This window comes from Haliotis cracherodii, unplaced genomic scaffold (assembly GCF_022045235.1).
Source record: "Haliotis cracherodii isolate W230 unplaced genomic scaffold, xgHalCrac1.p SCAF_15, whole genome shotgun sequence".
Taxonomy (NCBI): domain Eukaryota; kingdom Metazoa; phylum Mollusca; class Gastropoda; order Lepetellida; family Haliotidae; genus Haliotis; species Haliotis cracherodii.
The window spans coordinates 36390007-36456825 of record NW_027266270.1 but is presented as its reverse complement, the minus strand read 5'-3'; the positions used below and the strand labels follow the sequence as shown (position 1 = coordinate 36456825).

General features: G+C 39.5%; 1 protein-coding gene across 3 annotated transcripts; it reads left to right on the top strand.

Moving 5' to 3' along the window:
• Nucleotides 1-22206: 22206 nt before the first annotated feature.
• Nucleotides 22207-60206, top strand: LOC139462574 (UDP-N-acetylhexosamine pyrophosphorylase-like). 3 transcript variants are annotated; one of them, XM_071244410.1, is made up of 12 exons: nt 22207-22228; nt 22951-23069; nt 42611-42928; nt 46484-46688; nt 47474-47649; nt 48812-48984; nt 49558-49751; nt 50925-51068; nt 54267-54467; nt 57113-57136; nt 57412-57463; nt 58054-60206. In XM_071244410.1, the coding sequence occupies exons 3-12, from the start codon at nt 42652-42654 to the stop codon at nt 58156-58158; spliced, it is 1551 nt and encodes a 516-aa protein (XP_071100511.1). In that variant the 5' UTR covers nt 22207-22228; nt 22951-23069; nt 42611-42651; the 3' UTR covers nt 58159-60206. The 3 variants fall into 3 exon arrangements, with proteins under 3 accessions (XP_071100511.1, XP_071100510.1, XP_071100512.1); XM_071244409.1 differs by lacking the exons at nt 22207-22228; nt 22951-23069 and adding an exon at nt 40560-40649; XM_071244411.1 differs by lacking the exons at nt 22207-22228; nt 22951-23069 and adding an exon at nt 40734-40874.
• Nucleotides 60207-66819: the final 6613 nt, after the last annotated feature.

The following is a 66819-nucleotide window of genomic DNA, read 5'->3' as shown; positions in this document are numbered from 1 at the left end:
ATATATACGTATGTCAGGGACAGCCACTACATTAATATATACGTGTGTCAGTGATAGCCATTACATAATATACACGTATGTCAGGGACAGCCCCTACATTAATATATACGTGTGTCAGAAACAGCCACTACATCAATATATACGTATGTCAGGGACAGTCACTACATTAATATATACGTGTGTCAGAGACAGCCACTACATCACTATATACGTGTGTCAGAGACAGCCACTACATTAATATATACGTGTGTCAGAGACAGCCACTACATTAATATATACGTGTGTCAGAGACAGCCACTACATTAATATATACGTGTGTCAGAGACAGCCACTACATCAATATATACGTGTGTCAGAGACAGCCACTACATTAATATATACGTGTGTCAGAGACAGCCACTACATAAATATATACGTACGTCAGAGACAGCCACTACATCAATATAAACGTATGTCAGAGACAGCCACTACATTAATATATACGTATGTCAGAGACAGCCACTACATCAATATATACGTACGTCAGAGACAGCCACTACATCAATATAAACGTATGTCAGAGACAGCCACTACATTAATATATACGTATGTCAGAGACAGCCACTACATCAATATATACGTACGTCAGAGACAGACACTACATTAATATATACGTGTGTCAGAGACAGCCATTACATCAATATATACGTGTGTCAGAGACAGCCACTACGTCAATGTATACGTATGTCAGAGACAACCTCTACACTAATATACATGTATGTCAGAGACAGCCACTACATCAATATATACGTGTGTCAGTGATAGCCACTACATTGATATATACGTGTCAGAGACAGCCACTACATTAATATATACGCGTGTCAGAGACAACCTCTACAACAATATATACGTGTGTCAGAGACAGCCACTACATCAATATATACGTGTGTCAGAGACAGCCACTACATTAATATATACGTGTGTCAGAGACAGCCACTACATTAATATATACGCGTGTCAGAGACAACCTCTACAACAATATATACGTGTGTCAGAGACAGCCACTACATCGACATATACGTATGTCAGGGACAGCCACTACATTAATATATACGTATGTCAGTGATAGCCACTACATCAATATATACGTGTGTCAGAGAGAGCCACTACATCAATATATACGTGTGTCAGAAACAGCCACTACATAAATATATACGTATGTCAGTGATAGCCACTACATCGATATATACGTATGTCAGGGACAGCCACTACATCAATATATACGTGTGTCAGAGACAGCCACTACATTAATATATGTGTGTCAGAGACAGCCACTACATCAATATATACGTATGTCAGGGACAGCCACTACATCAATATATACGTATGTCAGAGACAGCCACTACATTAATATATACGTATGTCAGTGATAGCCACTACATCAATATATACGTGTGTCAGAGACAGCAACTACATCAATATATACGTATGTCAGTGATAGCCACTACATCATTATATACGTATGTCAGAGACAGCCACTACATTGATATATACGTGTGTCAGAGACAGCCACTACATTAATATATACGTGTGTCAGAGAAGCCACTACATCAATATATACGTGTGTCAGAGATAGCCACTACATCAATATATACGTGTGTCAGAGACAGCCACTACATTGATATATACGTGTGTCAGAGACAGCCACTACATCAATATATACGTGTGTCAGAGACAGCCACTACATTAATATATACGTGTGTCAGAGACAGCCACTACATCAATATATACGTATGTCAGAGACAACCACTGAACCCAAATTTCATTTCCTTATGAGCAGCAAAATGCAAAATTACCCTTACTGGTATATACAAAGTTTTTCTTCAGCTCCCGGCGCGAACCTTGTCTTTTTACGTGTACCGCAAATACCAGAATAAACTTCGGTTCAACCGACACATTATTGAATAAGAATTAATGCAAAGTTATGTTTTTTACCAAATCTGAAACAATTTCGGTTTGCAACAGATAAAAGACTCCTGTAAGTGTTCAAATGGTTTAATTTGCCATACTGCTTCAGAAAATGCGTGATTTCAAAAAAACAAAAAACATGAACATGCCAAAATGACAATTTACAAATCATTAGCGTGTGTGTCCACCTCTGGTTGCGATGCCAGCAACACATCTTCGTCTCATGGAATGGACCAGGCGTCGCACAAAGTCCTGTGGGATATCTGTCCATATCTGCTGGAGCATGATTCGAAGTTCCTGGAGTGTCTGTGGAACACGTGGTTGACGTCGAAGGCGCCGATCACATGTGCTCGATTGGTGAGAGATCAGGGGAGCGAGCCGACCCGGGGATGACATTCACGTTGTTTTGTTGAAGAGAATCCTGAACAAGTCGATCAATATAAGGCCGGGCGTTGTCATGTTGAAAGGTAATGCCTGGGCCTTGACGACGCAAAATCGGTAGAACAACAGGGCCGATGATCTCGTCGCGGTAGTGCTGTCCATTGAGATTTCCCTCTACCACTATCAAACGGGTCTTCTGTCTTGCTGTAATCCCATCCCATACCATAACGCTGCCGCCCCCGAACCGATCTTCTTCAATGACACAATGATTGACGTAACATTCACCTCGACGTCGGTACACTCGAATCCGTCCATCCCTGTGGCTGAGGGGAAAACGAGACTCGTCAGTGAATAGAACTTGTCCCCACTGCATGGCCGTCCAGCGTAGACGCTGTCTGCACCACTGTAGACGTGCTTGACGGTGGTTTCCTGTCAAAACGGGATGTCTGGCAGGTCTTCTGGCGACAATCCCTGCACATCTGAGGCGGCGACGTACGGTTTGTGAAGATATTTGTCGAAGGCCAGGGATGCTTCTTGCAGTTACTGTTGCTGGCTGGAATCGATTTCGTAGGTGTGTTGTTCGAATCCAGTTGTCTTGTCGATTATTGGTTAGGCATGGCCTGCCACTCCGAGGATGGTCTCTGACTGCATTCGTCTGTTGCCAACGTTGTCATAAACACCAAATGGTGTTTCTGTGGACGTTAAATTGTCTTGCTTCAAGCATACCAATGGCAAACGCTCATTTTCGGACAGGCGTGGCATTTGGAAATGTTGAATAATTGCGTAATTTTGTTGTTTTTCTGAGTGGTTGTTGCCAGCACGATGCTAAACAAGGCATATGGAATCCCGTTAACGCACATGTTTTTATACCCGTAGTGAAATGCATGGGGCTTGCATAAAAGTCAACTTCTGCATGGAATGCATGCTTTTCTGTAGTCCTGCACCATGACCGTGGAATATATTTATTTTATGAAAAATACATAATCTAGAAATGCATACAAAAGCAAGTCTAGCCAGCTCAAGCTAGCTCTATTCCACATTTCTATTCTGAAATCAGCATAGGGAATTTTTGTTTTGTTTTAGAGTCAAGAAGGATATTGTGTAATATAAGATTTCAGAGACTAAATGTTAGTCTAACTTTTCTGTAGCAGTTGTGTTTTTCTGACTTGATTCCATACATTTACCAAAACTTTGCTTGTTTGAAAAATACACTAAAATATTGGTGTCACAGGAACTTTTGTTGTTGAGTATATTTCCAATTCAATTATCTTGAGTTCGAAGGTCCAAAATTATCATCACCAACAACTCAAGGCAAAATTGCAAGAGAATAATTGGATGAAGCGCCCCTCAAATCATCATGAGAAAGACACTACCACATTTTTGCAGTGCACTCTAAAATAACATATTTCTTCGGCTGGCATTGCAGCTTCCATTTTCTTCTAAAACACAATTCAGTTTGAATGTCTATTGTTACTGAGGCTCAGTTGCCCACATCTGCACTTTTACCTACTGATACAGTAGGAAAAACTGGATCAATAATAAAAACACATATATACTGAACCGCAAAAGAAACGTCAGCATGGATAGATATATGAGAAACCTTATTTGTCCAAACACTGTTAACATACTTTGGGACATATTAAAAAGATGAAACTTGGCAAAACTGATCATCAAGGTTGAAATTAAAGTGTCAAATGTTCTTAAAGTGAAACATAACACTAGTCTCTGAGAAAATGGCATCACAAGTCAGTATTTCGTGTGTCCGCCATGTGCATTGATAACTGCCGAGCAACGTCGATACATGGAATGGATGAGGCGATTGATGAAGGCTATAGGCACTTGAGCCCGCACTCTGAGGAACGCCTGACGCAGTTCAGCTGCAGTTGTCGGCCTTGGTCGGGCATCATTCAGCCGTCTTTGAATCTCGTCCCACAGGTGCTCAATGGGATTAAAATCGGGACTGAGGGCCGGCAACTGTATGGTTCTGATGCCATTCTGCTGGAGGAAGTCTCTTGTTGCTCTCGCAGTGTGGACCCCATGGTCTGTTGTCGGGTAGTTTCTGCAGCAGTAACAAAGCGATCTTGAAGATGCTGTCGCACTATCTGACGATCCTGACGTCGGGTGGTGACCCTTGGTCTTCCACTACGTGGTCGGTCATCTGTAGTGATGGTGGTCTGGTACCGTACTGGAGCGTGTGTATGGTCCTTACGTGGACTTGAAATACATTGTCTGCTTGCCGGGCGGTTTGTCCAGCTTTCAATCGTACAAGGGCTTGGTGTCGCTGGTTTCTTGTCAACCTTGGCATGTGGTAGCAATTTGATAACGAATGTTATCCGATCTGGGTGGATCTTTATAGGACAAGAAATGGGGGAAACACATGTGCATTTCAATTTGCACGGAACTCGCGTGCATCGGGTTACCATGGCCGTTGCCGTGATGCGTTTAGGCGATCGGTTTTATTGTCGTCTGCTTTGTTTTTTATCATAAAATTTCATTTTTCCGGACAAGGTAATGTTAAATTTTAAAAACTTTGACAAAAAATACCCAGATATTTAAATGACAAGTTATCATGCAATGTTACTTGGTGTGACGTTTCTTTTGCGGTTCAGTATACTATAGGATTAATCGTGACATAATCGTGTTCAGCCCTTCACTTTGAACAAAGGTATGTCGTCAGAGTATAGTGACATAATCGTGTTCAGCCCTTCACTTTGAACAAAGGTATGTCGTCAGAGTGTAGTGACATAATCGTGTTCAGCCCTTCACTTTGAACAAAGGTATGTCGTCAGAGTATAGTGACATAATCGTGTTCAGCCCTTCACTTTGAACAAAGGTATGTCGTCAGAGTATAGTGACATAATCGTGTTCAGCCCTTCACTTTGACCAAAGGTATGTCGTCAGAGTATAGTGACATAATCGTGTTCAGCCCTTCACTTTGAACAAAGGGATGTCGTCAGAGTATAGTGACATAATCGTGTTCAGCCCTTCACTTTGAACAAAGGTATGTCGTCAGAGTATAGTGACATAATCGTGTTCAGCCCTTCACTTTGAACAAAGGTATGTCGTCAGAGTATAGTGACATAATCGTGTTCAGCCCTTCACTTTGACCAAAGGTATGTCGTCAGAGTATAGTGACATAATCGTGTTCAGCCCTCCACTTTGACCAAAGGTATGTCGTCAGAGTATAGTGACATAATCGTGTTCAGCCCTTCACTTTGACCAAAGGTATGTCGTCAGAGTATAGTGACATAATCGTGTTCAGCCCTTCACTTTGAACAAAGGTATGTCGTCAGAGTATAGTGACATAATCGTGTTTAGCCCTTCACTTTGAACAAAGGTATGTCGTCAGAGTATAGTGACATAATCGTGTTTAGCCCTTCACTTTGAACAAAGGTATGTCGTCAGAGTATAGTGACAAAATGTGCCGGTTAAGTGTTCATCCCGAGTTTTTCACATCAAACCTTCACACCGTGTCGAGTTAGGTTTTACCTGCTGGAAATAAATTGGGAAGAAAGCATTTATTGACCAATCGGTTGAAGACAATCTAGTATACTATGTATACTAGTATAACCGTGTTGATCCCACGACCATTTATACTGCATAATAAAATAGAACACGAGATGTTTATGTGAGGATTGCCCAAAGCAGGTAACATCATGGCTTATAATTAATGCCCTGGAAAGGATTTTTGAGTACTTTAGAAACAATAAAAGTTATGTCGATCTCGTGCATCTTTCGTGTTTGCATATCATTATCACTGTCATGTTTCAACCGCTATGACCCACTTCAGTGATGAATAAGTAGTTATCTCGAGCCATCTCGCATAGGCGGAGCTGTACAAATAGTACAAATAAGTAAGTACAAACTTACGTTGCACTCTGGTATGTTAGCGGTGTTCTATAGACTTACGTTGCACTCTGGTATGTTGGCGGTGTTCTATAGACTTACGTTGTACTCTGGTATGTTGGCGATGTTCTATAGACTTACGTTGTACTCTGGTATGTTGGCGGTGTTCTATAGACTTACGTTGTACTCTGGTATGTTGGCGGTGTTCTATAGACTTACGTTGCACTCTGGTATGTTGGCGGTGTTCTATAGACTTACGTTGTACTCTGGTATGTTGGCGGGGCTGTATCGACTTCCGCTGTATTCTGGCATGTGGGCAGGACTGTATAGACTAACGCTGTATCCTAATGTCTGGGCGGGGCTGTATCGACTCACGCTGTATACTGGTATGTAGGCGGTGTTCTATAGACTTACGCTGTACTGTGGTATGTGGGCGGGGCAGTATTACAGACTTACTCCGTACCCTGGTGTCTGGGCGGTGTTCTACAGACTTACTCCGTACCCTGCTATCTGGGCGGTGTTCTACAGACTTACTCCATACCCTGGTATCTGGGCGGTGTTCTACAGACTTACTCCATACCCTGCCATCTGGGCGGTGTTCTACAGACTTACTCCATACCCTTCTATCTCGGCGTTGTTCTACAGACTTACTCAGTACCCTGGTATCTGGGCGGTGTTCTACAGACTTACTCCATACCCTGCCATCTGGGCGGTGTTCTGCAGATTTACTCCATACCCTGCTATCTGGGCGGTGTTCTACAGACTTACTCCGTACCCTGGTATCTTGGCGGTGTTCTACAGACTTACTCCGTACCCTGGTATCTGGGCAGTGTTCTACAGACTTACTCCGTACCCTGGTATCTGGGCGGTGTTCTACAGATTTACTCCGTACCCTGCTGTCTGGGCGGTGTTCTACAGACTTACGCTGTACCGTGGCATGTGGGTGGGGCTGTATAGATTTACGCTGTACCTTGGTATGTGGGCGGGGTTGTATAGATTTACGCTGAAGCAGGGCGTCTGGCTGGGGCTGTATAGACTTACGCTATACATATCCCAGTGTGGACGGGGCTGTAGAGGACTTATGCTGTAGTCTGGTATGTGGACGGGGCTATATAGACGTGCACTGTACCCTGGTATGTAGACGGGGCTGTGTAGACTTAAGCTGTACAAGGGTGTCTAGCTGGGGCTGTAAAGACTTACACTAAATATTGGTATGTGGTCGGGGCTTTTTAGACTTACGCTGTAGTCTGGTGTGTGGACGATGTTCTACAGACTTACTCCGTACATTGGTGTCTGAGCGGTGTTCTACAAAACATACTCTGTACCCTGGTATCTGGGCGGTGTTCTACAGACTTACTCTGTACCCTAGTGTGTGGGTGGTGTTCTACAGACTTACACTGTACCCTGGTATCTGGGCAGTGTTCTACAGACTTACTCTGACCCTGGTGTGTGGGTGGTGTTGGACAGACTTACTCCGTACCCTGGTATCTGGGCGGTGTTCTACAGACTTACTCCGTACCCTGCTATCTGGGCGGTGTTCTACATACTTACTCCGTACGCTGGTAACTGGGCGGTGACAACATGTACCATCTTTTAACGTCTTTTGGTATGTCTCGGCAGGGGATCAAACCGCGGCCCTTCCGCTCTCCGGGTGGACGCTCTACCACCTTTCTCTAGGGACAGACCTACCTGGCTTCCCGGCCCTTCCGCTCTCCGGGTGTACGCTCTACCACCTTTCTCTAGGGACAGACCTACCTGGCTTCCCGGCCCTTCCGCTCTCCGGGTGTACGCTCTACCACCTTTCTCTAGGGACAGACCTACCTGGCATCCCGGCCCCTCCGCTCTCCGGGTGGACGCTCTACCACCTTTCTCTAGGGACAGACCTACGTGGCTTCCCGGCCCCTCCGCTCTCCGGGTGTACGCTCTACCACCTTTCTCTAGGGACAGACCTACCTGGCTTGCCGGCCCTTCCGCACTCCGGGTGTACGCTCTACCACCTTTCTCTAGGGACAGACCTACCTGGCTTCCCGGCACTTCCGCTCTCCGGGTGGACGCTCTACCACCGTTCTCTAGGGCCAGACCTACCTGGCTTGCCGGCCCTTCCGCTCTCCGGGTGGACGATCTACCACCTTTCTCTAGGGACAGACCTATCTGGCTTGCCGGCCCTTCCGCTCTCCGGGTGGACGATCTACCACCTTTCTCTAGGGACAGACCTACCTGGCTTGCCGGCCCTTCCGCTCTCCGGGTGGACGCTCTACCACCTTTCTCTAGGGACAGACCTACCTGGCTTGCCGGCCCTTCCGCTCTCCGGGTAGATGATCTACCACCTTTCTCTAGGGACAGACCTACCTGGCTTTCCGTCCCACCTGGCAACAAGTGGAACACCACATGTCTTCAACTATTTCTACAGGAAACAAAAGAATCAGTTGTATACATGAAATGAGGTGTGATGTTTCCGATAACAGGTGTGGTTTCTTCAAACATATCTAGGACAAAAGCTACTTTATTGATCATAATAGCCACTGAAAATTTCATATAAATACGTCCTGTGACGTTATGTACTGTATTGCTATCGGGGGTGTGTGTGTGGTGTGTGTGGTGTGTGTGTGGTGGTGGTGGTGGTGGTGGTGTGTGTGTGTGTGTGGGGGGGGGGGGGGGTTGGGGGGGGGCTGCTGCTGCTATACACTGGTTGAATAGCGTGTTACAGACAGGACAACGTGTCTGTTCTCCCACATAACACACTGTTTTCACATAGCATCACATAATTCAGATTATTCTGATGGACTCCACCTACCTTAACATTGAGTGTAAAGTGAAGCTTGCGTTCAAGCACCAATTTTATTGAAAATTCACCGAGTGGCGGTTGAATGAGCTACTGGTCACAGCGCTGGCTCGCCACGCAGAAGACCTGGGTTCGATTTCCCAAAATAGACTTACGTATAGGTTAGACCACGAGGACCCAGTGTCTAATCGTTGAAATGGTTAATTAAACTACGAGGCGCACAGTGAGGCCCGAATGGCCTAACATACTTAAACCATGTCCAACATTTACGGCACCTAAAATGCTTAAAAAACATTTTTTGTTAAAGGTGTTTTAAAAGGTATTCAGGAACTTTATGCTCAACTGTGAGAACACTGTGTGAGTCGGCCCTGCGTGAAGCACGTGAAATGTGTTCTCCGTGCACCTCGCACTTTGCCGATTTGGGTTATGAAATGCATGTCCCGGGGCAAGTATACCATTCGTTTTGGACCAACTCGAGCACATTTATCAATCAACTAAATATTACTTGCCCATGTTGATGGGCCTATTATGAGCAAATATAGCCTGATCAAGATAATAGTAATTTCTTTTCTATCTAAGCTACAAAATCATAAGTATTGTACAAATACTATAATGCATAGAGTAACATACTGTATAAAAAAAATGCATAAAACACATATGGCAGTTCATTAGGGGATGCGCAATTGGTACTAATATGTAAGTAAATATTTAGTATTTAGTTGTTAATTTCATACCCTTTCTCCCATTACGCCGTGGTAGAAAACTACATTCGTTCGCCTCCAGTGCGGACTTCGCGGGTTCGAATCCCGCTGACGACAAACGTTTTTCAAGAAATTGTTCTATCATCAAGACAAATGAAAAAAGAAGTTCCGTCATTGCCAAGTGGTGTTCAACTAACAATTCAGTTAGCTAGACCATGGTCAAAGACAAAGGAGACATGGTTTAATAGTACTTAATGTGGGTTTAAACTAAGTCATCCATTCATACGTAGGAACAGTTTCATACACAGTGATAAGTAAAGGTGTCCCGTAAACACCCTTTATTTTGTCTACATCAGAGTGAGAAAGTGTTATTCCTTCAAGGTTGCTTCAGTTTGACACAATAAGGACCAGAACTGTCACTGTTCCTGTTTGCGTGTGCGTTTGCGGTCTCCGATTGCGATTTTAAGCTTCAAGTGATATTGTTATAAGGTTAAAATGCATCTCAAAAACATTAGAAAATGATAACAAATAAAACCATTATAGCTGCAATGAGGAGTTGCATTAGATATAGTTTGTGACAGAACTTTTAGTTTGAAAGGAATCAATAGATAAAAGACATTTCACATTTATCACAAGTGTATTCTGGACATTTCATAATTATCATTGGATTGGTTTCTGGCTATCGTCCATTAGTTAAAGAAACAAATAGAGAGAGTTTCAAGGTATATTTCATTTGGAGCTTCCGGATGCGTGTCACAAAATCAATAGAGAGATGAGCAATATGGCACGACGGCTTCTGTATTTTTCCGATTACGAGACACATGAGTTCATGGTCAGATCTAACTTTTAACGAATCAAAATGAGGTATTATGACGTGTGACAAGGACAGGCCATACTCGAACACTATAAAATGAAACCTTCAACATTAGGAGAGGAGAGCGCGGTTTACAATCGATCGAGTCGAATCCCGATCGTTCTAAGTTTCCCCAGTTAGTGACGAGTCTGGTCGGTCTGATCCTGTCCTGTACTGATAGATGGGCTGAGAGTAAGTAAAACTATGTGAGTATAAGACTGGTGTTGCGTTTCTTTATTATGCGAGTGTGAATGCTGATAGAGACACCTTGGAGTAAGTGTCGTTGGACCAATCACTCCTTGACGGAGCCGAGCCGCGGCGGACAAGGCGAGTGGCAATGTCATGGCGTAATTGACCACAAGGACCAGGAACGGCAATACATTTAGTAACTATATTAGGGTCGCTCTGGACGCCCGAAAGCATTTACGACAATATCATCTTATGTTAAACGCAGTGACAGCCTCGCCATATATCGCAGCAGTGGTTCCTTAGTATAACCTACTTTTGGTTCGTAAGGAGGGGCGCAACTAGGCTCATTTTAAGTGTACGCATTAATATCATGTTCGACAGTGTAGAGTATGAATTAATAATATACTGCATGGATGGTAAATTGAAGTTTACATATTTCAGATTATCGTGCCTCTTTAGGGTGTAAGCAATTGCTTTTCTGCTACAATGGTAGTTTCGTCCCTGGGAAGTCATGTGACAGGCATGTGACGTGGATACTTCTTGCAGGGTTTAAAGCACATTGTCAATGTGTTGCATTAACACTGAGTTACTATACGGGATCGGATGACGATACTTCAAACCTTGTGATGGCAGATTCTCCGTGGTAAGCTCGTGATTATGAGTTGTAGATGAGCGAGACAGTTGGTTAGTCATGCTGTACTCGCTGTCTTTAATGTGTTTTCCTATTGCGAAGGATCTTAGTACTACAGTACAGGAAATGACACACTATGATTTACTATAGAATGCCATGACACACGTACTTCTGCACATTATCCGTGATATATCGCACGACGCTAAATAAACACTGTATTCTACCACATGACATACCACAATTCCTTATAGTCAAGCACTTGGTCAACTAAATTATACACTGTATTCTACTACATGACATACCACAATTCCTTATAGTCAAGCACTTGGTCAACTAAATTATACACTGTATTCTACTACATGACATACCACAATTCCTTATAGTCGAGGACTTGGTCAACTAAATTATACACTGTATTCTACTACATGACATGCCACAATTCCTTATAGTCAAGCACTTGGTCAACTAAATTATACACTGTATTCTACCACATGACATACCACAATTCCTTATAGTCAAGCACTTGGTCAACTAAATTATACACTGTATTCTACCACATGACATACCACAATTCCTTATAGTCAAGCACTTGGTCAACTAAATTATACACTGTATTCTACTACATGACATACCACAATTCCTTATAGTCGAGGACTTGGTCAACTAAATTATACACTGTATTCTACCACATGACATACCACAATTCCTTATAGTCAAGCACTTGGTCAACTAAATTATACACTGTATTCTACCACATGACATACCACAATTCCTTATAGTCAAGCACTTGGTCAACTAAATTATACACTGTATTCTACCACATGACATACCACAATTCCTTATAGTCGAGGACTTGGTCAACTAAATTATACACTGTATTCTACTACATGACATACCACAATTCCTTATAGTCAAGCACTTGGTCAACTAAATTATACACCGTATTCTACTACATGACATACCACAATTCCTTATAGTCAAGCACTTGGTCAACTAAATTATACACTGTATTCTACCACATGACATACCACAATTCCTTATAGTTGAGCACTTGGTCAACTAAATTATACACTGTATTCTACTACATGACATACCACAATTCCTTATAGTCAAGCACATGGTCAACTAAATTGTACACTGTATTCTACTACATGACATACCACAATTCCTTATAGTCGAGGACTTGGCCAACTAAATTATACACTGTTTTTCTACCACATGACATACCACAATTCACTACAGTCAAGCTCTTGGCCAACAAAAATTATACACTGTATTCTACTACATGACATACCACAATTCCTTATAGTCAAGCACTTGGTCAACTAAATTATACACTGTATTCTACTACATGACATACCACAATTCCTTATAGTCGAGGACTTGGTCAACTAAATTATACACTGTATTCTACTACATGACATACCACAATTCCTTATAGTCGAGGACTTGGCCAACTAAATAATACAGTTTTTCTACCACATGACATACCACAATTCACTACAGTCAAGCTCTTGGCCAACAAAAATTATACACTGTATTCTACCACATGACATACCACAATTCACTACAGTCAAGCACTTGGCCAACTAAATTCTACACTGTTTTCTACCACATGACATACCACAATTCACTACAGTCAAGCACTTGGCCAACTAAATTCTACACTGTTGTATTCTACCTCATGACATACCACAATTCCTTATAGTCAAGCACTTGGTCAACTAAATTATACACTGTATTCTACTACATGACATACCACAATTCCTTATAGTCGAGGACTTGGTCAACTAAATTTTACACTGTATTCTACTACATGACATACCACAATTTCTTATAGTCAAGCACTTGGTCAACTAAATTATACACTGTATTCTACCACATGACATACCACAATTCCTTATAGTCAAGCACTTGGCCAACTAAATTATACAATGTATTCTACTATATGACATACCACAATTCACTATAAGCAAGCTCCTTTTTGGGTAGCTGTAGTAGCTACTGTGGGGGCAGCTGTAGAAGCTCCTGTCGGGGAAGCTGTAGAGATTCCTGTGGAGGAAGCTGTAAAAGGTCCTGTGGAGGTAGATGTAGAAGCTCCTGCGGACGAAGCTGTAGAAGCTCCTGTAGAGGAAGCTGTAGACGCTCCTTAGGGGGAAGCTGAAGAAGCTCCTGTGGAGGAGGCTGTAAAAGCTGCTGTGGAGGAAGCTGTAGAAGCTCCTGTGGGGGAAGCTGTAGAAGCTCCTGTGGAGGAAACTGTAGAAGCTCCTGTGAAGGAAGCTGTAGAAGCTCCTGTTGAGGAAGTTGTAGAAGCTACTGTAGAGGAAGCTGTAGAAGCTCCTGTGGAGGAAGCTGTAGAAGCTCATGTGGAGGAAGCTGTAGAAGCTCCTGTGGAGGAAGCTGTAAAAGGTCCTGTGAAGGAAGCTGTAGAAGCTCCTGTGGAGGAAGCTGTAGAAGCTCCTGTGGAGGAAGCTGTAGAAGCTCCTGTGGAGGAAGCTGTAGAAGCTCCTGTTGGGGAAGTTGTAGAAGCTACTGTGGAGGAAGCGGCAGAAGCTCCTGTGGGGGAAACTGTAGAAGCTCCTGTGGGGGAAGCTGTAGAAGCTCCTGTGGATGAAGCTGTAGAAGCTCCTGTGGAGGAAGCTGTAGAAGCTCCTGTGGAGGAAGCTGTAGAAGCTCCTGTTGGGGAAGTTGTAAAAGCTACTGTGGAGGAAGCAGCAGAAGCTCCTGTGGGGGAAACTGTAGAAGCTCCTGTGGGGGAAGCTGTAGAAGCTCCTGTGGATGAAGCTGTAGAAGCTCCTGTGTAGGAAGCTGTAAAAGGTCCTGTGAAAGAAACTGTAGAAGCTCTTGTGTAGGAAGCTGTAAAAGGTTCTGTGGGGGAATCTGTAAAATGTCCTTTGTAGGAAGCTGTAAAAGGTCCTGTGAAGGAAGCTGTAGAGGCTCCTGTGGAGGAAGCTGTAAAAGGTCCTGTGAAGGAAGCTGTAGAAGCGCATGTGGAGGAAGCTGTAGAAGCTCCTGTTGAGGAAGCTGTAGAAGCTTCTGTGGAGGAAGCTGTAGAGGCTCCTGTGGAGGAAGCTGTAAAAGGCCCTGTGAAGGAAGCTGTAGAAGCTCCTGTGGAGGAAGCTGTAAAAGGTCCTGTGAAGGAAGCTGTAGAAGCTCCTGTGGAGGAAGCTGTAGAAGCTTATGTGGAGGAAGCTGTAGAAGCTCCTGTGGAGGAAGCTGTAGAAGCTCCGGTGGAGGAAGCGGCAGAAGCTCCTGTGGGGGAAGCTGTAGAAGCTCCTGTGGATGAAGCTGTAGACGCTCCTGTGGATGAAGCTGTAAAAGGTCCTGTGAAAGAAACTGTAGAAGCTCCTGTGTAGGAAGCTGTAAAAGGTCCTGTGGAGGAAGCTGTAGAAGCTCCTGTGGAGGGAGCCATAAAAGCTCCTTTGGCAGGACCAGGCCATGCAGGCTATAGAGCTTCATCATGGTGGGTCGTAGAGCGAACGCATCGTCGCCGATGAAGAAGTAGGGCACATCCTGGTTGTCGTTGGGAAGAGGATCTGGATCAGGGAAACCTAGGGTACCATCTTCAGCGCATTCTTTCAGCTTAGGGTCATTGTAAATCTGAGCGTCTGATACTGACCCAGCACCACCCAGATCTGCCCAAATGATTTTGTAATCAGCATCTCCATCCAGAAAAATGGCGTAGAATCCTTGTAGTTGAAGTACATGGACCCACTCTGTCGAGGACACCGGCAGGCAATGTGCTTACCATCAAGTGCTCCAAGGGGAAAGTTCCACTCTTCCAAGAAACTTGTCAGCAATGGCACGCCATCCTTCAGGAGTGTTTGGACTATGTATCACCTCGTCCATGTATTCGTCAATGATTTCCTGACAGACCTCTCTGACGACGATTGACATAGTATTGTGAGGGACCCTCCAGCCGAACTACATCGAGGCATACTTGCTTCTAGAGGGAAGGTGACGCAAAGTCAAGGCAATCCCCAAGCCAGGCTCGAGCGGTTCCCTGAAGCTGGTATGTTGCTTGGTTATCCTAGAGCCCACTCTGGCTAGCAGCTCATCGAACACCTCGGGGGGCATCCGCATGAAGGTGCCTGGTCCTCGTCACGGAGTTCTACAAAAAGCTGGTCATACAGGCCAAACTGCCGTCGCCTCCCGATCCATGGTCTGACCCAGACCCTCCACCGTTGACCTCTTCTCCTCCTTCTATTTTCATGGATCTGGAAAAGTGTCAATTGGAGGATGTCATGCTGATGTTGGAGAATGGCTGTTTTTTCTTGGCGCAGCCTCTCAGGATCCTTCGCCTCTATCTTCTATGGTGTCTCCATCAGGAGTGATGAGAGGGGACCCAATATATATGTTAACGTATACGTTATCAATCCGTTACGGGTACAGTACACCTTCAGCCAACTCTTGTCGACGTATATCATCGTATGGGTAACGTATATCTGGCGTATGTAATCGTATGTAGAGCGTACCTCTACCCGGATATTCTCACAATTCTCACGCCGATTGTCTACATTTTTTTCCCTTTTCCCTATACTGATTGTCATATCTCTCCCACTTTCGGATCCGATTGTTCGAGTATTGCGTTTATCTGCGTTGCCCAGCAACATATATGGGAAACAACTCACCAGACACATTCCATTCAAAAAATAACGTCGTCAAATGGTTACAAAGTCATAAAGGTGTGAGAGTATGTTATATCGCCAGAAATGACGGCATGAATGTTTTCATCGTGAAATAAACCACGCCTCGTTCTTTATTGTTCTTTGCGATCTATGGCGAAACTGTCTTATATTACATGGGACACTTTAGATTACTACAAGATACACCATGTAGTTTACCACATACTGTATATTTCACGCTACAGTACACTACACACTATTTATAAGACACTGTACGAAACGACACGACGCACTACTTTCACATATACATATATTAATGTGCCAGTATTGTGTACTAAAGTCAAAATGGTCCAAACACTGAACACTTAGTCATGCGTCTTTATCTGCACCTTTAAGAAAAGCTTACTAAAAAATAGATCCGTCTGAGAGTATGTACGGCTCTGCTTCCTAGTCGTCACTTCCTGGTTTATATGCCAGTTTGCACCTACCTGTCTCTCTACCTGCCTGTTTCACTCCCTCTCTTGTGGGTGGGGAGAAATTGATTGAGGAGTGTTACACTGCTGTCAAGAATTTTCAGTGAACATGGAGGAGGGTGGCGGTTGTTTTCAACTCCAGTGTGTGTGTGTGTGTGTGTGTGTGTGTGTGTGTGTGTGTGTGTGTGTGTGTGTGTGTGTGTGTGTGTCCCCATTACAGCGTGTATGTGTGTGTCTGTGTGTGTGTGTCCCAATTACAACGTGTATGTTCAGCATAAATCATGTGTATGAGTGTGTGTGTGCGTACGCGTTGGTGCGTGTGGGGGTATGTGTCTGTGTCTGTTTCCATTGATACCTGGATCTATTGTATACACGTTGTGTACTGATACCTTCCCACAGATACCTGGATCTATTGTATACACGATGTGTACTGATACCTTCCCACAGATGCCTGGATCTATTGTATACACGGTGTGTACTGATACCTCCCCACAGATACCTGGATCTATTGTATACACGATGTGTAGTGATACCTTCCCACAGATACCTGGATCTACTGTATACACGATGTGTACTGATACCTCCCTACAGATACCTGGATCTATTGTATACACGGTGTGTACTGATACCTTCCCACAGATACCTGGATCTATTGTATACACGATGTGTACTGATACCTTCCCACAGATACCTGGATCTATTGTATACACGGTGTGTACTGATACCTCCCCACAGATACCTGGATCTATTGTATACACGATGTGTACTGATACCTTCCCACAGATACCTGGATCTATTGTATACACGATGTGTACTGATACCTTCCCACAGATACCTGGATCTATTGCATACACGGTGTGTACTGATACCTTCCCACAGATGCCTGGATCTATTGTATACACGATGTGTACTGATACCTCCCCACAGATACCTGGATCTATTGTATACACGGTGTGTACTGATACCTTCCCACAGATACCTGGATCTATTGTATACACGATGTGTACTGATACCTTCCCACAGATGCCTGGATCTATTGTATACACGGTGTGTACTGATACCTTCCCACAGATGCCTGGATCTATTGTATACACGATGTGTACTGATACCTTCCCACAGATACCTGGATCTATTGTATACATGAGGTGTTCTGATACCTTCCCACAGATACCTGGATCTATTGTATACACGGTGTGTACTGATACCTTCCCACAGATACCTGGATCTATTGTATACATGAGGTGTTCTGATACCTTCCCACAGATACCTGGATCTATTGTATACACGATGTGTACTGATATCTCCCCACAGATACCTGGATCTATTGTATACACGGTGTGTACTGATACCTTCCCATAGATACCTGGATCTATTGCATACACGGTGTGTACTGATACCTCCCCACAGATACCTGGATCTATTGTATACACGGTGTGTACTGATACCTTCCCATAGATACCTGGATCTATTGCATACACGGTGTGTACTGATACCTCCCCACAGATACCTGGATCTATTGTATACACGGTGTGTACTGATACCTCCCCACAGATACCTGGATCTATTGTATACACGATGTGTACTGATACCTTCCCACATATACCTGGATCTATTGTATACACGGTGTGTACTGATACCTCCCCACAGATGCCTGGATCTATTGTAATCACGATTCCACACACGATGTGTACAGCTTACTGACATATTTTCCCCCACTTTCAGTCTGAATTGTCGCCATGGTCGTAGTTATTGTTCCTATACGATAATCTACAGGATTAACTCCTTCCATGTTGTGTATCATACATGTCTGATATTCACTAGGGATGGATGATCCAGTACCTTTCTAATTCACTCTGCCATGGAAGAGGTTTAAAGACCTAATATATATCTAGAATGTCACACACCCGGACGTCAACCGGGTATTGTTCAACTACATACAAGCCCTGTAGTTCAGGCCAGCGCCAGTATAAAAGATAAGATCTCTTTTATTCTATATCACTTACGGCGTTGCTGGTAGTATTCTGTAAAAGGCAGTCATCTGTACTATACTCATCTGTCGAAGTCCGTATATAAACTGGAAAGGAGAACATTCCGGTGGTATGTGTCATTAATACAATGTAGTGTGTTGAATAGTGCGGGTTCTTTTTCAGTGAGTGAGCGAGCGAGCGAGTAGGTTTCAATGCCGCTCTTTGTAACATTCCAGGAAAATCTTGCCTGGTGACATCAGTAATGGGCTTCAAGCAATATACACACATTAGGAAACGAAGCTGGGTCTTTGGTGTGACAATTTTAATGTTTTATCCACTAGAGCAACTGCCGGACAAAAGAAAGTATACACTTGAAAATTGGACCAAATGTTTCAAACGTTATCAAAACGTTTCTTGTCTGAAACAGCCGATGCCACACTGCAAACTTCAACGGAAACAACACTCCAACTTTCAAAGTATTCAAATATGGATCGGCTTAGAAATTAGAAATTTGCTTATTATGGACTATAATGTCTACTGGTTTGACGTGTGTTCGACGTTACTCTCGCTGCGCTGCGCGAAGCGACATCTATCGTCCAATCGTCCAAAACACAACTCTGATACCCGTATCACACACAGCACCATCAAATACCCCGTAACCATTTCTTGTTTGTTTCACTTTTAGCCCACCATCTGACAGGGATATACTTTCTTTTGCTCGGAGTTTAGTTCCCTCGCGGAATTAAATAAGCGCTTGATACCTGCATGATACACACGTACGTCATGTCGGCTATCTAACTCGTGACGTACTTATAAACTTGGGTAGTGATAGTTCATACTCTCATCGGATACGTCTTTGCAATAACGACTCTGAGATGTGACTTATGCTAATGGCTGTGGTTGTGCAAGTTTATATTCTCATCGTAGACGTCTTGGAAACAATGGTTGGTGACGTATATAGCTGACTGGGGTTGCGTAAGTTCAAACTCTCACCGGAGACCTCGTTGTAACAACCGCTGGTGACGTATACAGCACGCTAGGGTTGTGATAGTTCCGATGATACTCTCAGCGGAGACTTCTTTGCAACAACGACTCTGAGCCGTGACGTATGCTAATGGCTGGGGTTGTGTAAGGTTAAATTCTCATCGGAGACGTCTTTGTAACGTCTTTTGACGTTTGCAGCTGGCTTGAGTTGTAAAAGTTCGTACTCTCATCGGAGATGTCTTGGAAACAACGGTTGGTGACGTATATAGCTGGCCGGGGTTGCGTAAGTTCAAACTCTCACAGGAGACCTCGTTGTAACAACCGCTGGTGACGTACGTAGTTCTGGTTCTTGTGATCTAGTTCCGATGATACACTCATCGGAGACGTCCTTGCAACAACGACTCTGGGCCGTGACTTATGCAAATGGATGGGGTTGTGTAAGTTCATACACTTAAAGGTCAACAATTTGATAGAAAGGGGTCTGGGATTATAGAAATTTGTTCCCGAAATCCTGGAATAAACTAGTTTGGCCTCGGGTTTAAAAAAAAGTGTGGACGTCTGGAAAGACAATATCTTACTTACTGGTGAGTGTATGACCCAAGATTTGTTTGACCCAAGAACCAACTCATCTCTTGTATATAGGTTTCACAATGAAATCGTCTCTAACCTGCATGACTTGGAGCTTTCCTTCAACATCAAGTTCACACACCGAGGATATAGCTGGAATACTGTGTTCAAAGTGGCGCTAAACCAAATTCATTTATTATTTAGCATTATTTTATTGTTTAACAATAAATTACTCTGCAATATATCAGTGTCGCAGAGGCTTATGCAGGGTAATGGAGAGACACAAAAGCTTGCTGTTTGAAAAAAAACCGGATTTATTCCAGTGATGGTCCACATGGGTAATCAGTGGTTATGATGATGAAGAAACCCTAAAACACAATATTTACAAAATGTAGGCAAACATCATAACCAATAGATCATTAAAAGAATACTGCCATTATACATCCATTATATGTGTTTGATATGCCAATCAATAAGATATAATGTGAACCCTTACTTTACATTTAGTTCGGTAAAGCATGTTATGGAGGATATCTCCTCAGTGAGGATGATATCACTGAATACACTACAAAGCAATTAAATAATACTATATTAGGCAATATAACATTACAATAGTATAGACAATTATGCCATGCCATGTTGACATAAATATATGTGTAACTAAGGGAAGTAACCCTCATCTCGTCTAAGGGACGGAGGCCAAACCACCAGATGTCACCAAAACTGGTCATCCAGTATCTTACGTGACCTGATAAATGATATATAACTACATGAATCTTACTGGTATGGTAAACATCACATACATTGTATACATGGCATGTGAAACTCATCTAGCAGTATAAAAATCAACATTTTTAGGCATTTCATATGTATTGATAAAATCAACAACTATACTGTTTTGGTATTTTACACTATCATGATAAAATAGTACCAATACATGCTTAAATCTAGTACACTCATTATGCATATACCTCAGTGGTAACATCTTACAATATTTAAATATATATTGCACTAACATGAATATACTGATAATTCATGTTTATAACATATACATGACATACTGCTCTTATGGAACATAAATGACTTAATATGGGTATACTAAAATACATTATATATACTAAGTACAAAGATAATAAATATATTCAACTCACCCCAAACTGAATGGTCCTTTCCCAGTGAGGGTTGTGACTAGAAATGGTGCACATAGTAGAGGTGTGAAGTACATGACCAAGGTGGTCATGTGACGCGAGAAATACAAAGCCAGGCCAAGCTGACCGACAGAAAACAATAGGCTAGACTGAGACCGCAGTAGCCTTAGCACAAAGAATCAATCACCACATGTTAGATTATGTTACTGAAGTGTGAGTTAGTGGACTAAGTAAACTAATTTATTTAATAAATACACTAAACCTAAAATACCTATGTTTTGGATATGTTTATACTAAACTACTTTTAAAATAATCCCAAATATATACATCCTGCCACATCAGCATAAATCATTATATTTATAAGGAAGAAAATAAGACAATTCTGCCATTTATATTATGTAGTATTGTGTCAGTGAACAGCTTGTCTGTTTAGCCGATGCAACACGCGTATCAAGGTTTAGCATCTCGTCCAAGATTATTGCACTTATATAGCGACGTGCATGCTCGTGTGTGTGCGTGGCTGCTTGCACTATATAGACCGGACTGATGCCGATTTATAGTGCTAGCCCAGTTTAAGATGAATACCCCAAACGGACACAGTACCGGGCTCCGAGCCGACCAGTGCTTATTTCAGCCCTTTAATGCCGAGCGCAAGACAGGGTACCAACAAATACCATCTTTAAACGTCTTTTGGTATGACGCGCCCGGGGATTGAACCAGGTGAACCCCGGACCTTCCGCTCTTCAGGCGGACGCTCTGCCACTAGACCGCGGAGTCGGTCATGCTTTATCTGAGGTAATCACGTTAGATTCACTTATTAAGATAGCCTTTAGTGCTTTCAGAGACCATCTTCTAATCAAATCATGTCCACTTTATAATAATAATATAAATAATAATAATGATCAACATCAACAAACAAACAATCAACCAACCATCTTTTCTCAGGTTTTTGTCGATTTCTTATCATACTATCAGTTCAACCTGCCTCTTCACAACACTTTAGTTCTCCTGAGAATTGCTTCATTATCAATGTAGCGAACATAACAGTGGAGGTACGTAACACATCGAACCCGGAAGCGAAGTTCAGTCAGTCAATCTATATCGATGTCTCAGGTGGTTCTCGCAACACTGCAGGTACTAGGCTTTTAGTATCCCCGGGAGAGCATATCTATGTTTAAGACAAAACGATTAAATATAGTAATGTTATCATTGTTTACCGATTTGTCATAAGTATGTGAAATACCTTAAAACATTTTAAGTTGAATTGTAATTCGTTTTAAAATCATCATGCTATGCATCCTAATTTCGTTGTGATAACATACAAGAACACAAATTCTTGATTTTTATTTGACATGTTATGTTTGAGGTTTCAGTCAAACTATTATCAATACCGTTAGTGTCTCTAAAATTGGGATATGTTCATAACAGAGACCATGTACCGATATATCGGTATATGGTCTCTGGTTCATAAGAATTCCACGAACATGTAAAATAAATTTCATTCCATATGATTTTTAATGGATTCCAGAAAAAAAATCACCAACTGAAAACAATTTATGCCTTTCCGCTGTTTTTTTCGTTGACACGCCCTCTATTTTACCTGAGGATCAGTTGTCAGTTTTCTCAAACATAAGTTATACCCCTTTGTTATATTCGCACTGTAACTTATCCAGGCCACATTTCCCGATGTCATATTCATGCGCCATTTACGACATGTGTAGCAGCATCATGTCTCATTTACTACAATAATTGTTCGCATATGTACAAACTATATTAGTCAAATATATTGTAAACTAGAATGTAAATGGTCCTTATTAATATCATGGGATCTATTTTATATCGCGGCTTGATTTCAGGACGGCGACACGTGTCACTTCCGGTTATCAGGTACTCGTGTTGATCAGAACGCCTTCGTAACACAAATTGTAAAATTGTCAACAAGGGAAGACCGTGAACGTGGTTGCTGGAAACTGAGGTAGGTGGAAACGTTCTTTACCATCTGTCTGTGAAAGACAGCCAAATGACACAGTAAGAACCTCGTTATCAGCACGTGATGCAGCTGGGGGTTGCTCCGACACAAACGTCGTCTGCAACCGGCGTCGTGTTGACAGTTGTCAGTTGTCATGCATCTGTCAAAACCGATGAATTTTAGACATCTGTGCGGAATCTGTTGCAGTTTCTAAAGTCGAATGATGTTGTTGATTGTGAAATGTACATTGAAAAGGAGATTTACATGTGGGTTACTGGTTACTGGTGATAGCGATAAACTTATGAGTGCAGGAATTGATCCAGACCTGTTCAGAGACAGACATTCAGGCCGAAGTCTGCTGCAGATATCAGTAACAATTCCCAAAATAGAATAACAAACGTTTCAATACATGGTTATAAGTAATGTGATGGCTTAGATAAGATGCCTTGTATTTTACTCATAACCGGACCAATGTACGTGTACTTTAAGCTTACTTGTCCACCAACTCCCCCACCCTCGTAGAATGCAGTGTTAAAATACACTTCCTCTGGAATTATGAAGAACAATTTGGTTCCCAATTTTTGAAGAAAGTATTAATTTTGTTTTCCTGTCTAAGTTTTCCTGTGAAGTGCATTTATTTGGGAATCCTAAATCATGTAGATTAATCCCTATGAGTGTCAGTTGCACTGTTGTAGTTCGGTTTGGGTTAGATACAAGTCATTGGTTTGAGTACAATGTAACTAAAAAAACAACTGTAGATTAAACAGGTGTCGACAAGTAACATGCACACAACCACACGTAGCCTACTGTTCAAATATGACTGTCCTCATTTTTACATGAGTGTCAAATAAGGATAAAAATATGCAATCAAATGTTATGTATTCATTAGTTTTAGATTCACACATATCATGGTTCCTAACAACTGTAAAAAAACAATTTGTACAAGAAGAAAGTGCAATCTGGGATCAACTTTGAACATGTTTACATTTGACGTCAAATGTTGAGCTATTTTTAACAGCAACTTACATTGGAGGTTAATGACATGACTGAAAGTTCTTTCTCACTTACGTGATTAAGTACTTATCATGCAAACCAGAAAACAAATATGGGATTTATATGTCAAGAAAAACTGTGCCAATTACAATGTCATGACTGATAAGTACGTTCAAACATATCTTTCATATTATAGTCTAAAATAACAAATATGACAGTAACTATTTTTTACAATTGAAATATAAAGACACACATTGACTGTTATCATTTATGTCACTTGCTTTTCCTTTCCTTTACATTTATACTAAGGTTTGGTTGTCAGGCTCTATGACTTGGCTCACTGGGTGTCATCATACCATGAAGGTGTGGGACATTGATGATGCAACTGACCACTGGTTTGCTAGGCCCAGACTCACTTATTACATGGCACCATGTTAGAACTGGAATATCGCTGATTGCTGTGCTAAACAACAAGCAAGTAATAAATTTGATGAGGTCCTGCATATTTTTTTTTTATGAAAGCATATGTTTATGTTCAATGAAAGATAAGGTTGAACTGACAGTTTTTGATAAATATTACGGTAGTAAAACAAAAGTGGCAGCTGTGTTGTGTTCCCTTTGTGGAATTAGACAGACGAGGCAAAATAAAATACTTTAAGCTCAGCTTTCTGTGATGTTCATGGTGTGTGACCTTGCTTTATATTTCTGTGTATATTTACTATTGTGGAATCTGCAATTAAATTTTTCAAGAATTTTCCCTTTTGCCAGTGAAACATTTTTTGTGACAAACTTTTCTTGAATCATAAAAACCCAAAGCTTAGATTCAACCTAGCCTTACAAATGAAAATTGTGTTTTATTAACTCAGAGGTTTCTTCACCTATGTGAGGATAAGATGGTGCAGAATCTTTTTACCATCTCTTAACAATTTAACTTGACAGTTACATTTGAACTTATAAACTGAACTAACTTTGGAAGCCTGAATGTCCTATTGAACCAACCTACTTACAGATACGCAGTGGTACTTGAAGTGCTTAATTGTGTTACGTTCAGGTGTTTCAATGTCTGTAATAGAATCCTATGGATAAAGCATGCAGTAGACCGAAGAAGACGTGCTGTGGTGCCCTAAGTTTACCTCAGCTTGTAACATTACTGTATCAGTGTGCGTGTCATGTGGTCAGGGAAACCCAGATATCTGCACGTCAACACCTTCATTAAGAAGTTGAACGGGAATTTCCTCACTGCCTCAGATAGCAAATACTAGCATTCCTAGAACAAATATTGCTGGATGTTGATGATAGAAGGTGTATTTGTTTTAAAGCGGGCTGTTAACCCCAACCCATGTTACAGGGCTGGTCCATGTTGCTCCTAAACGTTGACACCAGTGGACACAAATCTGTAGGCGATGGGAGGGAGGGATTTTTGTCATCGGAATCTGGTTGCCACAGAGAAGATAATTTGTTGTAGCACTTATCAGTTTGTATCCGTCCTTAAAGAAATGGTAAAGGTGACATGTGGTCTACCATTCATGTATCACTGTGTGCCCACTCTTGACTCGCCCTTTGAATCAGCTCCAAATATCATCCTCTAACTGGTCCCGAGTCCAGTATGGTATTTCATCTTGTGAACATGGCATGTGTGCCCCTGCTGCGCACTTTGAAGTCAGTAGGTTTGTCTATGCTCTGTTTTGGTATTCACATCAACATACAGAATGAAACTTTTCTGGAGACCAGAACATTCTCCCTACTGTTGCATACCTCCTCAAGAGATCAGCATAATGCTTGCTGTATTATTCTTTGTTTAGAAATTTGCCAGTCTTGGTCATGAGATGTAGGAAATGTTTCAATAGTGAGTCTAAATTTTATGATGCCAAGTCCAGTGTGTTTTATTCAGGTTGCATGATACCTGGTGATAAGTACATGAGAAAGCATGCCTAAATGCAGCCTGCTTGATAAAAGAATAATCAGTTTGATGTGGCTTTAGCCTGAATCTTTCGTTCTTTGTCACACCTAGGGCAGAAATACTGAGGACAGAAGTAGCCATTGCTGGAAGTGATATGTGATTAAGACACAAAACATTGGATGGAGATTACTTTTAGTTAGGTAAACTTGATATGCAGTAATGTATAATGTAGATTACTGTTTTCTCATATACATGTATAGTATGTTGTCACATGAGGTGGGGCGGTCAGGTAGCCTCATTGTTAAAGCGTTTGCTCGTCATACCGAAGACCCGGGTACGATTCCCGACATGGGTACCCATTTTTGGTGTCCCCTTCCATGATATTGCTGGAATTGCTAAAAGCAGTGTAAAACCATACTCACTCACTATCACATGAGGTTCCAAGGGGGGAAATCACTACATTTATCTCAGATATTTAATGTATTATCACATGGGGTACCAAATTCAATACCAAGCCTGGATGTCTATATTTTTTTCTGATATATAATGTGCTATCATGTGAGGTACAAAGAGGGAAAGCCTACAGTTGTCCGAGATATATATGTTATCACATGAGGTACCAAGACTGGAAGATTACAGTTGTCTCAGATATAAAGTGTTAACAGCCAAGAAAACTATAGTTGTTTCAAATACATAATATGTTAACACAGATCACTGACAGATAACATGGAGTGTCAAGACAGGACAACTGTAGTAGTCTCAGATAGGGGATGTGTTATCATATGGGTGGCCAGACAGGAAGACTGCAGTCTTAGATAGGTGGGTGTGTTATCAACTTTTCATTGGACTGTGTGAAGGAGGCAGATTATTATGCCGTCATGATTATCGAGACTAGCTAGTTTCTTATGAAGATATTTACAACACAGGCAGCAGGATGTTACCAACACTTTGCCATTAAAAAGGAGAATATATGTGTCAAATACCTTTTACCTGTTGTCAGTTGCATCAAGGATTGGTTCAGCAATTCAGTCCTTTCTCATAGTGTCTACTTTCAGGATGTGGAAAAAAAAGTATGTAATAAAACTATATTTAAATGACCTAGGATTGTGATAATTGTGATTGAGTGTTTTATGTGTCCTGTTAGGTGTTTTAATGAAATTTCATATATTATGATATAGATGATTACGCGTAAGTAACATTTTGAAACATCCGTTTTAATAAATAATATTTTTGTTAAATATTTATGGTTGATACATTTTTTAACATGATATTGTTCTACAGTTGTTAATACAGGTATTAATAAGGTCTGCCCAAACGAAATAACGTAATAAAGAATTATCTTTATTTGGCGGCGATCACTGATCAATTAACTTTAACATTGTGGAACTCAACATGTGTCTGAAAAATCATCTCTGAGGGCAGATAAACATGGTTAGTGTGTAGTTTGGAAAAAGGATGCATGGTTTAACTTAATAGTGGTTATCAGTACACCCTACCACCTTCAACAGACTAGGGCTGGGACGAGTCCAAATTTACTACCCGGGTACACACACCCCTATTACCCGACCCTTCCTGGGTAGCCACAGTAGGTGTCAGGAGATGTCTCAAAATGTCTGATTGGGAACAATGTTAATCCTGTTATATCTTAATTCAACAATATGAAAAATCAGAAGGAATGGGTGCATAGTAAAAAAGAAATGCAAACATTAGTGACTTGTAGTGTAACCATTGAGTTCTAGATACTTTTTGTCATTAAACAATATATCACGTGACTAACCAGGGGTAGTCCTGTGGGTACCCAGGTCCTACTCAGTACCAACCCGACCCGGGTAACCGAGTTACCCGTCCCAGCCCTACAAGAGACTGGAACTCACATTGTGGGTTACATTGTATATCATACTGGTGTCTGTCTCAGGTGGGAAATAATGCTATCTGGGTTATGTGGGTTATGATACTTGTAGTTGTAACACAGCCTGCACTCACCCACAAACTGGAAGCCTGAGACCTCAACATTCTCTTATACATGAAATGAAGGGCTCAAGATAATATTTTTAGTCATTGATTATCTATTCACATATTATCATTCCAATTTGGCAAATGTTGGATATTTCAATTTATATTTGGGTATTGAATAAATTTTGTCTTTTTGGACTATTTTAGAAAAATCAGTAGAATTGGTTTTTTTGTTATAAATACTTTAAATGTTCTGTTCATGTCTCTAATCTGTTGAATATACTGTTCCAAGTGTTATGTGTTGCATATAACTGACTGCCTCGGCTTTAATTAACATGTTATGTAAATACATTATTGTAACCATGACTCAATTACTAAACTTCCAAAAGAACCAAATATTGTATGTGTTTGTGCCATTTGCAGCACAGATTTTCACTGTTGCCGATTTGTTGTAGCCATTATTTTAAACATGTTCTCTGAACCAGGAAGTCATGAGATCCCGCACTTCCAGTTGACACCAGCAACACAATCATGAGTTCATGTTTGTTAATTTTGCAGCAATAGAAACTAACAGTTTTAGCCCACTAGTTCTTATAATGACACACCATAAAGAAAAATCCCTGATCAGCAAGGAAATGATGGTATTCAACATGAAAATGCCATTTTGGATTATTACACAATTAAGTATTTTTATATTCTGCTTTTTTATGTCTTGCTTGCCTATTTCTACACAAGCAACTCAAAATAAATTGGATAGTGGGGATTTGTTTTGCATACTTTACATAGATACGCAGCTAATTGGGAGGATTGGGATAAGCTTAAGAAAGCAATCAGTTTCAAAGAAAGCAAATGGATCATCAAATACGTTTTGCAAAGAACTAAAAGTGTAATATAATGTAACTTTTTCCTGTGCAAAACATTGAATGCAACTTAGATTAATCATTTATTGACATGGTTATTATTTTGAAATTTGTTGGGATTTCATCATCAATCTTTATGATCAGCTACATCGTATCCCAATCATGCCAATTTGGTGGATTGATGCTGACAATGTCAGTCACAGGATTATCTGTTACAGATTTGATTATTAACAGACCGCCATCATAGAGCTGTAATATTTCAATGTGCATCGTAAAATAACAAATACAAATCAGTATTCCTGCTGTTATCATTATTTTTATTTCATGTCACGTTACTGATGACTGTATTTTTGCACATTTTAAGGAATATTAATTTTAAAAACAATTTCTTGACAATCCATTTTGAGTATGGGCCTACTATCGATTACACTATCAGTTAAGGATTAACATTATTAACCATCAGATGATCCTTTGGTGCCCATTTCATTTTCGTGTTTGTTTTTTTCCACTGCAGTGACTATCGATAGATCACGATTGTAAAACCCTTGATGGCAATACATCGATCACCTTCCCGAGGCAAGAGAGTTAACTGACTATAAAAGTCCAGTTTCAACCCTTGCCGAACTAGGCTGGAATCGTCGATCGTAGCGCCGCCAGTGGTTATTATGAGTTATGTCCCTTCTGAGCCTCTCCTATGGACCAATCAGATTCCGTCACTTGCATTTGTTTCAAACAAATTGGCAGCGCCCAGTCAAGACGATCTGCTCGATAATCAAGATCTATATTGTGATAAAATAGGTCTTACATCGCATCAAATCACACGAGCACATTGATTAAAAACATGAAAAGGTTTGGATAATATCTGTTGACAACAAGTTGGCGGTGCACATGCTTTGCAAATCCTGCAATAAACCGAAATCTGCATGACAGTGTACGAACCGGATTTCGATTTTGTTCCGAGATTTTGATTGGACTATGCATAGACTCGTTAGTCCAGCCAAAATGTAACTCCGTAATACCAGCCTAGTTCAGCAAGGGTAGAAACTGGACTTTTAAAGTCAGTAATACTCTTGCCTCAGGAAGATGTACATCGATAGCAAGTCTAAGAGCAATCAATGGTATTGTGCATTTTGCTTGGATGTGCACTATACCAAAGCGATTAACTTGTATCAAAAGTTTGGTGCTGCTACAATATCAGAACAAATATTAAAATTCTTTATTAAATGTGAACTACTGCAATGGCAAGTTCTTTTTGCCTCAAGGGTCACCCCCAGCAGATACCCACCTGAACGCCATTGTGATTGAGGTGAAATAAACATGTTTGGCCTTGCTTACAGTTCTAATTGTGCGTTTCACTCACTGTAGTGTATTATATAACCTGTCAAGTTCTAACATGTACAGAAAAACTCACATCGACCATCTATGTTTTCAACACAGGACTATTTAGTATTACTGATACTCAGAGATGTGTCGGTACATTTGATGTTCAGATTTCACATGTCAGCAAGATTTATATCAAGGGTGTGCCACTCTTTTTGCCATATATTAGCATTAGACAGAGACCCCCAACCCTGTATAAAGGCCTTGGGTAATATCATCTCCAGAATAGTAGGTTTTGACTATTGCTGAGTGAAGGCTGTTCACACAGGGTATGTAATCAATGTTTTATTTGATTAACACTAATCCAAAGATTATGTAGTGGAATATATGAAATAAATAGGAACATAAATCGGTATCACAGAGAAAGCTCATAAGCAAATATTTGCAGTGTCAAGGTGCTCGATGGTGTCCCCGCGAAAGTTCAGTAAATAGACATGATATATGTAAGTACTGGGTACATGCGTATTGTTTGAATAAACGATTACTTTTCCACATGACCTCAAAGGAACTGAGACTGATACTGATTTGATCGGTTGACTGCATGCCACATCAAATGAATGGATTTTGGTAATGAGCTGTTGTACAGGTACAGCTGCCACTCAGTTGGGTTCAAAGTCAATATGTTCTGGTTTGTAAGTCAAGACAGTATAGGTAATATTCACAGGCTGTTCATGCCTGAGGTAAAAACTGTCAGCTATTTATCTTCCTTTGATTCTTGATAAAGTGATTCCTCCATATTGCTATACATAAAAATTCAAATTTTGAAATTGAAACAAGGCCGGGCTGAGAGTGAAACAACAAGTCCAAACTGCATGTAGATCTACACTGTTTTTTTATTTTTAGTTTTAGGGAGAATATTTTTTTCAATCCTTAGAATTAGAAACAAGTGTTATATTTTATCTGTTTATGTCTTTGGGTTATATGTTGATTCATGTATTTGAATTTGTGTTTGTTTATATTACCAATATATTGCACTTAGGATCATAACCACTCAGCCGACGCAAGTTTGATCAAGTGTATATTGGTCTATTTACATCAGCTAATATTTCTGTTTATAGTATAATGGGTAGGTTTCTCGGCAACGATATCCGTTGGGGTCATATGCGGATAGAGATGCAAATATCAAAGGTCAAGTAGGGACTACTTCAACTGTTTATAAACTAACATGGCGTCTCCCTCGTCATTTGGCGATTGAGTCAGAATTAACCATCGGGAATCTGGATAAACTACAGGGATAATTGCTCTCATTTTCAAAAGAACAGTCTAACATACTGAAAATCAGTGTCTAACTGTGACGTAGCAAAGACATTTTATAAGTTTTGGCAACTTTGGAGTTATAAATTTCGAAACAATTTTGCGAGGGGCACGAGGCCTAGCCAAGCGGGATCAGTAGCCATATCTGTGTTTGTAGACCTCTGCGGCTTGAAACCTTCTCCACAAATTAAAATAGTTGGATTCGGCCGAAATATGTTTGAATTGTTACCTTGTTTCTTTTTGTCGCTGTGTGTACATCTGACTGTACTTACCGTTATGACAGGACAGAGCAACAGTCAACAATGTCCGACCGTGGCCGGGACGTCGTCTCATAGACTAGGGTTAGAGTAGCTTCCCTTTGACAAAGGGCAGTTACTCTAGCGGACAGACCGATGGATTGCCGCGAAAGGCAATTAAAAACAATGTTGCTTCGCCACTGTATAAGAAACAGATTTCAGTTGGAACTATATTGGCTACTGTCAGACTGACACATCACTTACCCTGTGACGTAATAAATATCAATGCGTCCATTCAAGGAAAACTCGCAATGTTTCGGTAATGTTGGTGAGAGAGGGAAAGCTATTTTCATGCACAGAATAAAAGAATGACATTATATGATAAAGAGGTTATCACGCTTGTGTGTTTGGGGATGGTAAATGTCCTGTATTAGGAATAGACACTATGCATTTAGCTCACCAAGGCTCGCTAAATACAATGTTTATTCCTAATGCAGGATATTCCCCAAACACACTCGCGTGATAACCTCTATATACCCTGCAACTAAAATCTACTAAAAATAATGCCAAATACAGTCGTGCCTCCCTTACACGGACACTTGCGTCATTTCACAATTCGTCCGTATAAACAAATTTCCGTATAACTGAAACCAGCTTCTTACTGGAAGAGTTACTTCCCTTCAATTATGCAACTCATGACAGATGACAGAGCAAACAGATACATCCACTCAATCTTTATTCAAGACATAGACGTTTAAAAAAAATCTGTCTCTGACCTCCACAGACACCATATTTATCGAATGGGATTACGTGTACAATAAAGCGTAACTCAGTGTCACTCGGTTAATTGACTTCTCACGAATCAAAGGATTACCACCAGCGGAAGTGTATTGTCCGGGTAAGTGAGACAATTTTGTGTGCATTTCAGTGTTTTGTGTATGAAAATGACCATCCGGTTCCGGAAACTGAATTTCCGTATATACAGGTAAATTTATATAGTAATTATTTTGTATTGAATGAAAATCGTCCGGGAACTGAGATTTCCTGATATCTGAAGTCAGTTTAAGCGGGGCATGACTGTAATACCAATTTGAGCTAGACTTAAAGAATGTTGGATATTGTGTCATGTTGTTTAATATTAAGAGATCATTCACCAATATTGTGTATTTGCTGTTAAACTGAATTGAAATAAAATTTAACAGTACAGCTTTAAAATCTGTGACAAAAACCTTTGAGACGACAGTAGTACTAGTAGGATTTAATGCTATTACAGGGACTATTATTAGCTGAGCTTACTAGACTGAACAGTAATTAGCTAGACTCAGGCTTCAGATTGGTAGCTAAAGTCACAAGTTGGGTTGATCAAATTCATCTACTGCAAAGACTTGTCAAGTTGTGGTCATTTGACCAAAATATAATACTATAAAGATTTAGTGTTGGTCTCAAAGTGATCCTACTGTCATGAAATTGGATTCTGAAAACAGAATGAGTTTAGAGTTACCTGAATGAGATAATAGGCTTATGAATATACTTAATATGATTTGGGTAACAGAGATTAATCAGGACAAGTCCAACAAATATTCAGAGATATTAGTAATGATAATGACCTTTCAAAGGATGTTTAACTAATGGAAATAGTAACGGGTCACCAATATTTATGTTTAATTAAAATATAAAAATTTGCATTCTTGTTAATTTCTACCGGGGGTTTATTTTGAGTGTTAGGTGTTTAGTTTAACATGTTGCTGCCTGATGATCAAATTGCAATTGTGTCTGTCTGCCAAGCTTGTTGTTGCTCCGATGTAGCAATGCAGTGTCACAGTCGCTTGTCTTCCCAATATCCTGTTTGTCCTGCAAGCAACAAGACGCACATCAAGCTTCCCATGTTTGTCTTCCCTGTGCAAAGTAAGAAAAAATCAAGGAGAAACAATCCAGAAATATGTTCCGTTGACATTATCAATGTTCTCAAGGTAAAGGATGTGTCAGTCTTAAATGTTGAATTGTTGCTATTTGAGGTCACAGTTTTGATATAAATTGTTAACAAAAATTACAAGAGAATCTAATGATTAGATTTTGACTGTGATACTCTGTTAACTGTGATACCAACATGAAAATGTCTGTGAAGATTATAGTGGAGCACACACTTTGGAGCGTCCACCAGAAATATTTTAAAGAATGTTTTTATGACTTTTGTCTGATGTACCAATTATCATAATTGTGTATGTAGAATTAGGCCTCACCAAGTGGGTCACATTTATAATTGATAAGGCAATAACAGGCAGTTTCTTCATGACTTCTGTAAAACAATCTGAAGAATGGTTTATGATTAGCTATCAACCATAAACTTACAGTATATCATTGACAGACATAAGCACAAAATTTCAGCTCTTTCCTGTCACAATACATTTTCCAGAGGCAAGGGAGTTAACTGACTATAAAAGCTATGACGAACTAAGCTAGAATTCGGGAGTTACATTTTGGCAGGACTAACAAGTCTGTGCATAGTAATCGCATTACGAACTATATATCTGGTTTGAAAACAACATGGATTTCAACGTGCAGATTTTGGTCGACTGCATGTGTACCATCAACTGGGCCATTGCTTAATTATTATAGTGTTGTAAGATCCTGAAACCAAGAACAAGAATTGTATTGAGTGTATGGTAATATCATTTGCTGCTGACGGTCTTTCCTCGTCTATGCACAAAGGAAGTTGAGCATGTGTTGTCTCTTGTTATTTATTAAAATAAACAACCTAACATTCCTCATAACAGTCACCTTTGCTTCATAAACTAGGATTTCAAGTTTTTATCCAGTATGCCTCTATAAATATTAATGTTAACAGGTAATCACTGCTATTATTAGATAATGACTTATGTCAAATCACTGTCTACAATTTATGCTTAATTCCCACACTGGTGTTCGGAGGCTAGTAGCACTGGTAGATATTTTGTCGTGAGCCTCTACATTCTTGTTGGTGCGATCGTTGACTTGTCGGTCCCGGGCTGTGTTGAGCGCAAACTGGGAAAAGCATGGCATCGTCACACTTGGCTGTTTGATCAGACTGTAATCTGTTGTAAATCCGCTCCGATCGTGACATTTCAGCCACCTGTGACCTTCGCTGGCACCACTTGTAGATCTGCTAATAGTTTACAATCCCTCGACTCTGACTAACACAGTTTTCTATCATTTGTCATAGCTTTGTATGACCTGAGAGGGTATTGGTTGAAGGTTCGTAGAACATACTTGTGTGGAGTTTCATTTTGTGGCTTAAAGAAAGGTAAGACAGTGTGGAAGAGGTTTTCTTCATTAAGACAAATATACGAAAATTCTAATTAAATACTGAATTTTGACATCTATTTTTGTTTATGCATTTTGTCTTTTATCTTAATTCATGTTAAATACAAAGAAGTGCAATTGTTCTTTTTAGGTTTTATGGAATTGAAAACATATGAAAATGATATTGTTGATTGTGCATATATTTATACCTCAAGTGGACCCGGACTTGTAAACCTAGCTGAATATTTCTGCTTATTCTTATTTTTGGCTTTTCTCATCCCTGTATCGTAATATCTTATTTTTGCACACAATGAACGTAAGCATGATAATATTCACACATGTTCAGTGACATCAGTAATGTGGGTATGTCATTAATTTTGTATACCAGTATATCATGTATCATGGTACAGATTTTACTGACATTTCAAATATTCCGGCAATTGCATGTTTTATAGAAACTTCTGACTGTAATGAATCATGTATTTGAGTATAATCCAATTTGTTTGAGATTTGGAGATTTTGCTGGTTGTAAAACCCTTTAATTTCAGCATTGCATGAATTTCATCTGACATGACATTGTGCACATTCTTAACTAGTATACTTTTGTGAACAATACCCACAGGAGGGCCTTGGCAAGTCCATTTTCCTTAATAATGCTAATCACCCCATTTCTTGCACACAATAGCTTTACTTATCACTGGTTGAGGATTTCGTTCGTTAGAGTTAGTTTGTAGTGTAAGAGACTTGTTAGTCCAACACATAACTTACAAAGGGGCATGCTTAGCCCAGTGTCCTGCCAGCAGTGTAATGCAACACTAAGTTCTGTTATGATTGTACGGCTCCTATAATGGTGATAAATCCATGGCTTGTGAAGCTCAGCTGTTAAACTTAAAAGCTAAATGTGAGTTGAATGTGTGAAAGATTTGTAATCTCAAGGGAAAGTAGTTTTAGGTCCAGGGCTGGACAGTTTATTACTTGTTTTGCAGATTTATATCCCAAAATTACCTGAAGGCAGGAGGGAAAAAGGTTTAAAATATCTTTTTTTAGATAGATAGATTACATTTAAATTTATTACTGCATTGTGCCTTTTACCATATTTGCCATTTTTTATTGTGTGTAATACTGAGGGGCATCCACCTTTTCACCTTTAGAAACTAACAGTTTTAGACCACTAGTCCTTATGATGATAACATATAGCAAAACCATTAAAAAGGGCAATTTCTATAAGTACTTTTCATACCTTAACTATTGTGCAGTTTGGCAAGGACTATAGGACTAGTGCCAATTTGTAACACTGCATTTGGTGTTACCTGTAATTGTTTTGACACAAGAAATGCTATCCATTTCCTCCAGCTTAAGTTTTTGCTGGAGCCAGCGGGTGAGATCAAACTGTCAATATAGCTAAATTTTAGGGTAAAAGGTTACTGGACACATACTTTGAAAAGATAATTAATGAAAAGTGGCTGAAAATGACAGGTAGATGGATCGGATCTGTCTGTCCTCATGTTACAATTCAGCCCTTGCAATATGTTGTGTTTAATTCAAACTGTCATAACCTATCAAATTGACTTTGGCTTCACATTTAGTTGTTTTAGCTTTGCACATTTCATGGTGATGTAAGATTATATGTATTGATAAACACACTTTGTTGGTTTACTTTCATTGTTTACTCTTAAGTTCTTGTTATGCCTGGTTTGTATACAATGAGAGGGCTTTATTCTCAGTGTCAGCAGTGTAATATATCAGAGTTTTGCATCACATCTCCAGAGTGGCTATTATACCAGGATATGCTGATTTATTCAACATGTGACTGGCATGTTTGACATTCAGCTTTTTGACTGACAATCTGATTGGAACAGGAATTTATCTAGGATTCAAAAGTGCTCAGCCTCTGAGCAGGTCCTGATAAATACCTGTAGGAAAATGGTCGACATGATGAACGTGACTGAGCATTTCACAACAGATAGGTTCATAGGATTTTCATCCAACATGTCCAAATGTTTTTTAAATATTTGACGGCATTTTAAAAAAATTAGAGAGAGGAGTCTATTTCTTTAAAATGTTATTTGTATTCCAGTGCAATTTAGTTCAGCAACCAGAAGTGATATAAAACAATGTTTACAGATGGCAGTTGTTTTTCCATATGTTTAAATCATGGGTCACAGTTTTAGATTCAGGCGCTCTGATATGAAATGGAAAAAGTTGATATGTGATGTATTCTGTGAAAATGACAATATTTGGACACTTCAGTATAGGTGTGAACTTTTCCATGGACAAATAAAAAATGCTCTTTGTCCATTAGTCTGCTTATGACAGCTGTTATGCAAGAGAAGTCTTTACCTGTATACTCAATTGTGTTTGTTGTACATGTATTATGATCTATGAACACTCAAATACATGAAAGACCTATTTTGTCAAGTTGACTGGTCATGCATTAGTTCACATGTGGCCATGCTCATCAAGCGGGCAATAATATGTTGACTATGGTATATTGGCGTGACTGTTCAAATCGTGCTGTGACATTAGATACTACTCTGTTGAGTCAGGTCATGAACTTAAACTCCTCAGATGTGTTGAAATGGAGCATAACTCTATTTTCACTATTTTCATCAACATTACCTGTAACAGGCCTATACATTGCCTTGAAATTTATTGCATTTGCAACTAAAAATTACTGTATTCAATGTAATAAGTGCCCAGGGCGCTCTAAAAATTAGGAATAGGGGGCTCTTATTAGAATATTATTTTGGGGGAAAAAACAGAGTTGAAAGATAAATTTCATGGTTTATGCTGACAGCCTGAAATGTTTATGTATGACAGATATTTTCCAGAATTGAATTGCCCATAAGTAAGGGTACATATAACACATGAGTGCGTATTATACGCGAATAAATAAGTCTTGCGTACATTGATCAGTTGGAAAGGGCGCTAATTGGGATTGTTCACTAGCCAATACATTAGCAAATGTTGCAGTGGGCGCTTATTAGAGTGGGGCGCTTATTACTTCGAATACGGTAAATCTGGTAACCCAAGGATCTGCGGTTGCCACAGGCTTCTAAGGTTGCTTTATTTACTCGATCAAAGTGTCTCCAGTTAAATGATAATCTAGTAGGGGTTATTTGTGACATTTGAATTATAAATCAATATGAACTAGATGACCTTTGTGAAATAAATGTAAATAATGTTGCACATTATATCTAATGGTCACAAATGGCTACTGATGTTTTTCAAGTAAAGAAAGTGAACTTTCCTATGATGTCTGTGCTAAAATACAATATGTGCCATAGTCATGCTTTGGTTAGAAACAACAGGTCCCTGTTAGGATTTTGTGACTGAACTTGTCCCCACCACCCTTTTATTTGATGCTTGCCTACCAAAGTGTGCATTGAGTGGTTTTAAGATGTCACAAGGCTAATGGTGGGTCATCTTACCTTGATTGCATGGAGTGTTGCTTGTGCAGTCAACCATTGGTTTGCCTGTCTCACACTTGACTATTTACAAGCTGTCTTTATGTAACTGTAATATTGAAACATGAAGCAACATTCACTCTTTCGTTCATTCATTCATTATCCAACAGATTTACATGTATAATGCACAGTGCATTTTGACAGGCCATGTAGCTTGGCCTGGAGGGACAGGCCCAAACCTGAACATGAACCATCTTGTCAAATGTGTGATAGGCGTTTTGGAAAAAAACCATGCATAAAGGTCATAGTGACAATGTGCCAGATAAGCTTGCAGGAGTCTATCATGTCATTTCAGGGAAATGGTACTCTTGTGGTTAATTGTCTCCGGAAAGATCTTGGCTCGCACTTGAGGTTTTTTTCATTTCATCATTGAATGCAGTTAGTTACAAGTATAGTAGAATTCTGAACATATTGGGGATGTTTTTATATGTTATCACAATTCAAGCTAGTAGAACTTTCTAGGTTAATTTCTATTCCTTAAGGTATCATGAGGAATAGTAGAACTAATGGTTTTGCAATATGTAATCATTATAAGGACTAGTGGACTGAAACTGTTACTAGTGTTAGTTTCTGTCGCTGGTACTAGGCTGGCCGCAAGGAACTCTGGGTAGGAGAGTGTTCTGCAACTTGATTTGCTTCATATAACCGAAGCATTTATATTGTTATTGATAAACACTGGCTTCTAATCCAATCAAGCTGGCTATTCATATTTTGTAACTCATCCGTAAGAAAAACATGCAAACTTTCTCTTCAGTTTGCCTCTAAAATGTACATGACCAAAGCCAGTTTATATAATTCTGCGCAGATCTCGTGTTGTCGGCTGTTTTGTAAATCGTGTGAACAGCTTCAATTGCATGCAGTCTGGAAACACACGAGTTACCATATGTCTCAGTCTTCATTCCAGTAATTGATTAACAAGGGCCCCATTGACCGCTCACATTTAAAAACCTGTGCTTTTTTTATGAAAAAAATGGGAGAAGCTTACACAAAAATACTGAGTTGACTTTTCTTCAATTGTTGATTTATGAAAGTAACTTAAACCTTTTGTCAGTTCAGAAAATCACTCCCTACCACATGATAAAAAAAATAAAACAATTCCTGTTTAACGTGTTCTTTAAGAGCTAAGATTTGTCATGTTTAAAATATAACCAGTTTCAATTGGTAAATGTCTGTATAGGGGCCCAGTAGGGTAGTGTGTTGCAGAACACATGAGTCCATTTCTTTACTGTTTGCGAGATGTTGTTTTGTGTCAGAGACTGTGATTTGATTGCAGATCTATGTGCTGAACCGCACAAAATATAGAAATTGATCAAATAATGTTTCTCTAATGTAATCTGAACAGACTTTACAACTAATTATTTTATAACCATTTACATTCTATTTAAATGTGATTACAATAAACATTATTGATGTCAAACCTCCTTGGAAGTGTTTTGTATGTAATTCATTCAATTATTTCATGACTAGAAATTAGGGACTGGTGGGTGTCTGGAGAGATTGTCCTTAGGACAGTATCATTTTCTTGCTGAGCACCTTCCCCCCTCCCCTTCTATATTGTGGTAACAGCACCTATTATGGATATTAATATTCAGTATGTTCAGAGCAATAATAGTGATCAATAACATCAATTAAAAATATCAAAAAGTACACCCAAACCCCAGGCCACCTTTAATCTCTACATTTGGTTGATGTCATTTTCTAGACAATTCAAAACTGTTATCAGTAGAGAGATAGCTTTTCAGTGGTTGCCAGAGGCAAGCAGGGTGATTAAGACACAGAACATGTTATGATGTAATCTTGTTTAGATAGGCACTTCAGTAGGTCAGGGATAGCTGCATCTTTTAGTACTGACCCCAGGACTACTCCCTCACACTTTGTGTTGCTAATCCCTCACTTTTGACTGGAGGGCTTGTCACGTTACACCTGACACTTACAGAGAAGATTCATTCCAGTGATTGTTCCATGTGATAAAGGGAGGCAGTAAACACTTGTGACAGTCTTGTGTTGTTAATGACAGAGTAATTAACCCACATAGTCACAGATAACACACATGCAACCTGTATATATATACAATGTATATATATATCCCTCAAGTGTGATGTGGTGAAAATAAGGAGTTTCTGATGTTCATGTACAAGTAAAGCACTGTCAACTACCTCGGGTACATCACTGGAGAAAGTGGGGGCGTGTTATCAGTTTACACAAGGACTTGTAACACACCCGCTGGGTGAGAGATAGGGACGGTTGGATGAAGGGTATTTCAGGTCAGTCAACAGTACATTTACTTGTTTGCTTGCATAGTGTGACAGGTCAAGCAAGAAGTGTCATGTACATTGTATTGATCGGGATGCCAGTGTCTTGACTTTTATTGAAAAGCTAGCACTAGCAGACTGAAGAACAGTGAATCTTCACTTGGATATTGCAAGTTCAATTTTAAATTTTTCAGTGTATTTAAGATTTTCTTCGATATCTTATAGTTTATGTTGAAGGTAAGTGTCAGGTGCAGTAATTTTATTTATGACAATATATGGACATTATTACGCTTCTCACTAATAATCGACCCATGAATATCCTGAGTAGAATAGGTCTTCAGCAACCCATTCTTGCTGTAAAAGGCGACTGTGGTTGTTGTAAGAGGCAACTAAGGGGATCCGGTGGTCAGGCTTGTTGACTTGGTTGATGCATGTCGTATTCCAATTGCGTGGATCGATGCTGATGATGTCAATCACTGGATTGTCTGGTTCAGACTGATAATTTATAGATCGTTGTCATATAGCTAGAATATTGATGAGTGCGGAGATAAACAACAAACAAACAAACACTAATAAATCAGTCATTAGGTGATTTTTGTGTTGTTATTCATGTGTCTTGTACTCGTAGGTTCTGATAATAACATCTTTTGGCAATATCCCCATGGATTGCCAATATACCTGTGGCAATTCATGAGTAGAATAGATTGTCCCCATAAAAACTTTCCATAAAGACACACCTGTGCATTGTGTGTCATCTTGTCCTAATTCTTGTTATTTAGGATGCTTGACATTGCTACGTTTAGAGAGGAAACTACTGTTAGTCAGTACTTGCTACAGGGTCAGTCAGGTAGCCTAGTGGTTAAAGCGTTCGCTCGTCACGCCGAAGACCCAGGTTCAATTCCCGACATGGGTTCAATGTGTGAAGCCCATTTCTGGTGTCCCCGCCGTGATATTGCTGGAATATTGCTAAAAGCGGTGTAAAACCATACTCACTCACTAGTACTTGCTACAACCTTTCACTAGTTTTGGACAAGTGGAATACCAGTATACCACTGAATGTTTTCAATAGTTTTATATGATTTGGTGCAGATGGTGTGGATAGATTGATGTTTGTCTGTGGTTACAACCTGTTGCACCAGACCTGAACCTGCAGATTGTATGGAAACAGCCTGTTTTTCAGCCTTTGAAGAATTTGCGTCTGCCTTTGCGTACTATAACTTAAAATGTTCCCTTCAGTTAGATTGTGAATAGCTTTCACTTTGAAACAGTTGAAACATGAAGACTAGTGTTTGAGATTTATTAGTCGGAATGTGAAGCTCGGAATGTGAACCTTGAAACTTTAACACGAGGTATTCCGAAAGATAGTTATGGGCTTGCCGTTTGTTATTCTCTTGAAAATGTTTCATAATAAACTGTAAATTTCCCATTTCAGTCGAGACTGTTTGTTTCGAAAAACGCCATTTTTGTTACTTGACCAGCGTGTATTCCTTCGCTTCCAATAGCAGTCTTGTAGCTTGCAAGAATTTATTTTTTTGGCATTGAGTTTGTATAGAAAACGTATGATAAAGAATTTTAGTGACCTCATATATTTTTTATTCCTTTTGTTTATATTTCTTAAGATTTTGCAAACTCAGAACTTCTCTTAAGTTGCAATTACAAGGGGTGGTGAAACGTCCCTGCATGTGCTATCATAGTGAGTGAGTGAGTGAGCTGGGTTTAAAGCCGCTTTTAACAGTATTCCAGTTATATCACGGCGTGTCAACTTAAGGTGGGAGGAAAGCCCAATGTGATGATTCCCACGTAAAGACCATCAATTTATAAATGATTCATATTTAGGTTATAATAAGAGATTCATTAATATTGGAAACCATCTGCCCAACTGCTGTATGTGGATGGTAATTCCTGCTGCCTTATTGAAACAGATGTGGTTTTTAGTACTGACACCTTTTCAAGATCAGTTTCATTCATTGCAGCAAATAACTGCACTCATCACCTACATAAACATCCAGTCAGTATGGACATAGATGGTCTGAGATCCACCCTCAACAAGCATGGACAGGGGCACCTGCTGAAGTTCTGGGACGGGCTGAGTTCAGAGGACAAGGAGCACTTCTATAAGGAACTCACCAATATCGACTACGAAGAAGTCACCACCTTTTACAAGAATGCACAGGAGTCCCTGAACTCTTCTGCCCAGAAGATAGATGACCATCTTCAGCCCCTGTCCTCAGGGGTCTGTGGCAGCTTCTCCAAGAGTGACCCAGAAACACTTCAGAGTTATGAGAAGAGCGGTAAGTGCTTCTTTGTTACATACCTACTATATCACATGTTCACAGGCAAGTTGTGTGAACCTTTCTGTCAGGCTGCATGAAATGTTCTTCCACCTGCCTGACTGTCAGGCAGCTAACTTCATTAAACTTACATATTCAGTTTTATTATAGCCATGATTACTCCGTACAGATTCTCAAGTAATTATTTGCATTATTTCATCTGAATTAAATCAAGACACGATTTGTCGCTTAATTTTTGCAATTTTTCAATCTTCATGATGTGAATGGGGGCAGGTAATACTTATGCGTCACCTGCCCAACTGTCTAGTTGGGTTTTAAGATTATTTCAAACACTGTTTGAAAGTAGCATTAAGCCTAATCACTCATTCACTTCACAATCAAAGCCACCTGATAACTGGCGCTGTCACCTTCCTGGTTCACAGGTCGCAGTCATGTTTGTCCTAATATGGTGGTGTGTAAGTTTTATCTGAAGTGTCTACTTGATTATGTACCAACTGCAGGTATAAGTACCAGTACTTTTAGTGTTATCACTTAGATAATGCTGCATTGAGGCTGCGGTAATAAGTGCTGCATTTGTACCTAATCCCTTTGTCTTTTTGGACATTAAAATATGTTTAATAATAATTGAAGCTGTATATTGTTGAGTAGGGCATATGACAGCATTCATTTACATTCCTAGGAATACTGTAACCATCTAAGCTTCATTTGAAAGGTGAGAAACATAATTAGCTTGACAGACGATACAGGTTTCTCTGCACAACTACTTTACAGCTTGCTTATATCTGTATTCTCTTCACGTTGACAGCACTCATGCTGTAAGTAATGTAGATAGTCACGCAGAAGTGAACAATCCACATAGCTGATACTGTTACAGTTCTTAAAAAAGTGATAAGACAGAAATAGCAAAGACAGTTGGGGCGGTGCGTTCATGGGAAGAATGAGAACATGGGCTATCATATAACCCAAGTACAGACAATGTACTTGAAACACACAGCCAAATAGACTTTATAATAACCTTTGGAATCAACCTAAGACTATATTGGTATTTCTTTTTTGTTTGGAGGATTTCTTTTTCTTAAATGGCATGCTGCATGTTCAGTCAAACCTTCAAAATAAACACAAACAAATCACAGTTAGTAATGCATGGGATATAGTCATCATCTGGTCTGTCTTAGACTTAGGTAGCTGAAACGGAGACAGCTGTTGTTTAAAAAAAAACTATTCAAAAGTTTTCAATTAAACTTTAAACTGTAGTAAGTGTTTTCAACATGTAGCTCCAAGCCTACATGTATCCCCCCACCACACCTCTTTCCAAGCCTACATGTATCCCTCTCTCTCTCTCTCTCTCTCTCTCTCCCTCCCTCTCTCTCTCTCTCTCTCTCTCTCTCTCTCTCTCTCTCTCTCTCTCTCTCTCTCTCTCTCTCTCTCTCGGTCTGACTGCTGTGAGTGTATCATCCTCGCTGCCATGTTTATTGAGTGTATACCAAGCCTACATGTGTCCCCCCAGGTCTGACTGCTGTGAGTGTATCATACTAGCTGCTATCATGAATGTTTATTGAGTGTATACCAAGCCTACATGTGTCCCCCCAGGTCTGACTGCTGTGAGTGTATCATACCAGCTGCAATCATGAATGTTTATTGAGTGTATACCAAGCCTACATGTGTCCCCCCAGGACTGACTGCTGTGAGTGTATCATACTAGCTGCAATCATGAATGTTTATTGAGTGTATACCAAGCCTACATGTGTCCCCCCAGGTCTGACTGCTGTGAGTGTATCACACTAGCTGCAATCATGAATGTTTATTGAGTGTATACCAAGCCTACATGTGTCCCCCCAGGTCTGACTGCTGTGAGTGTATCATACTAGCTGCAATCATGAATGTTTATTGAGTGTATACCAAGCCTACATGTGTCCCCCCAGGTCTGACTGCTATGAGTGTATCATACTAGCTGCAATCATGAATGTTTATTGAGTGTATACCAAGCCTACATGTGTCCCCCCAGGTCTGACTGCTGTGAGTGTATCATACCAGCTGCAATGTTTATTGAGTGTATACCAAGCCTACATGTGTCCCCCCAGGTCTGACTGCTGTGAGTGTATCATACTAGCTGCAATCATGAATGTTTATTGAGTGTATACCAAGCCTACATGTGTCCCCCCAGGTCTGACTGCTATGAGTGTATCATACTAGCTGCAATCATGAATGTTTATTGAGTGTATACCAAGCTTACATGTGTCCCCCCAGGTCTGACTGCTGTGAGTGTATCATACTAGCTGCAATCATGAATGTTTATTGAGTGTATACCAAGCCTACATGTGTCCCCCCAGGACTGACTGCTGTGAGTGTATCATACTAGCTGCAATCATGAATGTTTATTGAGTGTATACCAAGCCTACATGTGTCCCCCCAGGTCTGACTGCTGTGAGTGTATCATACTAGCTGCAATCATGAATGTTTATTGAGTGTATACCAAGCCTACATGTGTCCCCCCAGGTCTGACTGCTATGAGTGTATCATACTAGCTGCAATCATGAATGTTTATTGAGTGTATACCAAGCTTACATGTGTCCCCCCAGGTCTGACTGCTGTGAGTGTATCATACTAGCTGCAATCATGAATGTTTATTGAGTGTATACCAAGCCTACATGTGTCCCCCCAGGTCTGACTGCTGTGAGTGTATCATACTAGCTGCAATCATGAATGTTTATTGAGTGTATACCAAGCCTACATGTGTCCCCCCAGGTCTGACTGCTGTGAGTGTATCATACCAGCTGCATTGTTTATTGAGTGTATACCAAGCCTACATGTGCCCCCCAGGTCTGACTGCTGTGAGTGTATCATACTAGCTGCAATCATGAATGTTTATTGAGTGTATACCAAGCCTACATGTGTCCCCCCAGGACTGACTGCTGTGAGTGTATCATACTAGCTGCAATCATGAATGTTTATTGAGTGTATACCAAGCCTACATGTGTCCCCCCAGGTCTGACTGCTGTGAGTGTATCATACTAGCTGCAATCATGAATGTTTATTGAGTGTATACCAAGCCTACATGTGTCCCCCCAGGTCTGACTGCTGTGAGTGTATCATACTAGCTGCAATCATGAATGTTTATTGAGTGTATACCAAGCCTACATGTGTCCCCCCAGGTCTGACTGCTATGAGTGTATCATACTAGCTGCAATCATGAATGTTTATTGAGTGTATACCAAGCCTACATGTGTCCCCCCAGGTCTGACTGCTGTGAGTGTATCATACCAGCTGCAATCATGAATGTTTATTGAGTGTATACCAAGCCTACATGTGTCCCCCCAGGTCTGACTGCTGTGAGTGTATCATACTAGCTGCAATCATGAATGTTTATTGAGTGTATACCAAGCCTACATGTGTCCCCCCAGGTCTGACTGCTGTGAGTGTATCATACCAGCTGCATTGTTTATTGAGTCTATACCAAGCCTGCATGTATCCCCCCCAGGTCTGACTGCTGTGAGTGTATCATACCAGCTGCATTGTTTATTGAGTCTATACCAAGCCTGCATGTATCCCCCCCAGGTCTGACTGCTGTGAGTGAGAACAAGGTGGCTGTGCTGCTACTGGCTGGAGGGCAAGGGACCAGGCTTGGGGTGCCTTACCCCAAGGGCATGTACAATGTGGGACTGCCTTCCAAGAAGACCCTGTATCAAATTCAGGCTGAGCGTATTTTGAGTGTTCAGAACCTAGGCAAGAAACAGACCAGCAAATCAGGAGTTATACCATGGTGAGCTTATTGTATTTTACATTCAATTGTCTACATTATTGAGAAAACATGTTGAAAATTGCATACTCTTTTGTGAAATGAAGATGTGACACAGGACACAATGAGACCTAAAGTGCTATGTTTCTTCATGAGTCGAAGGTATGGTAATATCCTGCTTTGTAAAGGCATGGAAATTGTGTGTATCGCATATAAAGAAGAGTCTCTACCTCTGTGGTCTTGTGATAGAGCTTCTGCCCAGTGAGCAGAAGGTCGTGGTTTCGATCCCCACCCACATCATACGAAGATATGTTAAAAGATGGTACTTGTTGTTACCCTGCCTGGTGAACATTAAGGGGCTAAAACAAGGACTGGTTGGCTCGAAATGAGTATATTGTGTCTGAGTGGGGTATTCATGTGGAACTGTGGCATGGTAAATCAGTGGGCTAGCACTATAAAATTGGCATAAGTCCGGACTAGAACAAACTGACACACACACATGTGCATGCACGTCACTATATAAGTGCAATAATCTTGAATGCAATGTTATACTCCATTTAAACTCACCTCAGCACCTCTGCCATCTGTTATACTAGGATTGAGGCCTTCATGGTCAATGATCTACACAATGATGAAAACACTATACATTCCATGTGCGGTAAATTAATGACACTTCATTTTCATAGGCAACAATTTTTCTCAACAATGAGTTGCTTTTTTCAGAAGAGAATGAAAGAAAAATGGTGAAATAATCATTTGACCTGGATATGTAGGTAGCAGCTGTATTGCAATGTCAATGATACTTCCAGGTACATTATGACCAGTGAACACACTATGGAGCCCACGCGAGAGTTCTTTGCCAAGAACAAGTACTTTGGTCTACAGAAGGAAGATGTTGTTCTGTTCGAGCAGAGTTTGCTCCCTTGCTTCAGCTTCGATGGAGAGATTATTTTACAGAGTCCCTCCAAAATTGCTCTCGCTCCAGGTAAGATCAAACTCATCTTCTAAGTAGCCCACGCTCCAGGTAAGATCAAGCTCATCTTCTAAGTAGACCTTGCTCCAGGGAAGATCAAGCGCATCTTCTAAGTAGCCCACGCTCCAGGTAAGATCAAGCTCATCTTCTAAGTAGACCTTGCTCCAGGGAAGATCAAGCTCATCTTCTAAGTAGCCCTTGCTCCAGGGAAGATCAAGCTCATCTTCTAAGTAGCCCTTGCTCCAGGTAAGATCAAGCTCATCTTCTAAGTAGACCTTGCTCCAGGGAAGATCAAGCTCATCTTCTAAGTAGCCCACGCTCAAGGTAAGATCAAGCTCATCTTCTAAGTAGACCTTGCTCCAGGGAAGATCAAGCTCATCTTCTAAGTAGCCCTTGCTCCAGGGAAGATCAAGCTCATCTTCTAAGTAGACCTTGCTCCAGGGAAGATCAAGCTCATCTTCTAAGTAGACCTTGCTCCAGGGAAGATCAAGCTCATCTTCTAAGTAGCCCACGCTCCAGGTAAGATCAAACTCATCTTCTAAGTAGACCTTGCTCCAGGTAAGATCAAGCTCATCTTCTAAGTAGACCTTGCTCCAGGTAAGATCAAGCTCATCTTCTAAGTAGCCCTTGCTCCAGGGAAGATCAAGCTCATCTTCTAAGTAGACCTTGCTCCAGGGAAGATCAAGCTCATCTTCTAAGTAGCCCTCGCTCCAGGGAAGATCAAGCTCATCTTCTAGTTCTAAGTAATCTTGCTCCAAATGAGGTCTAGCTCCCCTTCAAAGTAGCTTCCACTTAACATTTGACTATCAGCTTCCTTTAATCTCATTATTATGAGATCGTTTACTCTGGTATGACAGAACAGATAGTTGTACCAAGCAATTAGAATCCTCCATGTTGATAGGCTGATCATAAATTTCAACTAATGCAACCCCAATCTGATATGTGTCCTCAGATCTTCACACATAGAGGTATTGTATTAGCGTTTTAGATCTGAATTTAATGAGATTGAGCTTCCTGTGGCACAATATTGACATGTATGATGTTAAGATATCATAAGCATATATATCAGACCCTGACGTGATGTGACTCCCTTGTCACTCATTATTCAGGTTTTACTTCAGAACGACAACCTTCCAAGTTGGGAGAAATTTAAAGCAAGTTTCTGTTGTTACAGATGGTAATGGAGGCTTGTACCGTGCCCTACGTAGAAGCAAGGTCCTCGATGACATGGAGAAGCGTGGCATTGAGTACATACATGTCTACTGTGTAGACAACATTCTTGTCAAAATGGCCGACCCAATCTTCATGGGGTTCTGCATCTCAAAGGGAGCTAACTGTGCTGCAAAGGTATGATAAAAGATCTGTTGGTTGTGTTTGCTAACATGTTGCAATAGAGGTGCAACAATAAAGTCATACATACTGGAACTATGAATACTGGGTAGTGGAGGCATGTTGCAATACTGCTGCTATAGTACACCATGTAGTGTACACATCCTATTTTGTAAATATATATTAGAATTAATAAAACTCAAACTATTTATGTTTCATCATTTGGAAGACAAAAGACTTTTGTAAGAAACATGTATGAAATAATCTGGTCAATGCAAATTGTAACAACTGAAGTATCAAAGCATAATTACCGGTACCCCAGTTAGTTTAACACTATTATCCCATAAGTTTAAATATCTTATTGCAAGTTTATCTTCAGTCTTCTGAGTTGACTGTTGTAACCAAGATGATTAGAGCATAAGAATATTGTCTCATATTGTTCCAGGTCTTGAACACTTGGCCCATACATAGTGATATATGGTAGCAGGACTGGCAACTTTTGCTTAAAAATATGATATGAAGAACTTTAATGAAATGAATGATCAAGCTTTGTACACTGGGTTTGTGAGATTTAGTCCTCCTGTGTTGCAGGTTGTGGAGAAGGCGTTCCCGACAGAGGCCGTGGGGGTGGTGTGTAAGGTGGATGGTGTGTACCAGGTGGTGGAGTACAGTGAAATCACACAGGACACTGCAGAGAAGAGGAATGAAGATGGCAGACTGGCCTTTAATGCTGGCAATATCTGCAATCATTTCTTCACATTTGACTTCCTGAAACATGCATCTGAGTAAGTTGTTGCTATGGATAAAGACAACAGAGAAACCTGTTTGCTCAAGTATACATAGGTTAATGTTGAAACATGTGCTAACAGAAGAAAATCAAATTATTTACCACATTTACATGATGAAGATCATGCCAATACATAAGTGTAGTCTTGCGTTAAGGTATTTTTGTACCCCCGACCTAAAAGGGCTGGGGTATATAATTATACCAAGAAATCCTGTCAGTCCTTCTTCCATCCGTCCTTCCATCCATCCTTCCATCCACCCATCCATCTGTCCTTACTAGGACATTTTGTCGTGTGACCTATAAATTAAAAACTAATGCATAGATTCTTTTCAAACTTGGTGAACACTTTTTATACCTATAGGAGAGGTGCAGTGCAAAGTGTGATTTTAATATTTGGATTTTCTGAAAAAATATAGATTTTTCTTTTTGTTTTTCACTTAAAATGTTTTCCCTGAAAAATTTGTAGGACCTTTTACTACAAATCTACTTCATGTATTATTTTCTAATTTGGGGAATAGTTTCCATACTAATAGAAGAGGTGCAGTTCAAAGTATAATTTGATATGTTTATTTTCTGAAAATATATATGATATTTTTCATGTTTTGAACTTAAAATATTTTTTTGCTTCAACATTTAAAACTACTGCATGTATTCTTTTCCAATTGGGGGCTCAGTCTCTATAACAATAAGGGAGGTGCAATGTGAAGTTTGATTTCGATAACCAAATTTTCTGAGAAGTATTGCTTTTTTCATGTTTTGAACTTTGAAATATGTTGGAGTCGAAGTCAGGGGTGTTAATGAGCCCTGCTCACTTTTTGTCTTTTTAGCATTAATAATAACATTCTGAAATAATTCTCAAAACAAAACAAATGTAATTAATTGCATGTACTGGTATGTCCATGCTAAAAAGTAATGAAGGATTTAAACCATTTCTTCACTCAAAAGTACAAGGAACCATATAAGAACTGCTTGAAGTTTGTGATGAACAAGTCTGAATCTATTAAACCACTATTATAGAACACAGCAGGCTCATTGGTCTAACAGATGATGATTTGCCTTAGAGAGCCTTGGTTTTTACTACTAGAAGATTCCAGTAAATGGTATGAAAGTCCCATGATTACGTCAGGGAAAGCAGTTAGCCATTTGCCTACAAATTGAGATTGTGTGACAGTGGCCCCCAGGAGAGTCAGCTGAAGCACCATGTGGCGAAGAAGAAGATCCCCTACGTGGACAGTGACAGCAAGGTCCAGAAGCCAACCAAACCAAATGGCATCAAGATGGAGAAGTTTGTCTTTGATGTCTTTCAGTTTGCCACGTAAGTTGTGATCTGGGGAAAGTACCTAGTGATTTTCTTGATTGTTTCTTGATTGTTCCCTAAGAGGAAAGGTGTCAGTACCACAAACCAGTACTCATGTTCTATGGCTTTTGGACATCAACTGCCATGTGCATATCAGTTCTGGAGCCACTGGAGTTTTAATACCTGCTAGCATCCAAATTATGATCCTTGGCCTGAAAGCACAACATTAGTGCTAGTGGGTTTCAACAAGCAGTAACATCTACTAGTGCCACTTTGGGGCTTTCCGTCATCAATAGTTTGGGGATGAAAAATAACTGAAATATTGTTTGAGTCAGAACCAAACCCCAAATCACTAAGCATGAGTTAGAAAACATGTTGTTTCCGATATTGTGGTAAATGTGTTATATGATTATGGAGGAGAGGGGGACTGCTGCTGCTGGTGATGGGAACATGGCTAGTTAGTACATTATCTACATCAAGCTACGGTCATCCGGATCTGGTGTATATCATGTTGTCGTGAGGAGACCATGAATAGTTCCTATACCTTGTCACTGGCGTTCAGTACATTAGGCCCATGGTATCTTGCAGCCCTACTTATCTATTTGTAATAAGCTGAAAGTACTGCAATATCCTCCTTAGTGCTTATTCAAGGTCTGGGTATTGATGGGTTTAGAGAGCAGACCAGTGGCTCATTGTCTATAATTAACAACTTATTTATGAGGATGGCCACACTTGCCACACTGGCCACACGTTACATAATACTTGTCGTCACATGGGATTGGGTGGTGAGGCTCTGTCACATGAATGATTGTGTTATTGACTGACATTGGAGCCCTGATTGTCATGCAGATGGGTTACGTTGCAGGGACTATGCCTATCTATTCATGGTAACCATGGTAACAACATGCATATACCTCATTTCCAAGCTGTACTGGATATATTGCCCGGTGTTGGCGTGAGCAGTGTAACGATGACTTGAATTGCCTTTTCTGTATATATAAGCTTTTACTTACATCATTATGTAGCTCCTAAATCCCAACATGGCTGTCTTTTCTTGCAGCAAGGTTATTGATCTAACAATGTGGTTGTACTTGAAGCTCGTAGATGGAAGTTGGTGTCAACTACATTGAAAATATTTTGGTCTGTTTGAACTAACAGTCATTTGAATAGAGAGGCATCCTAACAATCATCCTTTCTGTAATTGAGAGCTGTTGCGCTCTAATAATAAAAGAAATCTCCCCCCCAAAATTAGGTAAGGATAAGATGTTTGGATGAACGGCTTCATTATTTCAATTAGGAGCGAGGTTTTGGTGTACTGGTAGGTTCTAACGATTGTTATCGAGCATCCTTGCTTGATGACGATAGTACAATCTACACTGAAATGTTGCTCCTAATTGTAATAAAGAAGTTGTTCATCCATATAGCTGATCCTTACTCAGTATTCCAATTTCTAAAAAAATGCTTATCAAAGACGTTAATAACAATTAGAACATAGTACCTTATACATGTATGAAGATAAGGAGGATTATATCGAGCATCATTGATAAATTATGATTGTGTAACATTTCTAATTCTGGTAGTTGAAAATTTCAGATGAGATGCAGGAGGAATAGGGAAATACCTTCAGAAATACTTTGAAATTTGTATTGAAAAAACACATCAGAGTGGAGTTTGTCACTAAGCTACATATATAGTACTGTGCAGGGTACAAACCCTTGTCACAGTGTGCATACTAATGTAAGAGTACAATTTGATAGGATCCTTTGTAGTGGGTACATGTGTCTGGGATTTCAGTCACACAACAGCTGGCATCATGATATGATTGATAAGGAGAGATGCCTAGTGTGCCTCTTAGTTAATGTTTTGCTAGATGTGTTTCCCTACCTGGAAATAATGACCACAAAATGAATTTTTGAATGTAATATTTATTTATGTATGATCACTATAATGTGCCAAAAACATGACATGATGATTATGAACATGACATGAAATAAAGATTAACTTCTCTGCATTATCATCACCGAGAGACATAAGTCCTTGTTTATTTTAGGATTTGGGGATGTGAGTTTCATTTCGACATCAGATTCATCAACAATGCAAGATCAGATTTGTACGATATTGTTGTGAAAAATTAGATCCCAGTATTTGTCATATTTCCCCCCCCACCGCTGTGTGGGAAGATATATTGGGCATTATCAGGAGGGCTGTAGGCAAAAATGTTGACAGATCAGATAAGAATACACAATGCCCTTTAAAAAGAGGTCAAATGTAAAAAATGTTATATTAAATTGGGATAACACTTTCTTAGTAATGTACAAATTCTAGGATTTTTTTTTCGAGCCCACACTCTCAGAGGGAGGAACCTCATCGCAAGGTAGTCTAGATCACATACTTTGTGTACCCCTCTGACAGGTGTAAATTGGCACAAACTATGTGATCTAGACTATCATTTTCCAGACTTTCAGTTTTGGGGAAGCCTTGGTGGCTGAGTGGGTTAGATTGCTCACTTTGCGCGCCTCATTCTGAGAGTGTTGGTTTGAATCCTAGATGTGACTCAAGCTGAAAAAGTACTAGAATTTGTACTTTGCTAAGAAAGTGTTATCCCAAATATAACATTTGTATCATGATCCAATATAAGAGGTAACATGCAATCCCTACATATGTCATAAAACTTTCTAAGTGTAAGGCCTAAACATGGGACATCGTGCTGGGGGGATGTGAAATCTGTGTAGACATACATAACTGTGATGTCATGACATGATTAAACTTCATGGTCGTAAATTATATTAAAGAAATTCAACAAAATGTTTTGCAGAAAAAGACAAAGGTAAAAAAAAAAAAAATCTGATCTTTGCGCCATAATCACCATGATTAATCAGAATCATTCAGTTCATCATAACATTAACTTTAGTGAAAGATCATAGCTAGCTCTTTGAGTCTAGTACAGCTGCAATATTACCTTCTCTTGGTGTTAATTCTCTCGCCAGTGTACTGCAGAGTAGTTGCTCTACTTTTACTGTATAATGCTGTGCAACTAACGAGGGTTTCCCTTTTCTTTTTGGTTGGTGTCTGTGTGCTCTGCTTCCTCGCTCTTATGCTTCCTCATACCCTGCAAATGCTCAATGGGTCGCTGGTGACATGGCTTGTCTTCTTCCCCTCCCAACATGTGTTGCCACATGTGCTGGTTTTGTCCGTTGTGTGGTGTAAATGTGACAGAAACTTTGCTGTGTGGGATGTGCTGAGAGAGGATGAGTTCTCTCCCCTGAAGAACGCTGACAGTAATGATGCTGAGATAAAGGTGAAGGACACTCCCAGCACTTGTCGCCAAGCGCTGTTCAACCTTCATCATCGGTACGTTGTCAAGGCAGGAGGCAAGTTCGTTGACGGGGAGGGATCTGCCATTACTACCCAGCCAAGGTAGGAGCATTATCCATCATTGCTTTTTCTGTTTTTAATTGTGAACCCATTTCTGCAAGTACACAGTATTTGGATCCTGTTAACAGATAAAGTGCAGATTTAGTCCTGGGAAAATAGACTAATGTTCCTTTGTCTAACATTGCATCTTGTACAGCCAGAAAGAAAATCAGCAGTTCACACTAACATTGCTATTTATCATACAGTATTATGGATAATGTCCTCGATGCGATAAACCAAGCCAATAAATTTTGTATCACATCCTGATAAATATGAAAATGAGAACTGCTACTACTCAATACGTCAAACTGTTGCCTGACGTCCCTGAAACATTTAGATAGAGGTTTCCCAATGTGTGGGTGTTTATGTACACAAACATGCCTGCAAATCATTTGGCACTATAAACTAAATGGAGTGGTTCATTCAGACATTGCATTCCTACATAGTTTCAGAAGTAACTTCAGTGAATGAATGTATGCTTGTTTCTTTAATCACCAAAGCCTCACATAATACAATTTGTATTCCTAATATATGATATTGTTTATAGCAGTTTTCTTCTTCACTTCGATCATGTAACACAGAACCCAAAACGTGCCTCTGCATCCAGGGTCCCCGTTGCCTTTGGTTCCCAGAGTTATCTGTCCTTGATACCTCACTTTCTCATTGCGTTCTTGATGAACAAGCTTCGCCATTATCTCCCTTGGATTATATTCTGTATTCAATTCACATTATGCATTTTTGTAGCTTTGTAGTGAGGGATCAGTGATGCCTCGCTATTGCACCCTTCAATATAGCGTTAACTCTGTTATAGCGCGTGGTAATGCATCGGAAACATCGGAAATACAAATGAACATATCCGAAATGAAGTCGGCAATCTAGTCCTATTATTACACTATCCGGTTATGAAAATATGTTCTTGTATATCTGGACATTTGTTTGTAGCATATTTTATTATTTTTTTCAAAATTTCATTCAACATTGTTTAGATTAATTTTGGCAGTATTTTGTATTTAAAGGAATCGGTAGATCACACAAACTTGCCGTTATTTACAGCAACCACGGTCAGATTATCGCTGTTGATGCCTTGAAACAAACTTTAGTTGACAGGGAATAGATTCATATATTATAAATGCCATACTTGTTAAAAGTCATATTTGGGGTAGTTTGACTTTTTTGTCAACAAAGTTTTTTAGCGATCGAGAGCATGTGAGTTCGACGATGACTTGTATCAAATAAAATACTTCATCAAAGCTCACCAAATGAAGCTTCTTTAGTCGGCATGAGACGTGACTCACATACAAATTCCAAGAAATGTAGTCAACTGTCCATGATTCAATTTCCAAGAAGCATGTGCCATACATGGAAGTATTACTACGATTTATCAATGAAACAAGCCTGGTTCTCATTGTTGACCTGCCTGACATCGAAGTGTTATTTCATTCCATTGGTTGACTAGTGTAACTGTATGCACACTAAATTGCCAGTCAAGGACACTCGCAAAATATTAGCCAAAGAAATATCGTAACATAATCACTTGATTACAATTTTGTGAAACTTGGCCCAGTTCATTTTGTGTGCTCTACTTGTCCAGGGGAATGCTAGAAACCGTATATTTCCGCGGTACTCGCCCGAACTGTCACAACGGCACCTTAACCAACCATTATCCAAGGAATGTCTCTGAGGAGGATGTACCAGTCTGGACTACTCATATTTCACAGGAAGCTGTTAACTGTTCTGCATCATGCACTCTTTCTCTTACTGCGTGTCTTTGTGAGAGTATGGGGGTGTCTCAACAACACTCGTCAATGCTTTTACATTCAAGCATTCAGATCATCATTACATGCTACATGTGTTTGCCAGATATTTGCTTTGTGTCACATGGTGTTACATGAAATAGTTTGAGGGATTGTTGGGCTGTTGTTGCTATTCACTACAACTTGAAATTCTTATCCTCCAGGTGTCCAGTATTGTAAGCCACACAGGTACTCCAGCATAAAGCATACCTTTGCATGTTAGAGTGTCAGAATGTGACAGATGATACAGGATTAGTGTAGAGGGCAAATCCAGACGTAATCCGGCACCGACTACCAATACTGCAAGCTGCAGACCCCACCTCAAATTCTGGCATTAGCATTGCAATATGTTGTGTCAGGATAACAAATAATATACATGAATTTGGATATTCATGATATTAGTATTCTTGTCCTGACACAACAAGTCTCAGGGCCAGTCATTTGTCCCCAGTCTGGATATCAAGGTGATGAGAAGTCAGTGAAGTATCAAGAACAGATAACTCTGATTGGTAACCAAGGGTAACAGGCACCCTGGATGTAGAAGACCATGTTTTGGGTTATGTGTTATATGATCAAAGAAAAGAAGGAAATTGCATTATGTTGTGTCAGGATAAGCATACTGATATCATGAATATCCAAGTTTATGTTAGTTTACAATATTAAAACAAACTTGACTTATAATCTGTATTAATTGTCTCAGTCACCATCTGTCTCAATGTTTTATATAAGATCAATGTGAAACTTTGTTCAAAGAATACAAACCTCTTCTTTCATATCTTATTTTATATATTTTATGCTGTTGATCTAATAGTTTCTGTATATTTGAAATTAACTTTTGTTTCTTTCCATTTTCAGTGACATACAAAATGGAAATGAAAAGTAAGACATTGTCAACATTGTGTATATATAATAACAGCAGTTATTTACAATAGTTTTTGTTAATTTTTTATCTTTCATTAGATATATTTAATAGTTAGACAGTAAACAATTTGATACAAATTTTCAAATGTACTCTTATCACTAGTGCTATGCATTCAAGCCCCGCATTGAATTCAGTAGTATTCGGTAGTAATGATCATTTTACTCATGAAATGGTGTAAATTTGTTGTGATTTTACGAATGAATTTTATTTATATGTGTGTTTGTGTTTTCAGTGACCAATCAGTCATCTGTGAAATCTCACCATTAGTGTCTTTTGCTGGAGAGGTGAGTTCATGTCATCCGAATTCTACCCAGATTTGTTAGGTCACAAATGTACATATAGGGGTATGTATAATAGGTGCTAAGTAATCCCATCCTGCTTGGATGAACTGACTTTAATTGGATAGAATATGTCCACAGTACTTCTACCTAGGTGAATATGTCCCCGTACTCCATGCATGTCCATGTAGTGTATGGAGTGTTTACCAGAGATCAGAAGTGTAAGTGGATTTCCTGGCTGCATCGTTACATAAGACATTAAAAGATGGTAACTGTTGATACCCTGGGGGGCTAAAACAAGGATTGATCAGCTCAGAGTATGTATATTGTGTGTGAGTGGGATATCCATGTTAAGCTGCTGCATGGTGTCTGAGTTGACTATCACTTTATAACCAGCATACATTTTCTGGACTAATATAACCTTCACACAGGCTCAAATGCATGCATGTTGCTTCATCACATATGAGTGAAATAATCTTAAACATGACATTAAAACCCATTTCACCTTACCATCATGCTGCAGTGCATACAGCTGGAATACTGTTGATGCAGCGTAATGCAATAGTAACTCACTCTCATGTTATTGTCATTTTCAGGGTTTGGAGGAGTATGTATCTGGCCAGGCATTAGTGTCTCCAGTTACCCTGGAAGTAACACCAGAAAATGGCAAACCTCTGCTGCAACAGGGATCTGCAAAATAATGCTGGCGACATCTAGGACCAACCTTACCACCAGCTGAATGCCTATGTGGTTGTCCTAACAACAGCTTTCATTACCTATGTATGATGTCATCCTATGCCTTGACAACATATCCTATGTATGACATCAATACCTTGATGACATAATCCTATGTGCCATTATGAAATATTTAATAGTTACCTGGCAATAAGTACTCTGTTTGTTGTGATATGGCCAGTTGCCACGGTAACAGGTATTATGACCCGTTGCCATGGTAAATCCATCATGTTTGCCAACAGCTGCCTTACCTACCACCAGCCAGGTAGAAAGCACAACACAAGGGGAACAAATTATCACCATCATCTCACGCTTGGCAGTTTGGGCTTCACTCCCATCCGTAAGCGTGTACATCGTGGCAGCTCCATTCACTGTCATCATCATCCACATCGTTGCTTGGCTTTGTTGTACACCATATACTCAAGAGGAACTTATTTATAGATTTTATTGTCATATATCTCTATATCATTGCCATGTTGTTACCACCACACTTCAAATGCTGCATAGTCCATATTGACACGCAAAGGACTTGCCAAAAATTACATTATGAAAATATAATGTGTGTACAAAAGTAAACCTATTGTTGACTTATTGCCCGTTCAAGTGTTGAATGGTATTATTGATACCATTTGTGATAATACAGAAGTGGTTCAGTGATGGTTGTACAGTAGATCATGTTTATTGGGAACAGATATAGCATACTAATGGGTACAGCTTACTATTTCAAAAGTCCCCACTGCGTTACTGTACATATACATATATATGATATATATATCATATGAAATTCACACAAGTTACAAATTTACAGTTATTACAGACTGACCTAACATATCAATATTTTGTTATGAACTTGTAATGAACTCATCCAACTAAATCAGTGTCATCCAACATCGGAGATGAAACAAACCAGTTACATGCAATCCCTGATTTACACTTGTAGATTACTAAATACATTCAGCAAGTCAAGAACATATTGAACTTGAAGGGTTAGTTAAGGTTCTTTTAAAAAACACATGGTGTATATGTGAATGTTCAAACTAGGTTTTTTGCACTCATGATGGTGAATGATATGTATAGGAATACTGAGGGATTCAATATGGGACACGGTTTTCTCAATAACTAACAGATTTCAACAGTACCTTGGAGTTTGTTGTGACCATGTTTTACTGTACATGTATGTGTATATTGTGTTTAAGATTACTTTGAGATGATTGCCATTGTACATAATGTACCAATTGTAACCCGGATCTAGGCTATATAGTGCATACATACATTTATTTTCTACAACACATGTCTCAACATAGCCTACCTACCCCAAAGATTGACATCAGAGCTTTACTACAGTGTTTTCCCTGAGGGCAAGTGTGAGGTGATACAGAGACTCCTGGCCTTGAATCATGGCCCTCATTTGTCAGTGTAGTTGTACATGCTTTAACTTTTATCACTAGGTCACAGCATGGATGAAACAGGTTTTCATGGTGTCATATATTTTTAGAGAGACAAAATATTTTCCTCATTACCTGTTGTGGTCCATAGGGCTTTAACTATGGGTACACATACAACATTAGGATACAGTGTCAGTACTCATAGCTTGTTCTTGATGCAATAAATATGAAGTAGATTTTTTTCTGGAGGAATTTGTCAGATCTACAGTGATGTAAATACATCACAGAAGGCTGTGGAACGAATGTTTGGCATGACATTTTTGTGTCTAAAAGATTTATTTGTTCTACATGTTAAGTGTGTGAGAGAATTTGGTTTAACAGGAGCTTTGAACAGTATGTCTGTCACATTGCCACACAGCTAAGGGAAACAACTCTGCATAGCAAGTTGCACCACTTCATACCACTTGTCAAGTTTTGCAATGTACTGAAAAACCAACTGCGAATATTTCACACTGTGACATATCTTGTTGATATGTATTTAACTCAGTATATAAACATTTTTCAGTAATACTGTTGGGTTCCATTAATTATGTCAGTAGATGACAAGGGAAACTAAAAGCTCACTTTCTTAGTTGGGTATATTTGATGTCAGTTAATCGGACAACACCCATATATCCATCGCATGATCACTTTGTTTCCTTGTTTCAGCCCTGTGGGCCTAGACACTTTATATGACATAGTATTACAGTGACAATATGGACCTTGCAAGCAGATGGGTGTGGCCATTTTACTTTGAAATCTCTATGCAAGTCATGTTTTATAAATCATATTTCTAAATTATTATCATAGTTAGCGACACTGTAAAATTAACTTTTGTTATTGTTTCTTACTGGATTTTCTTCTCTTCTTTTTTAACAATTGTTGTTGCCCATCATTTTAGTTGAATGAAATCATAACAATATTTATTTTATACATGTTATGCAGTATAGCCATTGTTACAGTGTAAGTGTTAACAGTATTAAAGACCAAATCACAACAGAACCAGAACAGATGTCAACTCAGGCGTTACTAAATCAAACATTGAACATCTAAAGAAATTGAAAATGTGGTTTCAAAATGAGCTTCGTTTTTAGATACGTGTTTTGTTTACTGCCCACACTATGAATTGTAATGAACAGTAATGTACAATATTTTTGCATTATATTTATAATCTTTATTTGGACATACAATTTTACGTCCCAAGTTAGGAATGTCAGGTTTTCTGTTCTCACTTGCTTGTGTCTGAAAACACTTGAGTCGATATCTGAAAGGAACTGGATGAATGTATCTGTATATTGTTATTAAGTATTGATTTGATATTACATACTGCTGAAACTTTACCCAGTGGTTGTTACTCAGTGTCAATATGTTAGTTGTGTTGCTACATGTTGATGCTCTGTTCGTGAGCAGATGGGATGTGATTTCATGGAATTTCTTCTTATATTATTTGTTCCATGCAGACAATTTTGTGTAGTGAAACAGTTTTTATGTATATTGAAGTCATTTGGACCTTGTTAATAAACTGATGTTATATTTTGAAAATGAAACAAACCTGTACATTGCTACATTTTGAGTTCATGTATGATTATTGACAAGTTGGGGTATTATGATGTTCATGGATTAAGAATATTGACTGTGGTTGTCCCTGGACTTCTTTCTTAGTAGACAAATCTCAAACTCTTCTGTCAGTAAGAGCTTATCAAACATGCCTGAAGCCGGACATGGTGTCTTCAATAATTGTAAGATTTTCATTTTTAACTTATTCTTTTCTTTGATGTGTTATTTATAAAAATCATGACAATCATTTTATCATCAATTTCACACCTATTATATGCTCCAGAAATGTTACTGCCTGCCTATATCATGTTATTTGGGAAATTGTAACTATGCTTGCAGCATAAATACTGAGATATGCATGTATCTATGCCAGATATAGGCAGAATTTGACCCCACACAAGCCCCAGTAAGGTATAACATTACCAGGAGGGTATGGAAGATGTTCTATGTTTTGCATGGTTGACAAGTTGGAAGTCAGTATGCTCTCATACCGGCCGTGCTTTAAATTCTGACAATAGGTTCTATTTCCAAATTGTGATCATTTATGCACTCTTGAACTGACTTCGATTTGCACTTGGATATTACACTGTCTATCCAGTGTAACATTGTGAACAGTAAATATTTGTCTTTGTTGATACACAGGACTCCTATGTTATACTGTTACTGGTATATGTGCCTAGTATCATATAGTCCATGAACCAGAACCCAAAATATTATGAAGCTGTACCACCTGGGGTGGAAAAATCTCTCTATGATATTTTGAAAGTCATCTAAGGATTGACTGTGTATTTTGATCAGTTCATTGAGGTATGAATAAAAAAAACGATATGCAAACTGTATGAATCCGCGTAGCGAATCCTTACAAAAGTTTGCACATTGTTTTTTTCGATTCATACCTCAATGAACCAAAAAAATTACACAGTCAATGCCTATAATTCAATTTGACAACGTAAAACATGTTTTATCTACAATAAATGAACAAAAAACACCAGTAGTATGTATCAAAGCAGACATAAATGATGAGATTGAAAAACATTCTAGGTGTAGGAATACATACTGTGGCGTGACATGAATCAGGTGATCGTTCAATTCATGCACATAACTTGACACGCCTACACAGTCAGTAGCCAATCAACGGAGAGTAGGATCAAAACAATGGTCATAGGACCTGTCAATGAAGTCAAGAGGCGAGAAGAGCTGCAACAGTCAGACTGTAACGAACCGGAAGAAATAAGTCCGGGAGTAGGCGGCTGTTTCAAATGACATGGTCAGTTACCACCAGATTCAAACATTACTTCCCTGAAAACGGGAAAACACAGTTGGAAAAATGCTAGTTAGAACTGACACCCGAAGACAAGAAAGTTGAACCGAGGCGAGCAGGAAAAAAACAGGCGAGCGGGCCTGCACGTTTGCTGTTTCATTCATTCTCGGCCTTCAGTTTCAAAGGGTAGTTTGGACAATGAATATGCATGAAAGTCGCTAAATGTCCTGTGCATGATAATACACTTGAGGAGAAACGTTATTCCCTCGACTGTCATATTGGGATTCCCTGACATTCCGCAGTAATAAAAGTAGAGTGCCTTGGTGGGCATGGCTTAATTTTTCACATGCAATGGGAAATGAATGCAATAACATGTGATCACTTCAGCTAATCAGAATGCAGGAATTACAATGATCACAACGACAATTTAATTATATATCCATACATGAAAAAATTACTTTGAAAGAAAGTAATCCAGGACTCACAGCTGAGTGGTAGTATCACCACATAATGATGGACACTTTGTCAGACTTTTAGTGGACTTGGGTACTTCTTGGCTTCAATTGTAACTCACTTTGGTTGAGAAAGTATCATTGCTGTGGTATCTGCATTGTATTTCCTGACAGGTGGTAAGATTTAAGCTTGAGTTAAAGGTTGGACCGTTGGACCGTTGGACCTCTGGTGACCTACATCCCAACGTGTAGAGCATCAGGCTACCAGCATTTGGAGAGGTCATACTTCACTATGTGACTATTGCTTGTAAAGCTATTCCACTTTCTAGTTTCACCTACCCCAAAATCTGGTCCCTTGGATTTGACTGCGGTATCCGCCTATATGTGGTGATTACTACCACTAAGCTGTGAGTCCTGGATTGCTTTCAAAGTGTTTTTTCATCTATGGATATATGACTTTTAAAAAATCATAGAGAGATTTTGCCCAACAGGTGGGACTAATATCTGGCCTGGCTCATAGACTAATAGCGTCTATTTGCTTTCAGCAAGGCTATCATCATTCATAAACATATAATCTCAACCTTCAGTCTCTCATCACCAAGTCCTATGTCAGGGACTGTAGCAGGGCTGTTCTCAGACATCACAGGTTGGAAAAAAGCCTTTGAATAATCAACCGTATGGTTTAAAAGAGACTTCAAAGCATCATTCTTAGCTCCTTTTCATATCTTGGTTCCATATGTTGGCTTGTATTTGGGTATCACATTTTGCTTATTAGTTCAGTATACATGTTTATTTATGAATATGCACAAATATTCCAACTGATGGAATAGGAAACCTTTATTTCTCAATTATCCAGCTACCAGCATAAAGACATAGTCCCTCGATAAATCCCTGTATGGCCCCAGCAGTGCAATGGTGATGGGAGTCATTGTGTTTTTGTTTCCAGACATGGATAAATTGTCCTTTTATGCTAAAACCAAAGTTTTAAGAATGTATATCAATCTGTCTTACCCATTTATAGCCAGTTTCAAGTACCGTGGTACAAATATAGTGAAGTCTTCAATCTGTGAAACATCTCTCTGTGGATTTTATTGACCGAGCTCAAAATCTTATATGTGAAGTAGAGATAGATTTCTGTTGCTGTTTGGGTTTATAAGTACATTAGGAATTCTAAAGTCAAGCATTCCAAAATTTCTGAGATGCTGTTTGTTGACAAACAGTTTGTTCAGTTTTATATGAACTCTTTTCACACTCATGGTGTTTATACAGTGTTTCTACCAGGGGTCCGGAAACCGCCATATGCGCCTGACATGTCCAATTGGGAATCTCAAATGTCTGGTTCAAAATAACTATCAACGATATTTTAGTATTTGTGATTATATTATCTGCCTTGTTTTTAAATAATCTTTAGTTTAAAAAAACACTTTTTCACGTGTGGTCACGTGATATCCAAATATGGGATAATAGTCTCGATCCAAACGTTACAACGTGTACACTTGAGCAGATATAACTCATGAATATTAATTAGACCGTTCACAACGTTAACAGATCGTTATTATAGATGTATGTTTTCCATGTATATCAAAAATGATATTATTTGTTATTAATTGTCCGGTGAATTAAACAACTTAGATTGAAATAATTCATCATATTATGAAAACATAACAACTTGTAATGTGTGTGAAAAGTCGTACTAAAATACGCTATTTGAAGGGGGCGTGGCCTAAATGCAAATGTCCGATTGGGATTTTAAATTTTCCGGACCCCTGGTTTATACTTTTCTGAGGAGGCGCATTTCTTCCACATAAAGAACAGGAAATAGCTATGAAGTGTACTCTCAAGAGAAACTAGCAGTTCTGCCATGAAAACCTCATCAAATTGTGATACAATATTTATCGATTACCTCACTTGCTATACTTCATTGATCAGATTTAAGGCTCATGAAGATGTTTTTTAGGCACTGCCCTAAACAAGAAAATATTTCTTCAAGACAAAAAATAGTACATATACAATGTACAATCATGTATATTTTCTTCTACCCTGGTAGCACAAGTTTTGACACTACAACCACCTTCATCACTTTTCACAGGACATTGCTTGAGCACTGATTTACATTGCAATATGAAAGTTATTCATATATTCCTGTGATTGAAAGATTCTTTATTTTGAATATTTATAGTATTTCCAAGTAGAAAGTAAATTTACAGTACTTAAGTATTGAAGGGTGAAGAGTCTTGGTAGTAGTTTTTTATTCTGTAAGTGCTTGTGAACTGTCTTAAAATGTATTTGAGCTTGGATCTGTAATGAGAAATGGGTAGTATGTAATATGTACTTGCATATAGTCTTAAAGCTGAAAGAAACTTTCCTTAATTCTCAGACTCTGGCATTTCAACAACAGAACCTTGAATGAAAGCATTTTAAGTTTGCTGCAACTAAAAACAGAATTTTACCCATAGGTAACAATTTAAAACAAAATCAGTTATATACATCTACTGACATATGACAAAATGCTACATTGAAGCTCAAGGGACCTTTTAGAATTTCTTTCTTTCTTCTCCCACCCCCACCCCATGAAAAGCAGGTAATCACTGTAACAGTGAAAGAGAGGTTGTAATTGACTTGATGACCTGATGACCTGATGAAGCCAATCGTTGGCTATGTGTGTGTCATGTTTTCTTAGGAAGATCAGAGTGAAATACTGATTTATGAAATTAGATTTCATTATTTATAAGTATGAGTGGGAAGTTGGAATGATTGTTTCTTTGAAGTATTTATATTGATGGGTATGTGTTAAGGTACAGTGGAGAATACATGAGCTATCATGGTGAACAAGATGACTGAGCAGAGATGGCATCATATTGTCTCACTAATTCTCTTCAAATACATGGACATAATTCCAATGCTGGTTACGTTTAGTAATATGCACCTGATACACTTCCCAAGTGGAAAGCTTCACAACCAATATTCTAAAAAAGGGAAAATATAGGTGAACTCTTGCCCCCTGGGTGTCCTTCTGGAACATGACCCCAAATCATCGGATGAATTCAGCAAATATTGACTTTTGTTACATTATAATGAGGGTGAAAATCTAGTTGAAATGGCCTTCCGTATATTGTATTCGTATATATCTGATGTATGACATTGTGATTGATTCTGATAGCAGTACCTAAGAACTATGCACAATAAACCAGGGCTGTACCATTGTACACTGGGGGTGTAATGGTGAAGAGTGTGATGCACTTTGTCATACACAGCTGATTCAGGGTAGACAGTACTGTTACTCCCAACTTCATAAACTGATCCATTTTTACCACATATGTATGTTTGATTAAACACTGTTCGTGAAATTTATTCTTCAACCTTATGCTGTCACCTTATCATTACATTCCCAGTGATGAAAGTAGGAATCTTTGATCTCAAGTGAAATGTTATTTACTTATGCTTATGTCCATTATCTAGATGTGTAAGGCACATCATGTTCTGCCCATGTTGTCGTGCATATGATCCATGTTTGCATCTTCAGAACAAAGTGGGCTGGGGCTTTTAATCTTGCTGAAACTGAGGAACCAATAAACCTCTCTGGGAAAGGAAACTCTCGTGTTTTGTCTTTATTGTTCTCAAAAATGTGCCAATATATACTGAACCATCAAAACATCACCATGGATAGATATATGAAAAACCTTATTTGTCCAAACACTGTTAACATACTTTGGGACATATTAAAAAGATGAAACTTGGCAGAACTGATCATCAAGGTTGAAATTAAAGTGACAAATGTTCTTAAAGTGAAACAAAACACTAGTCTCTGAGAAAATGGCATCATAAGTCAGTATCTCGTGTGTCCGCCATGTGCATTGATAACTGCCGTGCAACTTCGATACATGGAATGGATGAGGGGGTTGATGAAGGCCATAGGCACTTGAGCCCACGGTC

Bases quoted from the DNA above. Each gene is read 5' to 3' on its own strand.
- LOC139462574 (XM_071244409.1), top strand. The intron at 42,929-46,483 runs GTAAGTGCTTCT...TATCCCCCCCAG, and splicing joins TCAGAGTTATGAGAAGAGCG to GTCTGACTGCTGTGAGTGAG. The intron at 51,069-54,266 runs GTAAGTTGTGAT...TAAATGTGACAG, and splicing joins GATGTCTTTCAGTTTGCCAC to AAACTTTGCTGTGTGGGATG.